At 44.7% G+C, this 71,279-nt stretch overlaps 2 protein-coding genes across 6 annotated transcripts; both read left to right on the top strand.

Moving 5' to 3' along the window:
* The first annotated feature begins 18,867 nt into the window (after positions 1 to 18,867).
* On the top strand, positions 18,868 to 30,945 carry SIRPB2 (signal regulatory protein beta 2). The gene is made up of 5 exons (XM_036826115.1): positions 18,868 to 19,037; positions 24,713 to 25,078; positions 26,150 to 26,491; positions 27,040 to 27,105; positions 28,176 to 30,945. The coding sequence occupies exons 1-5, from the start codon at positions 18,917 to 18,919 to the stop codon at positions 28,271 to 28,273; spliced, it is 993 nt and encodes a 330-aa protein (XP_036682010.1). The 5' UTR covers positions 18,868 to 18,916; the 3' UTR covers positions 28,274 to 30,945.
* Positions 30,946 to 34,718: 3,773 nt separating this feature from the next.
* NSFL1C (NSFL1 cofactor) lies at positions 34,719 to 55,539 on the top strand. Of its 5 annotated transcripts, none has more exons than XM_036825952.1 (10): positions 34,723 to 34,915; positions 37,282 to 37,379; positions 43,059 to 43,133; positions 45,034 to 45,066; positions 45,639 to 45,804; positions 46,399 to 46,491; positions 47,726 to 47,835; positions 48,241 to 48,378; positions 52,904 to 53,068; positions 54,218 to 55,539. In XM_036825952.1, the coding sequence occupies exons 1-10, from the start codon at positions 34,811 to 34,813 to the stop codon at positions 54,378 to 54,380; spliced, it is 1,146 nt and encodes a 381-aa protein (XP_036681847.1). In that variant the 5' UTR covers positions 34,723 to 34,810; the 3' UTR covers positions 54,381 to 55,539. The 5 variants fall into 5 exon arrangements, with proteins under 5 accessions (XP_036681851.1, XP_036681852.1, XP_036681847.1 ...); XM_036825953.1 differs by having other exon boundaries at positions 34,725 to 34,915; positions 45,061 to 45,066; XM_036825956.1 differs by lacking the exon at positions 46,399 to 46,491 and having other exon boundaries at positions 34,719 to 34,915.
* Positions 55,540 to 71,279: the final 15,740 nt, after the last annotated feature.

Here is a 71,279-nt window from a genome sequence, read left to right as displayed (position 1 = left end):
TGTTCCTGCTGCCGTGTGCCCTGCCCAGCACAAAAACCTGAGGCAGGAGCCCAGGCAAACACACATACATCTCACAGTGCTGGTTGGGCTTTACCTAGAAAAAAGGACAGGCAGCCAATCATTTAATTATTTTACACTACATTTCTTCCTTCCCAGCATAGTCCTATGAGATGGCCATTATTATCCCCATGTTCACGAGAAAATGGAGACTCAGAGATTTTAGGAAAAGCTCTAGGGTCACAAGGTAATGAGAGTCAAACCCACATGTGTGAAATACTATGCTCATCATTGCTTGCCCTCTAGATCAAGAAAAGACAGGATCTCCAGACATCCAGAGGGGGACAAGGAGAACAATAACACCTCAGAGCACATGAGTGTTTGTCTACACTGGTAGTAAGTGGAGTATAGAGTTGTTCCTGTTGAGAGAATTACAAGCCTACCATGCTTAGCACAAGATTGGGCTGAACAGGAACTGAGGGGGAAAAAAATCATGGCAAAAAACCATTAAGGTCATTCAAGAGAATATTGACACCTTGGCTTGGCAGGGACGTCAGACCTTATCTGCTACTTCTCCCACCTCCCACTACCTGATATCCACTTTGTGGACAGATGAGACCTAAAAGGATGTGCAGCAAATCATAAGCTAGAGATCTCTCTGGGGAGTTGAATTCGGTGACTTGATTTCTAATAGATATTTCTATTTTCTAATATATATTTATACAATTTTGGATTGTTTGCATTTTGTGTGTGTGTGTGTGTGTAAAGAAAATTTTAAGAAAAAACAATGATGCCTCTTTAAATAAGTCATAGAGGACTTGCCATTGGGTTTGTCTTAGATTAAATGCAGAAAATCAGAAACCAAAACTGCCATTTTCCCATGACCTCCTGCTGCCCATCTTGCTCTACCTGGCAGGTAGCACAATGTCCTCTATGTGGTCAATTCTCTTCTCCAGAATCGAGCTCTGCACAGTGTACACTCCATCTCTCCTCATGGTGGGAATCAGGGTCTTATCTATCTGGGAGGCACTTCCATAGTAATGCCCGGTCAGCCATACACCATGGAGGTAGAAAGTCTTTGCCTTGCAGGGGACATTTATCTTGTTTTTGAGACAGGGCAAATGAAACTGAAATAGCTTAGGACAAAAGCTTAGACTCCTTGAAACAATCAGCTCCATCATACTTATTACTTGGTAGCCATTTACTTAGCACCTGCATAGCATGTGCAGTCCCTAGCACACAGTAGATATTCAAGAACTGGGAAATCCTATTATTATTTAGGTCTATACCCATGAAGTCAATCTGGGGAGAATTGTTCACCAAACCCACATTGCCACATGTGGTGCCACCTACCTAGCATGGTCCCAGACAAATCAGCCTTCCCTTGAAGAGCATAATGTAAGTTCAAGTGTTTTACATTGCAGGTGACATAAGTGTAGAAGTCCTGTAGAGTCAGGAACCACATCAGTGGTACTAAAGGTTTTGTAGACATTGTGTTCTTCAATTGCACCATCTGGGTCTGGAGGGATGTGGTTTCCTTTCTGTTTCGAACCACTTCAGGGTGATGTTTTTGGGAGAGAGGCCAGGATGTGAATCTGAAATTCACAGCCTGCCCAATCAGCACCCTCCCAAGGGGCCTATTATCACAGGCAGAGCAATTGGATCTACAAGGAAGTAGAATAATAAACTATTAATGTTGGTGAGCCAGGCAGTATTGTGTGTGCTTTATATAATTTAATTCTGACAACTCTGTGATTAGGTATGATAATGTCCATTTTATAGATAAGGAACTGGAGGCTTATAGAGGCAAGGGACATACTAGCAGTTGGCAGAGCCAGACTGGAATACAAGTTTCTCTGAACATATAGACTGTGCTTTTTCCTCAGGCCATATTGCTTGTCAGTTCAGGAGCTGTATTCCTATATTTTACCCCTTTGGTATTGATTCCTCCTACTACTCATTCTCATTTAATAATGTTTAGACAACTAGGAATAGAAGGGAACATTCTTAACCTGATATTTATCTACCAAAGTCCTCAAACAACGTATCATCTTTAATGCGCAATTTTATAAGAATGTCCTTTGGAATCAACAACAACAAGATATCTAATCTCACTGCATCTATTCAACAATGTACTGGAGATCCTGGCCAATGCAATGTGGCAAAAAAATTTAATGAATAAAAAATAATTGGGAAGGAGGAAGAAATACGTGAATTTACACAGAAAATGCAAATAAATCTGTTGACTAAAATACTAATGAATTAGAAAGCCCACATATATATGGGAATTTGGGAATCTGTAAAAAAAGTGAGCCAGGCAACAATGGTGTTGGGCACAACTTTTTTTATAAATCTCACTGAACAAGAAATAAATTCCAAACACATTAAATACTTAAATCTAAACCTAGATCAACTATTAGAGTAAAAAAAAAATCTTTATGTCTTTGTAATGAGAAATAACTTTAAGATCCTAAATATACAACTCATTGAGATTCATAAAGTTGATTTTAAAACTTTGATTAAAATTACATATGATGTATTATATGATTCCATTTGTATGTAATGTTCAGAATAGGCAAATCTGTGGAGTCATAAATTTGATTTGTGTCTGCCAAGAGAAGGATTGGAGGATGAGAATTGACTGCTAATGGGTATAGGGTCTCTTTTGAGGATGATTATAACACTCTAAAATTAGATCATAAAGATGATTGCACAACTCTGTGAATAATACTAAATACATTGAATTGCACATTTTAAATGGGTGAACTTTATGGTATGTGGATTATATGTCAATAACAGTGTTCATTAAAAAGTAAAAAAAATTATGTATGATAGAAACAACATAAAGGAAATTTAAAAGTGTGCGATAGGGAAGAAAAAGGAAATAATAAATATAAGAGTAAAAGTTAATATAACAGAGAACAAGTGTAAAAGAAAGTTTCAACATAAACAAAAGTTAATTCTTTAAAATTGTATAACCCTCTGGTGTGATGATAAGAAAGGGAAAGAGAGAGAGAGAGAAGAAAGAGTAAGGTGGCGGGGGGGCGCGGGGAGTGAACAATCTATATCAGGAATGGAAAAGGGACATTAATATAGATCCTGCAGATATTAAAATGAAAAGAGGATATCATGAACAACTTTGCCAATATAAAATGTAAAGTTTAGTGGAAAGGGAAACTACGTGGAAAATATAACTGATCAAAACTGAATAAGAAGAAATAAGAAATATGTGGAGTACTAAACGATTAAAGAAACTGAATCAGTAATTTAAAAAAAAATCTTCCTAGGAGGATGAGGTCTAGAAGGCAGAAAAGGAGGACCTGGGGTTCACCTCTCCCCACAAGTACATCAAGAATACATCTACAAGTGGAACAGTTCATGCAGAGCACCTGCTGAACACTAACAGAGGACCTTGGACACCTAAAAGGAAGATAAAATATCCCCTCGTAACTGGGTATGATGAAAGAGAGAAAAAGAAGGAAAAGAAAAGAGGACATGGGATGGGACCCAAACCCCTTGGGGGAGAAGCTGAAGGAGAGGAGAGATTGTCACACCCAGGGAAGCCCCTTCACTGGTGGCAAGATCAGCTCTAATAGAGGGGGGGCTTCAGGGGCTATCAGAGGAAAGTACAGCAGTTGGCCTGTGGCAGGCAGGACGGAGTGAGTCTTGCACAGATGGTCTGTTCCACAGCCCTGCGTGCCCCAGCCTGAGAATGGTGTCCACCAGTGCTGACAGGGGCTGGGTGCTGAAGCGTGGGGTTTGGAGAGTGAACCTGGGGAGAGGACTGCTGTTGGCTGCACAGAGATGGCCTGAGGGGATGGGAGCGAGGAACTCCACTGCTCAGAGACAGACTGAGGGGACAAGAGTTAGGAGGTCTGCAGCAGGGAATGCCCCTGGAGGAATCGCAGACTGCCATGGAAGCAAGGTGCCATTGTTGAGTGGTGCATGAGGGGCAGGGCCACCATCACAACTTCTCTCCCCACACAACAGTCCCTGCCTCCACAGGCACTGGGTGGGGCTCCCACCAGAGCAAGCACGCATGCCCCAGTCTTTACCACCTTGTCCCTTTCATGCCTGTGCAAGCATGTATGCCATGGTTGGTCATCAACTCCTGCCAACCCCTGCCACTGCTGGCGCTAGAGGGGGATCTCACCAGAACGAGCACATGTGCCCCAGTCATTGCAAACTTATCCCTTTCTGGCCCGAGCAAGCACACATGCCCCCCTCTGTTGCCACCTATTGCCCCTCCTAACCTGAGCAAGGAAACATGCCCCAGTCAGTAGTTACCTTCCCCCCCTCTCACCTGGGCAGGGAGCAGAGCCTGAGTGTGGCTCACATGCAGAGATGGGGCTGAAATCAAAGCTGAGCCACAGGGGCTGTATGACTAAGGAAGAGGAACTGAAATCTCTCTGTGCAGCTGAACAACCCATGGATTAAACCCCCACGATTAGCTTAGGAAACGTAGTGTCTGAGGAATATCTGAATGGACAACAAGTGCTCGCACAACAGAGACCAGTCTAGCTTTAGCAGCTGTGGAATTTGTGGTACATACACGTGGGAGTCAGACCACCTCAGAGTCCGAGCTACCCCCACAGTGCCCGCAGTTGGTCCAGAGACTTACCCAGAGGTCTTGGAAGGCCTCCTGTGGAGGAAGGGGTTGTTTGTGGCTCACCGTGAGGGCAAGGACACTGATAGAGGTGGCCCCAGGGAATTTTGTTTGTTTTTTGTTTCGTTGTTGCTGCTGTCATTTTATTTTTTAATTAAAAATTTTAAAAACTTTTTTTTTAATTTTTCTATTTTATTTTATTTTTGTGTGGTTTTTTTGTCTGTTTTTGTTTCACTTTTGTTTTGGGGTTTTTAAAATGTTTTGTTTCCTTTTCTCTTTTTTTCTGTTTTTCTGTTGCTGGTTTTTTGTTACCTTTTATCTTTTTGCCTTTGTTTTGTTTGATTTTTTGGTTTTGTGGTTTTTTCTTAGTTTTGTTTTTATTGTTTGTTTTGGTCTGGGGGTTTTTTGGTTGTTTTCTTGGCTTTTTGTTTTCTTTGTTTTGTTTTTGTTTTTGTTTCTTTGTCCACACCACATGGCTTGCAGGGCCTTGGTTCCCCAGCTGGGGATCAAACCTGAACCCCTGCAGTGGAAGTGCTGAATCCTGGCCACTGGACCACGGAGGAATTCCCATCCCCTGGGAATATTAATCCTCATGAGCTCTCCCAGAGGTCTGCATCTTGGCACTAAGACCCAGCTCCACCCAACAGCCCAGGATCCAGTGCTGGAACACCTCAGGCCAAACAACCATCAAAATAGATAGGAACACAGCCCTAGCCATCAGCAGACAGGCTGCCTAAACTCATACTAAGCTCACAGACACCCAAAAACACACTCTTTGACATGGCCCTGCCCACCAGAGGGACAAGACCCAGCTCTACCCACCAGAGGGCAGGTACCAGTCCCACCAAATAGGAAACGTGCACAAGCACCTGGACAAACCTCAACAACCAGGGGGCAGACGTCAGAAGCAAGAGGAACTACAACCGTGCAGCCTGCAGAAAGGAGAGAACAAACACAGTATGTTAGACAAAATGAGATGACAGAGAAATATGTTGAAGACAAAGTAGCAAGGTAAAAACCGACAAGACCAAATGAGGAGGAGATAGGCAATGTACCTGAAAAATAATTCATAGTAAAGATGATGCAAGATCTCAGAAAAAGAATGGAGGCACAGATGGAGAAGATAAATGAAAGGTTTAAGTAGGACCTAGAAGAACTAAAGAACAAGCAAAGAGTGATGAACAATACAATAACTGAAATGAAAAATACACTAGAAGGAATTAATAACAAAATAACTGAGGCAGAAGAACGTATAAGTGAGCACCAATATAGAATGGTGGAAATCACTACCACAGAACTGAATAAAGAAAAAAGAATGAAAAAAAATGAGGACAGTCTCAGAGACATGTGGGACATCATAAAACACAGCAACATTTGAATTGTAGGGGTCCCAGAAGAAGAAGGGAAAGAAAGTGTCAGAAAATATTTGAAGAGATTATAGTTGAAAACTTTCCTAACATGGAAAAAGGAAATAGTCACTCAAGTCCAAGAAGTGCAGAAAGTCCCATCCAGGATAAAGCCAAGGAGAAAAATGCCAAGACACATATTAATCAAACTAAAAAAATTGAATACAAAGAAAAAAATATTAAAAGCAGCAAGGGAAAAACAACAAATAACACACAAGAGAATCCCCATGAGGTTATCAGCTGATCTTTCAGCAGAAACTCTGCAGGCCAGAAGGGAGAGGCATGATATACTTAAAGTGATGAAAGGGAAATAGCTAAAATGAAGAATACTCTACCCACTTGGATTGGAAGAATCAATATTGTGAAAATGACTCTACTACCCAAAGCAATCTACAGATTCAATGCAATCTCTATCAAATTACCAAGGGCATTTTTTACAGAACTAGAACAAACAATCTTAAAATTTGTATGGAGACACAAAAGACCCCGAATAGCCAAAGCAGTCTTGAGGGAAAAAAATGCAGATGGAATCAGATGCCCTGACTTCAGACTATACTACAAAGCTACAGTAATCAAGGCAGTATGGTACTGGCACAAAAACAGAAACATAGCTCAATGGAACAAGATAGAAAGCCCAGAGGTAAACCAACGTACCTATGGTCAACTAATCTATGACAAAGGAGGTAAGAATATACAATGGAAAAAAGAAAGTGTGCTGGGAAAACTGGACAGGTAAATGTAAAAGAATGAAATTAGAACACTCCCTAACACCATACACAAAAATAAACTTAAAATGAATTAAAGACCCAAATGTAAGGCCAGACACTATAAAACTCTTAGAGGAAAACATAGGCAGAACACTCTTTGACATAAATCATGGCAAGATCTTTTTCAATTCACCTCCTAGAGTAGTGAAAATAAAAAGACAAATGATCAAGTGACACCTATTAAACTTAAAAGTTTTTGCACAGCAAAGGAAACCACAAACAACGAAAAGACAACCATCAGAATGGGAGAAAATATTTATAAACAAAGCTACCAACCAGGGATTAACCTCCAAAATATACAAACATCCCATGCAGCTCAATATCAAAAAAACAAACAACCCAATCCAAAAATGGGCAGAAGACCTAAATAAACATTTATCCAAAGAAGACATACATATGGCCAAGAGGCACATGAAACGATGATCAACATCACTAATCATTAGAGAAATGCAAATCAAAACTACAATGAGGTATTACCTTACACCAGTCAGAGTGGTCATCATCAAAAAATCTAAAAACAATATGTGCTGGAGAGGGTGTGGAGAAAAGGAAACTCTCCTACACTGTTGGTGGGAAGGTAAACTGGTACATCCACTATGGAGAACAGTATTGACGTTCCTTAAAAAACTAAAAATAGAGTTACCATATGATCCAGCAATACCACTCCTGGGCATATATCCAGAGAAAACCATAATTCAAAAAGATACATGCACCCCAATGTTCATTGCAGCACTATTTACAATAGACAGGACATGGAAGCAATGTAAATGTCCATCAACAGAGGAATGGATAAAGAAGATGTGATACATATATACAATGGAATATTACTCAGCCATACACAAAGAACAAAATAATGCCATTTGCAGCAACATGGATGGACCTAGAGATTGTCATATTGAGTGAAGTAAGTCAGACTGAGAAACACAAATATATGATATCACTTATATGTGGAGTCTAAAAAAAGTCTACAAATGAAGTTACTACAAAACAGAAAGAGTTACAAGTGTAGGAAATAAACTTATGGTTATCAGGGTGTAAGGGGAATGGAGTGATAAATTAGAAGATTGGTATTGACACATACACAATACTATATATAAAATAGATAACTAATAAGTACCTACTGTATAGCAAAGGGAACTCTACTCAATGTTCTGTGTTAGCCTATATGGGAAAACAATATAGAAAAGAGTGGATATATGTATATGTATAACAGACTCACTTTGCTGTACACCTGAAACTAACACAACATTGTAAATCAAATATACCCCAATAAAAATGGAAAAAAAAATTCTGTGTGAAAATTCTAAAATAAAATAAAATCTTCTTATAATGAATACTTTTTTTAACATCTTTATTAGAGTATAATTGCTTTACAATGGTTTGTTAGTTTCTACTTTATAAAAAAGTGAATCAGTTATACATATACATATGTTCCCATATCTCTTCCCTCTTGCATCTCCCTCCCTCCCACCCTCCCTATCCCACCCCTCTAGGTGGTCACAAAGCACAGAGCTGATCTCCCTGTGCTATGTGGTTGCTTCCCACTACCTATCTATTTTAATTTTGGTAGTGTATATATGTCCATGCCACTCTCTCGCTTTGTCACATCTTAACCTTCCCCCTCCCCATATCCTCAAGTCCATTCGCTAGTAGGTCTGTCTTTATTGCCGTCTTGTAACTAGGTTCTTCATGACCTTTTTTTTTGCCCCTTAGATTCAATATATATGTGTTAGCATATTGTATTTGTTTTTCTCTTTCTGACTTACTTCATTCTGTATGACAGACTCTAACTCCATCCACCTCACTACAAATAACTCCATTTCATTTCTTTTTATGGCTGACTAATATTCCATTGTATATATGTGCCACATCTTCTTTATCCATTCATCAAATGATGGACATTTAGGTTGCTTCCATGTCCTGGCTATTGTAAATAGAGCTGCAAAGAACATTTTGGTACATGACTATTTTTGAATTATGGTTTCTCAGGTTAAATGCCCAGTAGTGGGATTGCTGGGTCGTATAGTAGTTCTATTTTTAGTTTTTTAAGGAACCTCCATACTGTTCTCCATAGTGGTTGTATCAATTTACATTCCCACCAACAGTGCAAGAGTGTTCCCTTTCCTCCACACCCTCTCCAGCATTTATTGTTTCTAGATATTTTGATGATGGCCATTCTGCCCGGTGTGAGATGATATCTCATTGTAGTTTTGATTTGCATTTCTATAATGATTAATGATGTTGAGCATTCTTTCATGTGTTTGTTGGCAATTTGTATATCTTCTTTGGAGAAATGTCTATTTAGGTCTTCTGCCCATTTTTGGATTGGGTTGTTTGTTTTTTTCTTATTGAGCTGCATGAGCTGCTTGTAAATCGTGGAGATTAATCCTTTGTCAGTTGCTTCATTTGAAAATATTTTCTCCCATTCTGAGGGTTGTCTTTTGGTCTTGTTTATGGTTTCCTTTGCTGTGCAAAAGCTTTTAAGTTTCATTAGGTCCCATTTGTTTATTTGTGTTTTTATTTCCATTTCTCTAGGAGCTGGGTCAAAAAGGATCTTGCTGTGATTTATGTCATAGAGTGTTCTGTCTATGTTTTCCTCTAAGAGTTTGATAGTGTCTGGCCTTACACTTAGGTCTTTAATCCATTTTGAGTTTATTTTTGTGTATGGTGTCAGAGAGTGTTCGAATTTCATACTTTTACATGTACCTGTCCAGTTTTCCCAGCACCACTTATTGAAGAGGCTGTCTTTTCTCCACTGTATATGCTTGCCTCCTTTATCAAAGATAAGGTGACCATATGTGCGTGGGTTTATCTCTGGGCTTTCTATCCTGTTCCATTGATCTATGTTTCTGTTTTTGTGCCAATACCATACTGTCTTGATTACTGTAGCTTTGTCATATAGTCTGAAGTCAGGGAGCCTGATTCCTCCAGCTGCATTATTCGTTCTCAAGATTGCTTTGGCTATTCAGGGTCTTTTGTGTTTCCATACGAATTGTGAAATTTTTTCTTCTAGTTCTGTGAAAAATGCCAGTGGTAGTTTGATAGGGATTGCATTGAATCTGTAGATTGCTTTGGGTAATAGAGTCATTTTCACAATGTTGATTCTTCCAATCCAAGAACATGGTATATCTCTCCATCTATTTGTATCATCTTTAATTTCTTTCATCGGTGTCTTATAATTTTCTGCATACAGGTCTTTTGTCTCCTTAAGTAGGTTTATTCCTAGATATTTTATTCCTTTTGTTGCAATGGTAAATGGGAGTGTTTTCTTAATTTCACTTTCAGATTTTTCATCATTAGTGTATAGGAATGCAAGAGATTTCTGTGCATTAATTTTGTATCCTGCTACTTTACCAAATTCATTGATTAGCTCTAGTAGTTTTCTGGTAGCATCTTTAGGATTCTCTATGTATAGTATCATGTCATCTGCAAACAGTGACAGCTTTACTTCTTCTTTTCCGATTTGGATTCTTATTATTTCTTTTTCTTCTCTGATTGCTGTGGCTAACACTTCCAAAACTATGTTGAATAATAGTGGTGAGAGTGGGCAACCTTGTCTTGTTCCTGATCTTAGTGGAAATGGTTTCAGTTTTTCACCATTGAGGACGATGTTGGCTGTGGGTTTGTCACATATGGCCTTTATTACATTGAGGAAAGTTCCCTCGATGCCTACTTTCTGCAGGGCTTTTATCATTAATGGGTGTTGAATTTTGTCAAAAGCTTTCGCTGCATCTATTGAGATGATCATATTGTTTTTCTCCTTCAATTTGTTAATATGGTGTATCACGTTGATTGATTTGCGTATATTGAAGAATCCTTGTATTCCTGGAATAAACCCCACTTGATCATGGTGTATGATCCTTTTAATGTGCTGTTGGATTCTGTTTGCTAGTATTTTGTTGAGGATTTTTGCATCTATGTTCATCAGTGATATTGGCCTGTAGTTTTCTTTCTTTGTAACATCTTTGTCTAGTTTTGGTATCAGGGTGATGGTGGCCTCGTAGAATGAGTTGGGGAGTGTTCCTCCCTCTGCAATATTTTGAAAGAGTTTGAGAAGGATAGGTGTTAGCTCTTCTCTAAATGTTTGATAGAATTCGCCTGTGAAGCCATCTGTTCCTGGGCTTTTATTTGTTGGAAGATTTTTAATCACAGTTTCAATTTCAGTGCTTGTGATTGGTCTGTTCATATTTTCTATTTCTTCCTGGTTCAGTCTCGGCAGGTTGTGCATTTCTAAAAATTTGTCCATTTCTTCCAGGTTGTCCATTTTATTGGCATAGAGTTACTTGAGGCAATCTCTCATGATCGTTTGTATTTCTGCAGTGTCAGTTGTTACTTCTCCTTTTCCGTTTCTAATTCTATTGATATGAGTCTTCTCTCTTTTTTTCTTGATGAGTCTGGCTAATGGTTTATCAATTTTGTTTATCTTCTCAAAGAACCAGCTTTTAGTTTCATTGATCTTTGCTATTGTTTCCTTCATTTCTCTTTCATTTATTTCTGATCTGATCTTTATGATTTCTTTCCTTCTGCTAATTTTGGGGGTTTTTTGTTCTTCTTTCTCTAATTGCTTTAGGTGCAAGGTTAGGTTGTTTATTCAAGATGTTTCCTGTTTCTTGAGGTAGGCTGGTATTGCTCTAAACTTCCCTCTTAGAACTGCTTTTGCTGCATCCCATAGGTTTTGGGTTGCCGTGTCTCCATTGTCATTTGTTTCTAGGTATTTTTTGATTTCCCCTTCGATTTCTTCAGTGATCACTTCGTTATTAAGTAGTGTATTGTTTAGCCTCCATGTGTTTGTATTTTTTACAGATCTTTTCCTGGAATTGATATCTAGTCTCATAGCATTGTGGTCAGAAAAGAAACTTGATACGATTTCAATTTTCTTAAGTTTACCAAGGCTTGATTTGGGACCCAAGATATGATCTATCCTGGAGAATGTTCCATGAGCACTTGAGAAAAATGTGTATTCTGTTGGTTTTGGATGGAATGTCCTATAAATATCAGGTAAATTCATCTTGTTTAATGTATCATTTAAAGCTTGTGTTTCCTTATTTATTTTCATTTTGGATGATCTGTCCATTGGTGAAAGTGGGGTGTTAAAGTCCCCTACTATGATTGTGTTACTCTAGATTTCCCCTTTTATGGCTGTTAGTATTTGCCTTATGTATTGAGGTGCTCCTATGTTGGGTGCATAAATATTTACAATTGTTATACCTTCTTCTTGGATCGATCCCTTGATCATTATATAGTGTCCTTCTTTGTCTCTTGTAATAGTCTTTATTTTAAAGTCTATTTTATCTGATATGAGAATTGCTACTCCAGCTTTCTTTTGATTTCCATTTGCATGGAATATCTTTTTCCATCCCCTCACTTTCAGTCTGTATGTGTCCCTAGGTCTGAAGTGAGTCTCTTGTAGACAGCATCTATACGGGTTTTGTTTTTGTATCCATTCAGCCAGTCTGTGTCTTTTGGTGGGAGCATTTAATCCATTTACATTTAAAGTAATTATCGATATTTATGTTCCTATTCCCATTTTCTTAAATGTTTTGGGTTTGTTATTGTAGGTGTTTTCCTTCTCTTGTGTTTCTTGCCTAGAGAAGTTCCTTTAGCATTTGTTGTAAAGCTGGTTTGGTGGTGCTGAACTCTCTCAGCTTTTGCTTGTCTGTAAAGGTTTTAATTTCTCCATCAAATCTGAATGAGATCCTTGCTGAGTAGAGTAATCTTGGTTGTAGGTTTTTCTCCTTCATCACTTTAAATATGTTCTGCCACTCCCTTCTGGCTTGCAGAGTTTCTGCTGAAAGATCAGCTGTTAACCTTATGGGGATTCCCTTGTGTGTTATTTGTTGTTTTTCCCTTGCTGCTTTTAATATGTTTTCTTTATATTGAATTTTTGATAGTTTGATTAATATGTGTCTTGGTGTGTTTCTCCTTGGATTTATCCTGTATGGGACTCTCTGTGCTTCCAGGACTTGATTAATTATTTCCTTTCCCATATTAGGGAACTTTTCAACTATAATCTCTTCAAATATTTTCTCAGTCCCTTTCTTTTTCTCTTCTTCTTCTGGGACCCCTATAATTCGAATGTTGGTGCATTTAATGTTGTCCCAGAGGTCTCTGAGACTGTCCTCAGTTCTTTTCATTCTTTTTTCTTTATTCTGCTCTGCAGTAGTTATTTCCACTATTTTATCTTCCAGGTCACTTATCCGTTCTTCTGCCTCAGTTATTCTGCTATTGATCCCATCTAGAGTATTTTTAATTTCATTTATTGTGTTTTTCATCGTTGCTTGTTTCCTCTTTAGTTCTTCTAGGTCCTTTTCAAATGTTTCTTGCATTTTATCTATTCCATTTCCAAGATTTTGGATCATCTTTATTATCATTATTCTGAATTCTTTTTCAGGTAGACTGCTTATTTCCTCTTCATTTGTTCGGTCTGGTGTGTTTTCACCTTGCTCCTTCATCTTTTGTGTGTTTTTCTGTCTTCTCATTTTGCTTATCTTACTGTGTTTGGGGTCTCCTTTTTGCAGGCTGCAGGTTCGTAGTTCCTGTTGTTTTTGGTATCTGTCCCCAGTGGCTAAGGTTGGTTCCGTGGGTTGTGTAGGCTTCCTGGTGGAGGGGACTAGTGCTTGTGTTCCGGTGGATGAGGCTGGATCTTGTCTTTCTGGTGGGCTGGTCCATGTCTGGTGGTGTGTTTTGGGGTGTCTGTGGCCTTATTATGATTTTAGGCAGCCTCTCTGCTAATGGATGGGGCTGTGTTCCTGTCTTGCTAGTTGTTTGGCAAAGGGTGTCCAGCACTATAGCTTGCTGGTCGTTGAGTGAAGCTGGGTCTTGGTGTTGAGATGGAGATCTCTGAGAGATTTTTGCCGTTTGGTATTATGTGGAGCTGGGAGGTCTCTTGTGGACCAGTGTCCTGAAGTTGGTTCTCCACCTCAGAGGCACAGCCCTGATGCCTGGCTGGAGCACCAAGAGCCTTTCATCCACACGGCTCAGAATAAAAGGGAGAAAAAATAGGAAGAAAAAAAAAGAAAGAGGATAAAATAAAATAAAATAAAGTTATTAAAATAAAAAAATAAAAAAAATTATTAAGAAAAAAAAATTTTTTTAAGTAAAAAAAAAACAAAACGAAAAACGGACAGACAGAACCCTAGGACAAATGGTGAAAGCAAAGCTATACAGACAAAATCTCACACAGAAGCATACACATACACACTCACAAAAAGAAGAAAAGGGGAAAAAATAATATATTTTGCTCCCAAAGTCCACCTCCTCAATTTGGGATGATTCGTTGTCTATTCAGGTATTCCACAGATGCAGGTACATCAAGTTGTTTGTGGAGCTTTAATCCACTGCTCCTGAGGCTGCTGGGAGAAATTTCCCTTTCTCTTCCTTGTTCACACAGCTCCTGGGTTTCAGCTTTGGATTTGGACCCGCCTCTGCGTGTAGGTTGCCTGAGGGCATCTGTTCTTCGCTCAGACAGGACGGGGTTAAAGGAGCAGCTGCTTCGGGGGCTCTGGCTCACTCAGGCCGCGGGGAGGGAGGGGTACGGATGCGGGGCGAGCCTGCGGCGGCAGAGGCCGGCATGACGTTGCAGCAGCCTGAGGCACTCCATGTGTTCTCACGGGGAAGTTGTCCCTGGATCACGGGACCCTGGCAGTGGCGGGCTGCACAGGCTCCCGGGAGGGGAGGTGTGGATAGTGACCTGTGCTTGCACACAGGCTTCTTGGTGGCGGCAGCAGCAGCCTTAGCGTTTCATGCCCGTCTGTGGGGTCCGCGCTGATAGTCGTGGCTCGCGCCCGTCTCTGGAGCTCATTTACACGGCGCTCTTAATCCCCTCTCCTCGTGCACTGTGAAACAAAGAGGCAAGAATGTATCTTGCCTCTTTGGCAGCTCCAGACCTTTTCCTGGACACACTCCCTTCTAGCTGTGGTGCACTAACCCCTTTAGGCTGTGTTCACACTGCCAGCCCCAGTCCTCTCCCTGGGATCCAACCGAAGCCCGAGCCTCAGCTCCCAGCCCCGCCCGCCCCGGCGGGTGAGCAGACAAGCCTCTCGGGCTGGTGAGTGCTGCTCAACGCCGAGTCTCTGTGCGGGAATCTCTCCGCTTTGCCCTCCGCGCCCCTGTTGCTGTGCTCTCCTCCGTGTCTCCGAAGCTTCCCCCCTCTGCCACCCGCAGTCTCTGCCCACGAAGGGGCTTCCTAGTGTGTGGAAACCTTTCCTCCTTCACAGCTCCCTCCCACTGGTGCAGGTCCCGTCCCTATTCTTTTGTCTCTGTTGTTTCTTTTCTCTTTTGCCCTACCCAGGTACGTGGGGAGTTTCTTACCCTTTGTGAGGTCTGATGTCTTCTGCCAGCATTCAGTGGGTGTTCTATAGGAGCAGTTCCACGTGTAGATGTATTTCTGATGTATCTGTGGGGAAGAAGGTGATCTCCGCGTCTTACTCTTCCGCCATCTTCTCCTGTCTCCGAGGCTTCAGTATTAATGAGACACCAAATGCTCTTCTAAATAAAGAGAGTTGGACTTCCCTGGTGGTCCAGTGGTTAAGACTCTGCTGTTCCAATGCAGGGGGCGTGGGTTCGATCCCTGATCAGGGAACTAAGATCCCACATGCAACGTGGCCCGGCCAAAAAATGAAAGAGAGAGAGACAGAGAGGGAGAAAGAAAGAAGAAAGAAAGAAAGAAAATGGCTGAAATCATGCTAGATGAATTCAAGGTCAGGTCAGAAAAAAAAAAAAAAAGCCATGCAATCCTGCTTTATTCTCATTGAAACTGGGAGGTTTGTTGCATACAGGACACTGGACATCCTCACTGCTTTAGCTCCCTAGTTCATTCCTAGCTTCTGAAGAACCAAGAATCTGCAATATTCATAGAAACCCACCACCAGTGGTCACAGCTGCCTGTGATTTACAAGTGATTTATGGAAGATTTATGGTGGGGGTCACTGCAAAACCTCACATTTGTCACCTTCTGATGCCCACACATGTTCCCCTCTCCATTTCTAGAGGGGCAATCATGCCTCTCCTTCTCTTTCACCTTCCAAATCTAATGCAAGCATCTCTCCTCAGTAGAATTGAATCCCAAGTAAACCTGGCAAGGAGTTCTGAAAAATGTGGTCCCCAGGGTTTAGCCCCTCTGATAAAGAGGAGAACAGAGAAACGAATGGAGATAAATTTGATTACAAAAACACCAGTGCTGTTTTTTAAATTGTTGGGTTTTTTGTTTTTTGTGTTTGTTTTTTTTTTTTTTTTTTGCTGATGAGTTTGAATATTTTCCCTAGACTTGCCTACTGGGTTTTCCATTTTGTGGTAAACAATGAAGAAGCTGTTGTTTTACAGAGTTCCATTTTTGCAGAGAGAAAAAAGTTAATGTTAAGTGTGGACTTGTGTTTTATATATACCTCAGTTGTCCCTGTTGAAAACAATTTAGACTAACTCCTCAAACTAGTAATAGACACCACCATTCCTGCAACAACCGAGTACCAAGTCCACTAACCAGGAGGAGAATCACTGCTCCTAGATACTGGGGAATTACTGGGAGCCAGTGCCGCACATGCTAATCATATGGCATCTTTTTTATGGTGAAGGGACAAGTTTAATATTTTTTATGTACTTCCTTGTGTATTTTTCCTCCTCACAGTAGTCGAGTCCCTTCCTGTGCAGCTCTGTCCCTTATCAAAGATGGAGCCTAAGACTTGTTGCCTCAATGAGGGGGCCAGAGGGATTCCAGCCAAAACAAAGAAGACCATCTGCTCAGAAGACGGTTGAGGTTAGGAAAGTCCCTACAGAAAGAAAGAAGGGGATGTCTTCCCTATGATTTGATGAGGGTGGCAAGTAAGGGGGAGGAAGAGCAGGAGTTGAGATGCTAGGGTCCTGGCAACCATATCCTGGGGTCAAAACTCTGGGGTGTGGTGAGAATGGCGTATACAAACCCCAAGTATATTTAGAAATCCTAGAGCAGAAGGGATTTGACCTGGCTTCTTAGGGTGTCCAGGAACCTTCCTAGGGTGCCACAGACCACACAAGGGGCCATGTTCAACCTGACATCTGAGCAACAGATCAGAAATAGTGAGGGAACTGAATGTCTCCAGAAACTTGCAACCATGGTTAACCCTAGGGAATGTAATATTAGGGAGCCCTATGAAGGAGACTTTAAATCATGTGAATTTTGCACCCCATGGATGCCTGTGGTAAATTACAAAAATATGCATATTTCTTTACCCCCTCCCTGTATCCATGCCCTTTGAGATCTGATTTTGCAGCTCCTCTTATTAAGAGGTGAAGTCTATTTTCCATCCCTTGAATCTAGTCTGGTCTTGTGACTTCCTTTGGCCAAAAGAATGTGGCAGAAGTGACATTGTACCTTAGAACTTCTGCTCTTTCTCGAAACTGCCCCTCTCAACTGTGCAAGCCCAGACTAGCCTCCTGGAGAATGAGCGACCATATGGAGGAAAACTGAGGTGGCCCAGGCAACAGTCAGCCAACCTCAGTAGCAAAGCAACTTAGCCAACCTGCTGCAGATCTCGAATGCATGGCAATACCAGTCAAAAATCAGCAGAGATATGAAGAACCATGGAGCTGAGCCCAGATGAAATTATCAACCCACAGAATTACAAGTTAAATAAATGGTTATTGTTTTAAGTCATGACATTTTTGATGTGATTTGTTACTCAGCAGTAGCTAACCAATACAATGCCTTACCTATTAAAATAAATTAAACTAATTTTAAAAAAACTTGAGAATGAAAGAAATAGCTGAGAATGGAATTCACACAGATAAGTGGCTGATTCAAAAGTTCCCCTGTGAGGATGACATGGAGGTCCTGAGGGTCTGGTGGAATTTTCTAGGCCTGTGGTCTGTTCAAAGAGGTTCCAATAGATAGGCCTCCTCAACAGGAGAACAAGTAGAGGAAGCAATGCAATTTAGCAGTGGTGCCAATGCAAGGTCCCAAAGGCCATACAGGACCAGTCACACCTCAACAGACCCAGTGAAAAGTGCTCAGGGACGAAACTAGACCAATCTCCAAGACAGACCCAGACCCCAAGACCGTGTTCAGACCCAAGGCCTACTATTCCACCCCAGAAAGAAACTTCAGCTTCCTCTGGACCCAGGACCATCTGCATTAGGAAAGAAGAAGGGAAGCACTGAAAGCTTGAGCTTCTCTTTTTTCCTAGAAAAGACTGAGTTAACCTAAGAGAGAATGATGGCAGCATATACAGTGCTTACTCCACCCCATACTTGCAAGCATATTTTTATTTTAATTTTATGGATCAATGATTGTCCTAGGGTCACACAGCCAGATCTGGGTAAAGCCAAGATTTGAATCCAGACAGTACAGCTAAAGAGGCTGTCAGACCTGGAAGAGCCTGGGATTAATTAGCACACTTAATCTTTTCCTTCCTGATAGGCAGCATGATGGGGGCGGGGGGGGGGGGTGTCTCAAGGAAGTTTAGGTCAATTACAGAAAATTAAGGTGCCACAAACACAGATTTTTGCACAACCCGAGTGTGCTACATTTGGACCCCAGGAAATGGAGGTTTAGAAAGTTGCCCACGATTACACAATTAGGAAGAGAGTGTGTGCCGCCCTGCAATGCTAAAAGGAGGCCTCTGGGAAGCTTGCTTTATAATAAATCCTTCTTAAGCAAATATCACCTCCTCTATTTCCTACATATTATGAATAATGATGGCTAATATGTTTAGCCTTTACATTATGCTAAGCGCTCACACACATATATCATTCCTGCAACACCTTTCTTAGGAAGGGATTGTTACTGTCCCCATTTTGCAAATGAGGCAACAAAGGCTCAAAGATGACAAGTGACTTTGAAAGGTCACACAGCCAAGAAGAGGCAGACCCAATTCTTGATCCAAAGTCAGGCTGACTTGAGGGCACACTATGACAGCCATGCTCATCTCCCTTCCAGGATGCCAAGGACAGGGCCTGGAAAAGGTCATTAAGTCATTGACAGAGTGATTACAGGAACTACTGCTCAGACACGAAAGCCGGAAACCTCTCCACCCAGCTTCTTCCTCTTACACCAGCAGCCTTGTCTTGTTGTAGTGAAAATACTTCCCCAAGTAGCCTTGGCCATGAGAAGCAGAAAAAGCCTTGCCCACGGATCTCACTTCAGACTCCAACACCCATCAGAGAATGGAATGGTGGCCAGTCTAGGAGACCACGGGAGGCACACTTTGCCCCCAGTGATGCCCACCCCTACCCGCCTGACTCCTTCACCTCCCTGCTCCTGGCTGCTGGCACTGCTCCTTGTCCTCTGGGGTGAGTAGGATCTGGGACAGAACAGGATCCACCCCTGGCTGATCCCACAGAGAGGTGCCAGGAGGGGCTTGACTCCACCAAGATGGAGGGGGAGGGAGGAGCTGAGAACTTTCCTGATCCCAGCAGAGTGCAGACCAAGTGTTGAGAGAAGCAGAACTTCTTGGGCAGCACAGGGATGTTAAGCTCCCAGGCTCTGGGCTCATACCGCCGGGTTCTGGCTCAGACACTTGTATGCCTATCTACAAAGAACTGCTCTTTGGGGCCTTTCTCTAGGGGTACTGTATTAAATATAAAAATGGCGAGGCTCAGCCCAGGACCAGCTACATAATTTGCCCAGCCCTGTGAAAAATGAAAGTGCAGGTCCTTTGTTCAAAAAGTATTAAGAATTTTAAGACAGCAACAGTAGAGCATTAAGGCAAGCATGAGGCCCGTCTAAGCTTTGGGCCCTGTGCAACGATACAAATCAAACGTCCATGAGCCAAAATGAGACTAATCCTAGGACCCACCTCTTTGTTTGGAGGATTCAATGAGATAATGCCTATAAATACCTGGCACGATGTAAAGATTTAATAACTGTTGGCTATTATTATCATACCCACGTCTCCTCTAAGTCAGGATCAGGCTCATTTAGCTCCTGAGTTTTGGACCTTCTAGGTACAACTCACCCTCTGAGCCCAGAACCCTCTGATCCACCAGACAAGATGCATGGCTATCAGTGGGCTCATTCCACCACCTGCCCATGTGGGTCTCTGCCCCAAGCCCTACTGAGATCTAGATTCTGTTCATCACACCTAGGGTCCGCCAGAATTGTCACCCCCAAGAGAGGCCCCAGTGGGACCCTGGTGTGGAGTCAGACCTGGATGTTCCCTCGTTCACTGGCTGTGACTTGGGGCACCACTTCTCTTCTTCCAGCTGGTTTTCTCGAGGAAAATGTGAAACATAATTCTTCTTAACTCGTTTCACAAAGACTTTTCAGTGTCCATTACGTGTTAGGCACTAGGTTAGGAAATCACATATCTAAACTAACCGGGATAAAATATATTCAAAGTATTTTTGAAAAATATTGATTTCTATCATGCTTCCAAAAGGGAACCCCTCAACAGGAATCATGAAAAACCAGAGCATGCAGATGGGAAATGGGTGGAAAGGAATCCCAGAGCTGTGGGAAAGGGACTGGTCCAGCTCCACAGCCAAGGTAGAAACAAAGCACCGAGGACATTTCCCAAAGTCCATGTGACAATATAGAAGGAGAATCAGGAAAGGGAGAGAGAGAGGGGTGTGGGGCACAGGGCCTTATTCCAGGCTCCAGTTTCCTCCCTGCTATTTCACTTTCCCAGACTCACCCCAACTGGGATAAGAATCATGAGACTTTCTGAGTCCTCATCTCCTCCCACTGCCTCTTCTCCATTAGTTCTCCCTTTCTCATCACACACAGAAGCTTCATCTTCATAAATTTTTTAACAGCTTTATTGAGGTATAATTGACATAAATAAACTGTACATATTTAAGGTGTACAATTTGACAAGTTTTGTGGGCATTGGACATTTCACACTTGTGAACTTATCACCAAGATAATCAAGATGAGGAATACATCAAACACCCATAAAAGTTTCCTTGTGATTCATCCTTTCCACTCCTCCTCCTCCCCAGGCAACAGCTTATCTGCTTCCCATCACTATAGAGTAGTTTGCATTTTCTAGAACTTTATACAACAAACATCATACAGTATATACTCCTGTTTGCCTGGCTTCTTTTACTCATTGTAATTATTTGGAGATTCATTCATATTGTTGCACATATCAATAGTCATTTCTTTGCATTTCTAGCTACTGTATGGATAAACCACAGTTTTTTTTTCACTAACCTATTGACAGACATTTGGGTTGTTCGCAGTTTGGGGCTACTACAAATAAAGCATCTATGAACATTCATATAAAAGTCTTTGTGTGGACATATGATTTCATTTCTCTTGGGAAAATACCTAAGAATAAAATGACTGGATCATATGGTAGGTGATTGTTTAACTTTTTAAGACACTGCCGAAGTGTTTTCCAAAGTGGTTGTACCACTTTACATTTTCATCATCAATATAGGAGGATAACATTTCCCCCACATCCTTGCCAACACTTGGTATGGTCAGCCTTTTCAATTTTAGTCGTTCTAAAAGCTGTGTAGTGATATCTGGTTGTAGTTTTAATTTGCGTTTCCCTAATGTGTAATGAAGTTGAATATCTTTCACGTGCATTTTTTTTGATGAGGGTCTGTTCAACTCCCATTTTTAAATTGTGTTTCTTATTATTGAGTTTTGAGAATTCTTTGTATATTCTGGTTACAAACCTTTTATCAGATGTATGCTTTGCAAAGATTTGCTCCTACTCTGTTGCTTGTCTTTTCTTCTTTCACATGTGTCTTTTGAACTCCTTTTAAGAGTTCTTAATTTTTATTTATCAATTTGTACTTTAATCGATCAAGATTTTGGTGTTGTATCTAAATATATGGTAGAATTCACCAGTGAAGCTATCTGGACTTGGAGTTTTCTTTGTGGGAAGATTTTTAAAACAAATTAAATGTTTTAAATAGATAGAAGCATCTATTTATCTCTTCTTGAGGTAGCTTTGGTAGTTTGTGATTTTCAAGAAATTTGTTTGTGTTGTCAAGTATATATAGCCATGAAACTTGTTAATAACAATGCCTAATTATCCTTGTAATATCTGTAAAATCTGTACTGGTGTCACTTCTCTCATTCCTGATACCTATCTATGGCTCTCACATTCTCTCTCTCTTTCTCTTTCTCTCACTCTCCTTCTCTCCTTGTTCAGAAGGGCTAGAGATGTATTAGTTTTAATGATCTTCTCAAAGATTTTATTCTTGTTGATTTTCTCTATTGTTTTTGGTTTTCTACTTTATTGATTTTCACTCAGATCTTTGTGGTTTCCTTTCTTTTATTTACTTTTGATTTAATTTGCTCTTTTTTCTATTTTAAGATGAAACTATGGTCATTCATTTAAGTTTTTTCTTCTTTCTAAATAAGCATTTAATGCTAAAATATCCACCAGCTTAAGCAGCATGCCACAAATTTTAATGTTGTGTTTTTGTTTTCATTTAGCTCAAAATACTTCCTAATTTCCCTTTTATTTTGTCTTTGACTCGTGTGTTATTTAGTTTTCAAACATCTGCAGTTTTCCAGGCATCTGTCTGTTACTGATTCTACTAATTTAATTCCACTGTGGTCAAAGTTCATGCTTTTCATGACTTGAATTCTTTTAAATTTATTGAGACTTTTTTATGACTCAGAACTCTATCTGAGTCATAAAAAAGAACATATCTGATATGCTCTATCTTTGTAAATGTTCCTTGTACAATTGAAAGTAACTGTATACCCTGCTATTTGGGGATATAATTTTCTGTAAATATCAATTAGACTAAGTTGTTGATAGTATTTTTAAATCTTCTGTATTCTTTCTGATTTTCTGCCTGCTTGTTCTATCAACTATTGAAATAAGGATATTGAAATCTCAGACTGTAACTGTGGATTTGTCTGTTTTTCCCTGCAGTTCTGTTGGTTTTTGCTTCATATACTTTCAAGTTCTGTTATTAGGTGCATAAATGTTTGGGGGTTTTATGTCTTCTTGATTATTTTACCCCTTTATCATTATCAAATGGCATTCTTTATTCCTGGAGATATTTTTTGCTCCAAAATCTACTTTATCTGATATTAATATAGCCACTCCAGCTTTTGATTGGTGTTAGTATGATATATCTTTTTCCATCATTCTTCTTTTAACATATTTGCACCTTTATATTTAAAGTGGAGTTCTTGTAGGCAACATGTAGTTGGATATTACTTTTTTGTCCAATCTGACAATCTCTAACTTTTACTGGGAACATTTAGACCGTTTACATTTAAAGTAATTTTTGTTATGATTAGGTCTAAATCTATTACTTTCCTATTTGTTCTACTTGTTCTTTGTTCTCTTTTTCCTCTTTTTCTGTTTTCATTTGGCAATTTAATATTTTTATAATGCTATTTTCTCTCCTTTATTTGCTTATTAGCTGTAACTTTATTTTGAAGTTTAGTGGTTGTTTTAGGGTTTATAATATAACTCTTTAATTTACCAACATCTACCTTAAGTGATAGCATACCATTTCACATATAGTATAAGAACCTTATGATGGTGTACTAACATTCTCCCCACACCAGCCTTTATTCTATTATTGCCTTAACTTTACTTACACATGCATTATAAGCCTCACAATAGAACGTTACTATATTTTATTATTTTGGGACCTTGCTTTCTAGATTTGCTAGGTGGGACCAGAGCACTTCTCTCTAGGTAGAGTACTCCCTTCTGTGTAGTCTACCCATTGCCCTGTCGATCATGAGGTTTTCCAGTTTTACAGGTGGGAGCAGGCATTATTCTCAGCCCTGTGCTGAGTGATGGGCACAGTTTAGCACATTCATGTGAGGAAACTACCTGAGGCCAGGGGAAGAACTACTAGAAAGAATTAGAGAGGACAAGGTCTGACTGACTCAAATAGTGGTATTTGGGGTGGGTGTTTGCTGAACTTCCTGGAACTAAGGACAAACAAAATTCCTAGGATTGAATGTGGGGTGTCACTTGGTCACAGCTGTGAGGCAGTTCTTAGTGGCTAATGGCACATGCCTAGCTGAAGATGGGGGGAAATGAATTTAGAATTCCACAACCCTTCCCCAGATCCTGTTAGAAGGGAATGTTTGCTTCATTCTACTCCCCGACCTCACTCCTAACTGAGAAACACCGCAATACAAACTTCAGTCTTGGAATGAAACCAAGTTATTCCCAAGGCCTGATGGAAGCACAAATGAAGGGAAACTCGGGGCACAAAGCTGATGACCTTGTAGTGAGCAGAATCTGAGGCAGTTGATCTGAGTCCAAATCCTGGCCATGACACCTACTGAATGCATGGTTCCCCTCAGGTTTCTGCACCTCTCTGAGCATTAGTTTTCTCTCAGAAATGGAGAACCTCACAGAGCTCTTGGAGGGAGTACCTGAGTTGCTGCTCATAACCCAGGTGTAGAAGAACTTCCATGGGAGGGCTTGGCCTTCCTTCTCTGTAACCAGTCATCTCAAGCCAAACTCAATAGTTCAGCCTATCTTCTTCTTATAAGGTCACCAGTTATAGTGGGTTAGGACCCACCTATGTGACCTAATTTTAACTTAATCACCTATTTAAAGACCCTATCTCCAAATGGAATCTCATTCTGAGGTACTGGGAGTTAGGACTTCAGTATAGGAATTTGTGGGGGAGGCAAAATTCAGCCCAGTTAGCAGTGATCCTGGGAAAGCTACCTAACTCTTTCTGGGTTCTCAATGTCTTCTATTGTAAGATGGGGATGATGCTGCCAACCTCTAAGGAGTGTTGGAGGAATAAATGAGATAATACATGCATTGCCTGGCACATGGTGAGCACTCAAGTGCCATCTATTACTCATAAGTAATCCATTTAATAGCCCTGCTCGCTCTCTCTCTCCAGCCAGCTGCCTCATCTCCTCTTTTACTTCCCTCTCCAACAACACGCCTCAAGTGTTCTAAGCAACTGTTCTTGACCAGCTGATGGCTGGTTTATGTTAAGTTTGCCTCTTAGGGCTCCAAGTCCCTCCAGCCCAGCACAAGGCCTTTCTTCCTCTGTTGCAGGAGCTTCTGAGCAGAGCAAGGGCGGTAAGTGGCAGGTGCTGCAGCCTGAGGGCCCCATGCTGGTGGCAGAAGGTGAGACACTCCTGCTGAGGTGTACAGTAGTCGGCTCCTGCACTGATGACATGATAAAATGGGTCAAGGTGAGCAACCAGGACCAGCAGGAAATTTATAACTTCAAACATGGCTTCTTCCCCGGGGTGATGCCCATGATCCAGAAGACACTGGAACCACTTAACTGCGATTATTCCATCTATATCCACAATGTCACCACGAAACATGCTGGAACCTACCGCTGTGTGAGGCTTGATGGCTTGAGTGAGCACTCAGAAAAGAAGCTGGATGAGGGCACCTCCGTGCTTGTGAAGAGTGAGTATCAGGTCCTGCAGGTCATAGCATTCTGCTCTGATCTATCTCCCTGCATCAGTCACCTTTATCCACAATCATGCTGCACACACAAAATCTCAGTGGCATATAACAATTAGTATGTCTCACTCACACATTTACAGGCAGCTGGGGTGGTTCTGTTCTACATGTCTCATTCCAGGGCCCAGACTGGCCAGAGTACATATTTCTCATGGAGATGGCAGAAGCACAAGAGGGCAAGTCCCAACACCCTAAGCACATTTCAAGCTTCTACTCATATATGTCTGCTAACAGCCCATTGGCTAAAGCAAGTCACATGGCTAAGGTCAAAGTTAAGAGACAAGAAAGTGTACCTGACCACCATGAATCCACAGCAAGAGTATGGATGTGCCACATTATCAGAGGAGAGTCAAGAACTGGGGCTGATCATTTAATCCCCAAGTAACCAGTCATACTATCTATAAGTTCACCATTGGTGACCTGGACACCCAAATCCTGGGTCTGTCATTCAGTAGAAATGTGTTCTTAAATTAGTCACTTCAGCTCTATCTCCTTCAAGTGCTTAACTTGCAAAATAGGCAACATAATTCCTACTTCAAGGGATATTCAGGTGATGAAATAGAAGAATTGATGTTTGTGAAACCCCCGTAAACCGTTGACATGGAGGGTATCCATGTACATGTGTTGGGGTGGGGGGATTCATTTTAACTTAATGCAAGCATTTCAGGAAGTCTTCTCTGACTCCTTCCAAGCTTCTCTTAGTCCTGCAGTCCTCTGGGTTTCCAACCTTAGGGGGATTTTCTGGACCATCTCCACCCCCAGACTGAGAACTTCTCCAAGGCAGGGCATTTGTGGGTCTTAGCAAGCTTCCTTTTCCCCAATCCTAGCGTCAGCACATAGTAGGTACTGAGAATTCCTTTACTGAGTGAATCAATTAGTGAATAACAAGAGAATGCGGGAGGGAGTGACTGAGTGAAGAAAACAGGGGAAGGAAAGGGAGGGTAGATATGAGGGAGGAAATGATTGGACTGTGGAGGGAGAGAGGGAACAACAAAGTCCTCTCTTTGGCTGCAGGAGCTGGGGACCCAGAGCCAGACCTCTGGATCATCCAACCCCAGGAGTTGGTGTTGGCAACCACTGGAGACACTGTCTTCCTGAACTGCACGGTGCTTGGAGATGGTCCCCCTGGACCCATCAGGTGGTTTCGGGGAGCTGGTCTGAACCGGGAGGCCATTTACAACTTTAGAGGCATCTCCTACCCCAATGTGACAGCGGTCCAGGCCTCCAACAATGATTTCAGCATTCTTCTGCATGGCATCTCCACTGAGTATGCAGGCACTTACTACTGTGTAAAGTTTCAGAGGAAACCCAACAGGCAATACCTATCTGGACAGGGCACCAGGCTGAGAGTCAAAGGTGAGACAGGTGGTTTAGGAGATGTTGAGGGAGAAGGGGAGGTGGTCCACAAGGAAAATTTCATCATGTCCCAAACAAGCTAGCTCTTCTTAGCCTCAAGGCCTTTACATAAGCTATTCCCTCTGCCTGGAATGCTCTCTCCTTTTCTACGGAGAACTTCTACTCATCCTTCAAGGCCCAGCACAAATAGCCCCTCCTCTATGAAATCTTCTCCTTCTCCCAGGCAGAGTTAATTTATCCCCATTCTGGGCTCCACAGAACTTTTTATAGACTGTTAATGATTCAGCAAACATCTATTGCATGCCTGTTGACTACTCTACACTGTACTAGGCGCTGCAGACACTGCAATGAAGAGAGCATTGTCCCTACCCCAGAGAGGCTCATGCAGGTCTAAGTAGTCCTTCATAGTTACAGGGCTTGAATTCTAGCCCCCATCCCAGGCAGAAGCTGGCAGACTCATCTCAGGGACCCCAGCTCCTAACACAGGGACTCAAGAAGTGGAGTGATAGAAAGAAAGAGGAGTGTGAGACCATTTCTCTCCCTTGCAGCAAAGCAGACTTCTCTCCAAGAGTCAGAATTCACCAATGAACGTGCAGCCAAGGTATTTCCATCAGGTGAGTGTACCTATCTCCAGTGGTGTTAACCAGGCTCCCACAGGTAAGTGGGGCCAGAGGTGGCTTGGCCATGGGAAGGGTGCAGTCCCAGACTTCTAGGGCCCTTCTGTCACTAAGACAATTCCCAGGACTCCATCTCAGCTGCAGAACCGGAACCCAGAGAACCACATTAAAGCTCAATCAAAGGAAGGACTTTCTAACAGTTAGTGCTAACTGTTCAGTGGGCAGTCTTGCTTAGGAGGTGGTGAGCTCCCCGTGATTCAGAGCAAGGCTGCACTATGAAGCTGTGCATAACGGTGCTGAAGAACATGGCTTTGTAGCCAGGCTTCCTGGATTGAGCCCCTTTCTAGCTGTGGGATTATGGACAGGTTGCCTTACTCCTTGAATCTCTGGTGCCCTGCTCTGTGATCTAGGGGGAAGAAGGGAGATAAGAAACAGAGAACCTACCTCGAGTGGTTATGTACAGATCCAACGGGGCCACATGTGTCAAGTGTCCAGAACAGTGCCTTTCACATCACCTCAAGGTACACTCAAGGGCACTTGATAACTGAGGTGAACTTGGAATAGAGGTGACCAGGTTAGCGTCCCTGATGCTCAGCCCTGTTCCTGCCATTCTTGGGAGCCAAACCACTTGGTCCCATCACTACTTTGACACATGTAGACCTGAGCAAATCACTTCCCCACTCTGGATCTGTCTCCTTATCTATACAAGCTGGATTGCTATCCTACCTTGCAAGATTAGTTTGAGGATTATATAAGGCAATTAGGAAGTGCTTAGCTCAGGGCCTGGGACAGAGGAGCTGAGCAGTCTATAATGAAAGCAATTTTCTATTGTTATCAGAGGTCAGAGATGCTGTCAAGATGATTAAAGGTACAGGTAGAATATTGGGCAAAGGCTCTTCGAGCCTGGGACAGGGGGATGGGAGGTCTTTGATCTCTTCCAGGGTAAAAAGGATGAGGCCCCAGAGGTTATACAGAAGCTTGACCCAACTTCACCATAGAGGCACTGAGGTGTGGGCTGTTGGGGGCTCAGCTGGGGTCCTTCCTGAGCTTTCCTCTGTTTCCCCCAGGCCTCCTGTCTGTGCTCACTCTTGCGGTCCTGGGGCTGAAAGCAGTGACCTTGGCTGCACTCCTGCTGGCCCTGGCTGCCCACCGGAGGAACCCTTGACAAGAAGATGTCAAAAATTCAGGCCCAGCAGAGCTGTGCTCATCTTGGCATGGGGCATGGGGTATGGATGACTGGTCAGCCCTAGAGTGGGTCCTCTAAGAGAGGTCCAGGGACTCCCCAATCATTCCTCTGCCTCCAATTCCAGCCTCCAGTTGCCCTCAGGCCTCATGACGAACTCCAGATTCCCTACACCTGATTTCCTTTCACCTGGCGAAATTCCCCATTTGGCACTGGGCTCCCCTCTGATTTGCCTTCCTCTCTCTTCTCAGCCTGTTCAAGCCCTCCTTGTCCTTCAAGGCCTTGCCCGGGTCTCTCCTCGAGGCCCTTGCTCCTGCTGCAGCCCCTTCTGGAGGGCTTGCCCCCTTGCTCCCCACTCCACATTTTCTCTTCCTTCAAGATGCAACTCAGAGTCCTTCCCAGAAGGTTTCCCTGAGTGTCTCTGAGCCCAACCAGACCACCTGTGCCCCTCCATCTACGTCCTTCCTTCCTCCTTTCCTGCCTTCTTTCCTTCTCCACTGTGGCCGGCTTGGGTGGCTGTAACAGTTAGAATGCAGGTTTGGCAACTTTAACTAAACTCTTAAATAACAGTGGCTCAAATCAGAAGAAAGTTGGTTTCTCTAGTAATATTCCAGTATAAACCGGCCAGGCAATTCAGGACTCCCTGGTATTGAGACCCAGGATTCCTTGATCTTGTTGTTATCAGGTCCATATCCCAGGCAGAAAGACCAGGGAAAGAAGTAGTGAAGGGGAGAATGACACTTCCCTTCAAGGTCACAGCTGGGAATTTGTCCACTTCACCTCTAATTGTCTGGAATGTGGTCACATGGTCACACCTAGCTGCAAGGAAGGCTAGGAAATGTAGTCTTTATTCTAGCAAGGTGTGCCCAGCTAAAATCTGTCACTAGAGAATCAGAGAGTAAACATCAGTAGATAACCAGTGATCTCCACCTCTGTGGCATAGAGACAGTTTCTTACTTGTTCCGTGGGACACCTGAATTCAATTCCCAGATGAAATGGCATCTCTTTATACCTCCACCTCCACTAGGGCAGCATAATGGAGGGCAGTAGTTCTCAAGAAGAGAATACTTTGCCCCCCAGGGGGTATGTGGCAACGTCTAGAGACATTTTTGATTGTCACAACTTGGGGGGTACTATTGTCATCTAGTGGGTAGAGGTCAGGGATGCTGCTAATTATCCTATAATGCACAGGGCAGACCCCACAACTGAGAGTTATGTGGCCCAGAGTATCAGTAGTACCGAAGTTGAGAAGCCCTGGTGTAGGGGAAAACATGCATTCCTTGGAGTCAGACACACCCGATTTCTAATCCTGAAGCCCCCACTCCCTCCCTGTCCACCATTAGTAACAAATTACACCTCTTGGAACATCAAGGACAATCACGTGGGCTCTCTGCACTGTATAAGAAGCAATTCAATTCAACGTCGACTGAGGGCTTACTATGTGTTATGTGCTCTGTGTACACTCAGTGCGTGCAAACTCCCTTTCCTCTTTCCACACAAACATTTATTAGCACCTATTAGGTGGGGAAGTGGATTAGTCTGGATGTTTTTCATCGTAACAAACAGAAAAGCAGCTGGAATAACACTAAGTCTAAGGGGCCATTAATTTAGTCTGAGTGTTTTGTGCCAGTTTCAGCATATCGATAACCAGTGTTGTGGTTGGACTGGCCCTTGTGGTTGGTATTATGAGTGCAAGATGCCCTTCAGTGATACCCATCAGGGAACTTTGAAGAAACAGAGGCTTATTACTTTACAAGACCTGGAAATTACACAGCATTCCTGGGGCCACACAGCGAGGTCACAGGGAAAGAGAAGGAGAGAAGAGAGAGAGAGAGAGAGACAGCACCTGGGGTTCTGTTTTATTGGGGCTGATGACTTTGTGGGCTCACTGTTTATTGGTAAATTTAAAACTTAAGAGTGGGAATTTAAAGCCCAGGAAGAGGGAAAAAACAAAAACAAAAAACTGGTAGCTCAAATGATCAGTTACTGAAAACAAACAAGATCTCTAAAACAAAGGAACCTCAGTGGGGGAAGATGGCCTGACTCTATCTAGCCCTGTGGCTGGCAATGTTTTTATTCAAGATAAACACATTGAAGGGGATACCTCTTTGAAATGGATGCCTCAGCAATCAAAACTTAAATCAGATAATCGCTTTACAAAAAAGGAAAAAGAAACAAGTGTCAAGGTTTACACTGCACTGAGAATTGAATAAATCATTGAATTACCAGATATCAGAAGAAAGGGTAGATATAATAAATTGAATAATGTCTCCCACAAAAGATATCCAAGTCCTAATCCTTGGAACCTGTTAATGTTACCTCATATGGCAAAAAGGACTTTGCAGATGTGATTAAAGACCTATAAATGGAGCAGTGGTCCTGAATTATTCAGGTGGGCCCTAAATGCAATCACAAGTGCCCTGATGAGAGAGAGACAGAGGGAGATTCCACCCAGAAGAGGATGAGAAAGCAATGTGACCACAAAGGCAGAGATGGGAGTGATGAGGCCACAAGCTAAACAATGCTGGCAGCCACAAGAAGCTGGAAGAAGCAAGGAGCAGATTCTCCCCAGTGTCTCCGGAGGGAGCATGGCCCCCTAACACCTTGATTTCAGCCCAGTGATACTGATTTCATACTCTGGCCTCCAGAAATAAGAGAGAATAAATTTCTGTTGTTTTATGCCATCAGATTTGTGGTAATGTGTTACAGCAGCCATGGAAAACTAATAGCATGGAAATGGGCCTCTGAAATAACTGAAGGTGGTTGCCTTCTCTTCCCCTGAAAATCTCCTCACCTGACAGGGTCCTGCATAGTCTGGTCCCCGCAACACACTCCCCATCTTATCTCCCACCACCACCCTTTAAAGTGACTCCACTCTGGCACCCACGTGGGCCTTGGCCACACACATTCCCTAATTCAGCCACGTCTCTACATAACTGTTTCCTTCAAGAAGCCTCCCGAGATCACCCCCTCCACCACGACATCTTCCTCCTTCTCATTTCCCACTTGCAGCTTAAGTTTTCTTCTCAGCACTTACTGCTACGTGTAAATGTGAGTGTGTATGTATTTATTTCCTTGATGATTATTAGTTGTCCCCACTAGAATTTGAGCTCACTGAGGGCAGGAACCTAACTGTTCACTATTGTAGCCCCTTACATTCCCTCATAAAAAGTAGCTGAAGGCTGACAACATGCCACGCAGGTGATGGAAGGTGGAACTAGAGAGTGGGACCGGGGTAAGGCCAGGATGGGAACAAAGGTGTGGATGAAATTGGAGGGGGCTGGGATGAAACTTGGGGAGGAAGTGGGCTTTGAAGGGTGGGGGAGCATGTAGTACTGGGAGTGGCGTTACGGGAGAAAGGGGTGGGGCTGTGTGGGTCAGGAGCGGGTGGTGGTGGATCTTCAAGGTTGGGGGGAGCCTGGAGCTGGCAGTGGTTGTGGGACTTGGGGGTGGAGGCGGGTGGGGGGTGGAAGTGGGCGGGGGGAGGGGCTGGAGGTAGGAAGGTGGTGGGGCCTTCAGCACCACCCCCCACCCAGTTTTGTTAAGGACATTTAGATAAATGTTATGAGAATGTAGTTTCAACTTCACACCCTCACATTCCCTTCTAATCAAATTGTGGCCCTAAATACCTCCAGTCAGATCATCTGGAGCTGCATCCAGAAACCAACCATGGAAGCACAGTCCTAGAGGCCAAAGAGAGACAGGATGGTGTAGTGGTTGGGAACACAAGGCTCATATCTGAGATGCCTGGATTCAAACTCATTTAGGAATCTAGGGTTCCCCATTTATAAAATGGAAATGATAATAGAACTCACTTCATAGAGTTGTCATGAGGATGAGTAAGTTAGTATATTTAAGGTTCTTTTAAGAGTGTCTGGGACATAGTAAGTGATTAATAAACATTAGCTATCAGGTAGTGTTACAGGGGAAGGATACCCAGAGGCCTCTGGAGGAGGGGCCAGGGATGCCCTGGCGTAAGAAAGGGTTTTCCCAGGGGCACAAAAGTGAAGAGGGGTGACAGCTGGAATCAGGGACTCAAATACCAGTTGAGGAGCTGGATCATGGGGAGCCGATCACCTCCAGACCTTTAAGCTGGGGCAAGTCATCAATCAGTTTCCAGGGTGGAAAGACCTTGCTTGTAGCTGAGCATGAGCATAGTGTAGAGTGAGCCCCCAGGCTCTTGGACTTTCTGGGAAGTTGGAGGGCATCTGGGGTGGACACAGCGATGAAGGGGGAAGGAACTGGGAACCAGGGCTGGTGCTGGATGCCCTGCAATGGAAAGGAGATAGTCGCACCACAAAAAACGGTCCTTCCTCCCACACATCCCGCCAGGACCTAGTGCAGCTGAAAACCTGCTTTTAATAAAGTGAACCTAGACCCTAATTCATTTAACATATAAACTTAAAAGTATTTTTTTGCACAGTTTTGATATATACCAAATTTCCCAGGAATGCAACTGCTGTGTCCGTCAAGGGAAGACTGAACTTTGTATTGTTCATAATCTTACTGAGGCGCTTTTTTTAACCATTTTGAAAAATTACATCACCCACAGCAGCACACTAACAACATTTTAATCAACCATAATACAGCCCTGTACATAGAGGCCAGCATCTAACTGCTTCATTTTGCTTTGTACAGTTCTTATACCTGAGGATTGAAATACAGATCATTTTATTCCAATTACTATCCTTTCTTTTCTCCAGTTAGGGCATGATATTGGTTTTCTCAGTGCATGTAGGTCAGTTTTATTATCTCTGGATTCCATTTAAGGCAGTAAAGGGTTGATACAAAATGTTTGTTATGAAAATGGGTCTGAGAAGGCTGTGAACACTGGGCTGGCCCACCTCCAACCTCCCACCTTGTATCATGTAGGCCCTGAGGCCCTGAGGCCCAGAGAGGGCAAGAGGCCTGCTCTCATCACCCAGCTTGTCCAGCAAGAGCCCAGCCCACAACAATAGTGAACACTAAAGGCAGTGGCTCTGTAGCCACCTCACTTCGAGACTGTATGTTTGTCGGTCTCTCATTTTTCCTAGCCACAAAGGCATCTGTTTTATGGAAAATGAAAATTTTTATTTATTGAAATTAGGTCATATCCCACAGTCAGCTCAATACTCCTTGGGGGTCCAGGAACCTGCCCAGCATCCTTGTCCTCCGATTTTGATCCCTGTATTTCTCACCTGGATATGCAAACACACAAGGTTTCATTTATTCGCTCCTTTATTAATTCAGTAAAGAGTCAGTAAGTGATTGTTTAAGGTCAGTGACTGCAGGTCATGGGAGATGAAATGACAGCTAACGTTTGCTGGGGCCTCACTAAGTATCAAACATTGCTCTCAGCCGTGCACATTGAATCCTCACACATCCCTCTGAAGTAGGAAATGTGAGGAGCTCCACTTTACACATAAGGAAATTGAAGCTTAGAGAGAGAATCTGCCCAAGATCACACAAGCAGTAACAGCTGGGCTTCAACCCCAGGCTGGGTCCAGAGCAGGTGCTCTTAAGCCATATTGTTCTGGAAACAGCCAGAGGCCCTGCTGTTCACAGGGATTGTGGTCCTTGGGGAGGGCAGACATTTAACATGGCACCAGAGGGCATACACTGGGGACTGTCTGACAGAGCCTGGGGAGGTAGCCTTGAGGAGGGGACACCTAAACTGAGACCAGAAGGCTGAGCAAGAGCAGACCAGGGGAAGAGGAAGAGAAGAGCATTTCAGGCAGGGTGGTGAGAGGGCAAAGAAGCTGAGGACCTCTAAGACGGGATTGTGTCTGAGAGACCTGAAGAAAGTGAGGGAGCACCTTGCCCACCAGAGAGTGAAAGGCGTTCCAGGCAAAGGGAGCACAAAGGCTCCGATGCAAATACGCGTCTGGCACCTTCAAGGAACAGCAAGAAAGGAAGTGTGCCTGGAGCAGAGGAAATACTGAGAAGCCTAGGAGATGAGATGGAGAGCTGGCACATCTCACAGGGGTCTTGCAGGCCCTGAGACATTTTTTAAGCAGATTGAGATGGGGAGCCACGGAAGGGTTGGGAGACAAGAGTGACTTGTTCAAGGCTCTCTAATGTGAACAACAAGAAGGCAGGGACTTTGTTTTGCTCGCTGCTGATCCCCAGCCGTGGAAGAGCAACGGGCCCTTGATTCCACTCAGTAAATATTTGAACAAGTAAGTGAATGAACGACTGAATAAATTAATGAAATGAGGAAACGACTCAATGAATAATTGTGAAACTGACTCCTTTCGGGATCTTTCATCCCACAGGTACACAGCGGAAGACCCGCCCCTCCTCTCTTCCTCCCCGCGCTCCCACCCCCGCCGTTAGGTTGCGGGTCCACGCTACGGCCGCCAGAGGGCGCGGAGCGGCGGAGTTCTCGCACGGAAGGCTTTGTGTGAGGCACCGCATGGGGCGGGGCCTGCGGGCGGGCGCCGCTCAGCTGGACAGGGTTGACCGGTGTGTGGAACGCGCCGGCGGGGCTGAGGCTGTGCGGCGGCGCCCGGAGCGGTTTGGGCGGCGCACGGAGCTAAGATGGCGGCGGAGCGACAGGACTCGCTGAGGGAGTTCGTGGCGGTGACGGGCGCCGAGGAGGACCGGGCCCGCTTCTTCCTGGAGTCGGCCGGCTGGGACCTGCAGGTAGCGCCGCGAGGCGGGCCGCGTCGGGCGGGCTGGGGACTGCGGAGCGCGGATGCCTGGCGCGACAAGCACGCAGTGGTCGAAGCGCACAGTCATCCCGCCGGGCCGCGGCCCGACCCAGGCCTCAGGGTCCTGGGGCCGCTTGCCACGCGTCGCCAGCTTGGCCTGGGCGTGGGGAAACGCGGGCTAGCTCCGGCCCGGACCTGCTCTACCCGGCCTCAGTTTCCCCTTCTGCCTGGCTCTCGGGTCGGCGAGATTTTGGGCAGTGCCGCAGCCCGCGTGAAGAAGGGGAGCCTGGGGGCGTGGCTGCCGCGCCGAGTCTCGGCTGCAGGCCCGGCCCGACTGACCAGCTCCCCGGTGGAGCGGCGCTGGGGACTAGGTGCTCGTTCATTTCCATTTTCGCAGCCCCGGCCTCGGGACAGGGGAGAAACCCAGCCCAGGACTTGGCCCACGCCCCCTCCTACCTAATTGCTGGGAGAAACTGGGTAGTGGAGCCTATTCATCTTTAATAAGTAACTCTTCTGTAAAATGGGAGTTTTCGTGGAGCTTATCGTCTAGTTCACCAGCATGTATTAAGTACACGTTAAATATTTATTAGTTAAGAAGACATTAAGATAGGCTACACTAGGCAGGGATTTTTGTAAACTGTTGAATCCCCTGTGCCTGGAAAAACGCCTGACACGTAGTAGGCACTCAGTAATTAATTGTAGGAAGAATTGCATACATGTTGTTGGCCAGCCTACGTCTTAGGTAGATGATGATGATTAAAATTTATTGAGTGCCTGCCATGAGCCAAGTGCTGTTCTAACTGCTTTAGGTGTCTTAAGTCATTTAACCTGTGCATTTTGAAGCTGAGGTTTAGGGAGGTTAAGTAACTTGCTCAGTGCCTCACTAGCTACCAAGTGGAAGAGATGGCATTTGAACTCAGTTCTGTCTGATACCAGAGCCCAAGCTCTTAACCACCATGTGCCCTGGCACTTTACGTATGGTGATTCAGTTAATCCTAGCCACACTGTGAGGTAAAGAAAACTTCCTCAGTTGTATAGATGAATTGGAAGCTCAGAGGTCAAGTGATAGGCCCAAGGTCACACACCCAGGGATTAGGATTTGAACTGTGTCTGCTGACTTCACCATTTATATGCTTCCCGAAAGTGTAAGAGTTAGATAAAGCACCACACCTGTACAGACACACAGTGTAAAGCCCCTGTGCTGGGCAGAAATACAAAATGCAGCTTCTGCCTGAAAGACCTAAAAGCTCACAGTGTTACAGGTGGCAGGTCATCAGTTCCAGTCTCCTCATGCTATTAGTGGGGAAACGGGCTCATGCATGTGACATGACTTGCCCAGGACTTGAATGTAGACACCCCTCAATGCCAGTTCAGTGCATGTCCCACGGCAGCATACTGCCTCCTGGCAGGCCTGCTAAAGCGTGTTCTGTAAAGGCACGCTGCTTCCAACAGGCTGGTTATGTCCCACAGCAGCTCACTGCCTCCTAAAAGGTGGTGACCTTGAGGACAAGAGCCACGTCTTTTTCACCTCTGTAGACTTCATTGCTCTCTTACTTCTTTGTGCAAAGTAAGTGATAAGTAAACACCTGTGCATTGAGTCCATGCGAGAAACATCCAATTACAGATGGCCAAAAGAGGCCCATATTCCTTCCGTATGTATAGAGCTAAGACATGACTGCATAAATGTTAATGGATCCTCTCGTCCGTTTTGCAGGGTTGGTGGGATGGGTGTCCCCATTGCACAGATTAGGAAACAGCCTCAGAGAGAAAGTAAAAGTAGCAATCTGGACTGACCTCACAGTTCCCAACTCCTGGCTATCACCTAAATGCTGAGAGTAAGGGCCTGAGCAGACTGCCTGGGATCGAGCCTGGCTCTACTCCTTACCAACTGTGTGACCTCAGTCAGCTTTCTTAGCTTCTCGGTGCTTCTCTATCAGCTATAAAATGAGATGATAATAGCACTAACTACATAGGGTTCTTTAAGGATTAAATGAGTTAACACAGGTAGAGTTGTACTCAGAACAACATGGCTCATAAATAAGTGCTCAGTAAATGTACACTGCTTTTACTAGATCACATTTCCTAATAAAAATGAGAATGAGGAGTGTCTCCATCCCAACTTTCCTTCTTGCCTTCTTTTCCCCTTAGTAGGTGGAATTTTTTTCAGGTAATATGAAAACAAATAGTTGGGCCATTACCTTTTGGTCTTATTTTCTATGGCCCCCCCAAATGCAGACCGCCTTGTAAGTGTGGGCCATATTTTTGTGTCTTTGCTCCTTTGTGTTCAAAGGAGATGAAAGGAGATGTGTTAGATGAAGGCCTGTTTAAGGATCCCAAGTTACTATCTCTCTGTTTCAGATCGCCCTAGCAAGCTTTTATGAGGATGGAGGGGACGAAGACATTGTGACCATTTCGCAGGCAACCCCCAGTTCAGTATCCAGAGGCACAGCCCCCAGGTAAGGGCCAACTCCAGTTATTGCTACATTGGTGTGCTTCCAGCAATGGTGAGCTATTTCCTGACTCAACAGAGGGTTCAGGCCTGGGGATGTGGACCAGTGGGTTTGAGGGAGGAAGATAGACTGACTGGTGGGTAGTAGTTTCTTGCAAGACTTACTCCTTTCCTGTAGAGATTTGGGATTCTTAACTGAGTGTGGTATATGATCCAATCCTGGAGGAAACCACAGAACCAACTTTTAAGATGTTTTGGGGGGGGGGGTCTCTTATTTATGAAATATGAGGAGTGGCCTCTCCATTTCTGGAAGTTTTTAAGTAGAAACCGAAGTACTTCCTTTCAGGGATGCTGTAGATGTAAAAGATTAGGCCAGGTGACTTTAAAAAGGCTCTTTCAATATTTTAGGATGCCCATTACCCTGTTAAGAAGACTTAGAGAAAATAAACGTGTTTAACCCATCCTTTCCCAAATTGATTAGGGAGACCTTGTCTTATTTTGTGAAGCAGTGTTAACCTTTGCTGTCCCATTTGCATCCCCTGTCCTGGCCACCCTGGCTCCAAGGTTCTCACAGCCGATCACTGCTGTGATCTACAGAGTGGGATAATGTAGGTCTTCTGAGAGACAGGCAGGGCCTCTTCCTTTAAAGGTGTCTGAACTACAGCTCCCCTCTCTGCTGTAGCCTGATTTGTTTCTAGTCTCTGGTGTATGTTCTCAATTTATTTGAGTTTGAATTCAACCCCAGAATACAGATATAGTGTTTCTTTGCTGGTGAAGTGATAAATTGTGTTTCTCTCTAAGGGCATCTGAGATTTAAATTACATTTCCTCCCTTTCTAGAAGGAACACTAACCCCAGTTCTCATTGCTTCCTTAACTTCTTCCCCTACCTACATTTCCAGAGGAAAGAGGTAATAGGCAGGACATCTTTTAGTTATTCATAGATGCCCACGTGTGAGGTGTCAGTGATGGCACATCAAGATGTTACTGCCTGGGACCTGGTTGATAAGATAAGGGCTTTTCTTGTAGCTGCTGATAGAGACAGCTGATTTCCTGGGGTGTGTCTTTCACAGGCACCCCAGATTACTGTTGGGGTGTTGGCACAAAAATACAGAGGAGGAGAAATTGAAACTTAGCCTCTGATGTCAGTCACATGTTCACACCTGTCTTCTCTGATAGACCCAAAGTCCTGGCAAGACAGTGGTTTATGGGACTTCCTTGGCAGTCCAGTGGTTAAGACTTCACTGTCCAATGCAGGGGGTACAGATGCAACCCCTGGTTGGGGAGCTAAAATCCCGCATGCCTCACAGCCAAAAAACCAAAACATAAAACAGAAGCAATATTGTAACAAATTCAATAGAGACTTAAAAAATGGTCCACATCAAAAAAAATCTTTAAAAAAAAAAAAAAGGCAATGGTTTATTAGAACCTGGGCTAGGAGCCTGACTGCTCACGTTCAAATCCCAGCACTGCCAGTTTAGAGCTTTGTGACCTTGGGCAGGTTACTTAACATCTCCAGTCCCTCAGTTTTCGTCACCTGTCAAATGGGAATGATGATAGTGCCTACCACATGGGAGATTAAATGAGTTAATACTTACATAGCACTTAGAACACAGAACGTGTTAACTGCTATTATTGTCATTTTATTATTACCATTATTAGCATCCATTCTCATCTTCCCCATTCTTTTCTTATTTGTTCCCTGTCTCATTCCACAGCAAGTCTATATGTTAAAAAGTAGACTTAAAAGTAAAAGAATCAAGGGAATAGAGTTTAACATTAAGATTGCGGGGAGTAAAAGACTGAGCACACATGCAGGCCTAAAGGTCTTACTTTTTTGCTTTGGTTAAGCCTCAGACTTGGTACTGGGCTTAGGTGAAGCCAAGGAAAAGGGAGAGGGAAGGCACTGTTTGTTACATCGTTGTCCTTGTCCAGGTGGTCAAGGCTGACTGCATTCTCAGGAAAAGGCAGGCTTGTGCTGGCACCTCAGAGGAATCCTGTGTGGGGCCTGCCTTTCCCCTGTTTGACCTGACTGTTGCAGGACACTTAGCCTGCTGCTGAGCTCTCCCCGACCCCACTGTCATCTTCTCGCATACCTTTTCATGTCATCACTGCCTCTGTGGCACAGCACTCAGTTAGTGAGTTCCTCCTCTGACTCTAGAACAGGGGTTCTTCACGTGGAGGCCCTGAACCCCCTAGGAGGAATCTGTGGAATGGATGTCAGAAGGTCCATAAATTACCTGAAATTGTAGGTAAAAACTTGTGTATGTGTAGTACCTTTTCTGGCAAGAAAATTCATAACTTTTATCAGATTCTCAAAGGGCTGTGGGACATAAAAAGGTTAACCATAGCTATAGGAGAAAGTCTAAACTCCTCAGTTATAACAGCTGTCATTTATTGAGCACTTAACCAGCTGCCAGGCACTGGGTTAAGCTTTTATTGATATATATACATCTTTTTAACCCTTACTACAACCCTGTGAGGTGGGTACCGTTATTCTTCCCATTTTACAGATGAAGACACTGAAGCTGGGCATCTTCCCAAGATCACACGGCTAGTAAAACAAGGATTTAAATGCAGATCTGTTTCTGCTTCCAGCATTCAGCTCTCAGCCAGAATGATGTACTGCCTCTCCCTGTGGACATTCACTGTCCTCCAGAATTTGCTGTGAACCTGCCATCCTCATCTTATCCCCCTTTTCCTCCTTTCTTAAATCTTTATTTCAACCAAACTGATTTGTTTGGTGTCTCAATTCTGCCTTGTTTTTGGTTCTTCTGCTTTTGTTTGAGCCTCTCATCTGACTGGACATGCCCACTCTCTTGCTTCCTTTCCACCTGTGCAAATCCTCTGTGTCCTTCCAGGTTTAGCTCCCTCCCCACCTTCTCTACTGAGCATGTTATCCCCCAACCCATAGGCAGCACGAAGTCCAGTCACAACCCATATCCACGTACTACTGTATGACATCTTTCCTGTGTTGTCTTGAATTCTTCTCCTGATAATTACCTTAATATTTTTCTCCCTAAGTAAGTTGTAAGTTCCTGGAGGTGGGAGGGCTAGTATTCCAGGAGCACCCACCATCTGTCTGGCTCTGCCAGATATTCTCACATACGTTCTCTTCTTATACCTCTATAACCATGGAAGTAGGTCAGGTGCTCACCATTTCACAGGTCAGGATGCTGAGTCTTAGGAAAGGTTGAGTAACACGTTTGCTGTTATAGTGGAGTCAAACCCAAATTTGTCTAAATCCAAAGCTGCTTCTTCTGCCATGTGCTAGGTACCTCTCTGTGCAATACCTCCCACCCCTGTACCGAGCACAGGGTCGAGCAAGAGGTAGGCTGTTATTTCTTCCTTTTTTTTATTCTTTCATTCAACCAAACTGTACTTTCTTAGAATTCTAGGGAGCACCGTTGTCTAATTCTCTAAAACTATACTGTCCAGTATGGTAGCCACTAGCCTCATGTGGCTATTTAAATTAATTAAAATAAAACATTCAGTTATTCATTTGCACTTACCAAATTTTAAATGCTCAATAGCCACGTGTGACTAGTGGCTTCATTATTGGACGGTGCAGGTACAGCATTTCTGTCACTGCAGAAAATGTGATCTGACAAAGCACTTTTGTGCCACTTCAGGGTGCCTGGGAGATAGAGTTCTGATGCTGAAAAATTGAAATTTCTGAAACATTTTGCCTATTTGTGGAAGATACAAGACAGAGTATTCTGAAATTGGTAATGCCCCCAGGACATCCATACTGTTAAGGTAACTCTCAGAGCATTACTCCAGAGCAGTTGTTCTCAGTCTTGAGCATGCATCAGAATTACTTGGAGGACTCCTTAAAACCAGATTGGTAGACACTCCTTTCAGGGTTTCTGATTGAGGAGGTCTAGGGTAGGGGCTGAGGATTTGCATCTTTCACAATTTTGAGGGTAATACTGATGCTCCTGGTCCAAGGACCAGCACTTTGAGAACTGCTGCTCAAGAGTAGTACTTGAAATGTGCTACACCGTGCATCAGCACCCCGACTGTTCACAGCACGCCCACGAGGTTGGTGCTGATTGTCTCCATTTTCACATGAGAAAATGAAGGCTTAGAGAATTTCATTAGCATGCCCAAGATCCCAGGGTTGGAGGCTAAGTTGGGATTGGAACCAAGTAAATGGACACCAGAGTCTGTGTTAGATACTGTCAGAGTCTAGGTGTAAGAACTTTTGGGGAAAGAGTCAGACCTGTAGCCAGAGCAAGTGGTTTGCTCAAGCAGGTATACACATGTGTATTTGAAGGTGTTTAACGACGGAGAGATAGAGGATTTTTTTTTCCATAGATGCTAAGCTAAGCATCTGTGGAAAACTCCCCTGGGAAGAGTAATGAGTAGAATTAGCCTTTTAGGGCACTAGTATGGATCTTATCACTTGCATCCTTTTAAACCATGTTGTGTAGAGCATGAAGGAATGCCCAGGAGGTTGCTCTCAGCTCACTCAGGCAGGAATGTATTTGCTACATCGGTTGATCTTTGTCCTCTTTTTTCTAGTTAGTGGAGCCTCAGAGCCTATTCTGTCCTCTGATTGTCTCCCTGAAATAAATCTTTCTTCAAGGCTGAACTGGAGTAAACGACTCCTTCTCTAGCCTCACTAAATCTCCATTACCCTCTCCCACCATATTAAAGAGAAACAACTTTTTTCCCCCTAAGGAATACAGAAAATGTTTTTATAAATTGTGTGTCTCATGATCCTTGAAAAACTAAGATTTTTCCTTAAGGACAAATCTAAACTAGGAAAAAAGTGGCAGTGTAAGACTGTCAGAGGAGGGAGTTAACCCTTCTCATACCATGTTTAGTGTGCCCTCTCTACCGCACCCCACACAACCCTGCTTTTTTCCTAAACACTAATAAATACTTGACTAACCTACAGCAGAAGCAGAGGCCTTTTCATGCATATATTCATTTCATTTTTACTTCTTGATGATTTATCCTTCCTCTAATGTGTTACTTTCACTAGTCTCTGTGTATGTGCCTGTGCTGCTTTCCTGTAATGCCCTGTTGGTCCCCTTTCCCCACCAGCCCCACCATCCTTTATCCAGTTGACTGATGGTCCCCTAGTTTGTTAGCACTCGGTCCAAATGTTGCATTTTTCTGGGACGCTTTTCTTGATGTTCCCCCACCCCCATCTAGAACAGGAGACTGCTCTCACATCCCATGTGCTTCCCTCTGTCACAGCCCCTGTTGCACAGTATTTAATGGATGGTTTCCTGGCCAAAGAGCCACTAGCCTGTAAGCAACTAAAGGGTAAGAACTGTGCCTGATCATTTTATAGACCTAGCATCCAGTTCAGTGCCTGGCACACAGGCATTCCCCCAATATTTAGAAATTATATGATGAAAATCACTATCCAGTAGTATGTTTTTAAAGTAGTACAGATCCTATCTGGTTCCCTCCTCCCCCTCTAGGAGAGCTTAAATTGGATTTCATTTTACTTCTTGATACACTTCCTAATTTATTCTTAGTACTGTGTGACCTTGAATAAATATCATTGTTTTGCATATAAACTTGAGAGGTTAACCCTCTTCCCATAGATCCTTTTCCTGCCCCACCAAAAAACCTAACCTCAGTGTCCTCAACTGTTAGCAGCTGATGATGCGGATCACCTTTCTTTTACTCCCCTTGAGATCATTTTGCTCCTTTCTGTGTCTCCAGCGATAATAGGGTGACATCCTTCAGAGACCTCATTCATGACCAAGACGAGGACGAGGAGGATGAGGAGGGTCAGAGGTGAGTCTTTATTGGGGGCACAGTCCACAGGAAACTCCATGGTAATGTATAAATCACCTAGAACAGCCTAGAAGGATAAACATGCTCGGTTATCATTAGCCATTACTACTGTGGGCTAGTCATATGCATACTAGAAACAGTTTTCCACTCCCTGTGCTTAGAAGTGATCCCTGTCCTCTTACTATTTTTTTTTCTTTTGGGGTATTCTGGATTTCTTTTTGTTCTGTTTCATTTTTAATTATTAAGATAATATGTATTTATTGAAGAATATTAGGGGAAGGGAAATAAATCTATAAGGAAAAAAGCCATTTGTAGTACCACAACCCAGAGGTAACCACGTATCAATAATATTTTTGGTGTATTTCCTTCCAGCTTTTCCTTAATTGAAAAAGCAATATATTACATAATAAAGAGAAAAAAAGGGCTTACAAGTGTATATTCCTCCAATATACAGACACAGTACTGTTTTTTGTTGGTTTGTTTTTAACCTTTAGGAACGTTATAATGAAATTAGTGTCCATTGTGGAAAATGTAGAATAGCATAATGAAAAAAAATATAACACTCATCTACCCTTTGGTAACTACGGTTAATAATTTTGACATATTTCCACTAAGTGTTGGTTCTGTGTGTAAATGTAGTTTGTTTATATTGTATTTTACATGGTGAAAGGCAGATGTTTGTTTCTTGCTTTTGTAGGATTAATGCTACATCTTGAATACTTCTCCAGGTCATTAAGATTCTTCATAAGTGCTTTCAGTGACTATAATGGTCATCATATGGAATGCTCGACATTTAAATCATTTCCAGTTTTTTGCCACCTTAAATATCAATGCTGTGAACATCTCTGTGTATTAATCTTTGACTACATTTCAGATTATTTTGGATAGGTTATAGAAATGAAAATACCGGGTTAGGGGCATGAGTATTTTTAAGGCATTTGATCACAGATTCCTAGTTTGTAAGCCAGGGCTTTGAGATCCCTTAATAAGGATCTTACAGTCCACTGAACAGAACTTTGTCTACCTGGAATGAACAAGGATGAACTGGCTGCAGCCTCACTTCATGGGTTTTGGTTTTCCATGGAATCTGTCTTGGTCTGTCAAACATTCCTAAGGACCATTTTATAATAACCATTATGGAAATGCAGTTATCTCATCGTGGTCACTCTTTGGGAAGTGGGCTGAGAAATTATGTGTGTTCTGTTCTCTGTCTTCGTCCACGTAGTGACCTTTACACTACCTCAGAGCCTTCTATTTAGATACACTCAAAGTTCAGGAATAAATGTTAATTTCAGTGTTTTAATACTCCTTGAATGAAAGGCAGTGTCATCAAGTAAGTGAATGCCCAACTCCTAAATGACCTCCTCCTACTTCTCCTGTCCTTTCACATCCTCCAGGCGGTGACCTTCTTTTACTTCACATCCCGGTTACATCTCTGGTCCCTCAGCATTTCAGACCTAATGCCACTGGTGCTGTTGTCCATGCCAAGGCCTAGGGTTTTGCCTTGCATTCTCTGGGGAATGTCAGGAAATGGAAGGCTGAGGCTCAGTTTTATAGGTTCTCAGTTCTCCCCACTGAGACATGCTATTGACTTAGCTGTGAATAGGAGTGATAAGGAGGCAGCTAGCCAAGGCTACATGACTGAAGGTTTTCAGATGCAGGTAAAAAAAAAGGTGCTAACTTCATCTCAAGCCATGCTTGGCCCATTGCAAAGCAGGTATGGGTATCTTGGGGCTTGTATTTGAGCTTCCCTGACCTCCTCCAGTACCCACTCTTCCGCATCCGCCCGGTGTATGTCACAAGAATTGCAAGGTTAGGTGAGGCTTGGGAGCTCTCGGTGCTGTATCACACCTTACATGTGTGCATTACTCTGTGCTTGTTCTTTTGCATACTTCCGCTGATTTGAACCTGATGGCCCTGACTTAAGGAACAGGTAGGTAGGGCATGTGGTCCTTCCCTTCCATTTCAAAGAAGGAAAGTGAGGTTAGCTCAGTGCATTGGCTTGCCCAGGTCACTCAGTGGCAGAGCCAACAGTGGAACCTAGCTGCTTGTACTAACCACGCCACTGCCACCATTAATCCAGGGCTGCTAGTGGTAGCTGCTTCTAACTGACCATAGTGATCATCTGCTGGAAAGGTGCTGGCCGACGGATGGTGAATTCCCAGAGCTAACGTGCTGTCGTGCATGCCTGGAATACCCTTCCCTTGTTCTTTACCTGATAAACTCATCCTCAAGATTTAGCCCAGAAGACACCCTTCTAGGAATCCTTGACTGTACTCCCCAGCTCTGTGTTCCCAGAGCACCCCTTACTGACTTCTACTGTGGCTCACACTGCAATATGGCTGCCTGCCTCTTAAATCTGTCCCCACCTAGACAGTAAGTTCCTTAAAGATGGGCATTTGTACCCTTTGCCTCGTTGTACCCAGCTCCTAGCCCAGAGCCTGGCACATGCTCTATTCATGTTTTCTAAGTATATTTGGTGTTAGATGTGTATTTTCTGCACAGGTTTTATGCCGGGGGCTCAGAGAGAAGTGGACAGCAGATTGTTGGCCCTCCCAGGAAGAAAAGTCCCAACGAGCTGGTGGATGATCTCTTTAAAGGTGCCAAGGAACATGGAGCCGTAGCTGTGGAGCGAGTGTCCAAGAGCCCTGGAGAGACCAGTAAACCAAGAGTGAGCATAAGGGGTCGGGGTCGTTGTCTGTGTCCACAGGACTGAGGTTCCAGAGCAGGGGAAAGGAGGCCTTCCTCACCCCAGCAGTGACTGAATTTGTTTTTGCTTTGTTTTTCATTTGCTCACTTCCTCTCATATGCAGAAGAGCAGTGCAGTTTCTCTTACCTTTTAACATGAAATCAAGATTTGGGGCAAAGTTTTCAAACCTATGGCCTGTGGTCTGGATCAGGTTCTGCAAACATGTTTTGTTTGGCCTAACCAACCTGATTTACTCAGTGTCTTGCTTTATTTTTGTTTTAATTGAATTGGTGGCCACCTGTTTTACGTACAGTCAGGATTTCTGTTTTCTTTGTGAAAATCAAAAAGTCTTGAGTGTTATCCTACACCTAGATTCTGAAATGGTCATGATTAACTAGAGCTTAGTAACAGCCATTCCCTTTAACCAAACAGTATCCCCCCACCATTCCAGTTTTTACCCCAGTCTCAGAGAAAGTATACCTAGTAGTTAACAAGCTTGAGATAACATCATTGTATCTGAATAACCTGTAAACTGTTGACCCACTCCTCCGGTGTTTATGAACTTGGCTTTTATAGCCATTTGCAGGAGGTGGCTACCGCCTTGGAGCAGCACCAGAGGAAGAGTCTGCCTACGTGGCAGGAGAAAGGAGGCGGCATTCCGGCCAAGATGTGAGTGTGCACCTACCTTGTTTAGGGAAGTTCATGGACTGTTTTATCATTTTGGGGGAGAAATTAGTCCCATGTTACACGTGAATCAGCAGCCTCTGAAAGGGAAGAGGCAGCAGGTTTGCTGTCATCCATGAATGGAAAGGCTTACCTGAAAATCAAAGAAAGCTCTCATCTGGCTGGGTGTTGGGGGTGGGGGGTGGCTCATGAGTGGGGACAGGCAGAGCGGATGGACAAATAAAAGAGTTTTCTGAGCATTCCATGGATCTCAGGCAGAGGGATAGTGATTCCAGGGTTCTCTGGTGGTGTGAACGTGCCTAAAGAACTTGGTCTTTAGACGCCCCCCCGCCACAAGGAAGCCTGAAACGTACTTTTTGAACTTTTTCCGTATTGTATTCCAGTCCTTTTTTCCCTGCGCATAGGGATCCCCCCTCTCCAATAAGTGTAATCATACTGTAGAATCAGTTTTGAGGTTTATGTCGTAAACGTTTTTTTTTAATTTTATTGAAGTATAGTTGATTTACAATGTTGTATTAATTTCTTTTGTACAGCAAAGTGACTCAGCTATATATATATATATATATATATATATATATACTTTTTCAGTGCCATAAACATTTTCATATGACCTTGTGACCATTAGTCTCCATAATGTATTTGTTTTTAATTATTTTGGGTTTTTTTTCCAAAGTAAAGTAGTCAAGCAAGGAGGAAATAAAAATCCTATCCACCTGAGGTAGCAGCTGCTAATAGGTTGGTCTTTAGTCCTCTAGACCCTTTTCTGTGTATATATATAGGGAGTCGTTAACAGAAATTGTAGATATCATTTTTAATGGCTGCAAAATAGTCCACGTAAGATTTGCCATGCTACTTTAGTTGACAGCAAGCTTTGTGCCAAGCACACTGGCAACCCTATAGATAAGGAAGCCACAGCTTCAATTGAGTCATCTGCTCAGTGCCACTTAGCTAGTGAGTGGCAAAATCAAGATGCAGACCCAGGTCTGCTTAAATCAAAGCCCATTCTCTTAACTTGTGCCATATCACCTTCTTATTTTAGGTTAATACTTATTTCATTGGTTGTTGATTGATCTCCTTGTGCATGAGTATATGTTTGTCTGTCTGTGTGTTTTAATAATGACACAGTAAAATAGTAAAAACTCGTTAATTTGCAAGTTCATGCTGGTGTGCTTGCCAGGTTCCTGACAATGTATGGACTGCTTACCTCCTGTTGTCACAGGTTCATGTAGTGTTGAAGCTCTGGAAGAGTGGATTCAGCCTGGACAATGGTGAACTCAGAAGCTACCAAGACCCATCCAATGCCCAGTTTCTGGAGTCTATCCGCAGAGGGTGAGCAGAAAAGCCCTCCTTCGGATTCCATATCAGTGAGTGAGATGGAAGATGGGAAAGAAGAAGCTGATTCAAATATTTATTATTTAAGAAGTTTACATTTTTAAGCAGATTTAGCACAGTTGAGATACAGATTCACAGATCTGCTCCCAAAACCCTGTGTATCTACATTTCCCCTTTGGGCCTAGGACAGAGCCAAGTCACCAAATAAGGTACAGGTCTCCACTCTTGACTCTGAGCAGGCATGAGAGGAGGGGGAGGTGGACAGGTAGCCGCTAGAGCAGTCGACTCCCTGTGAAGCCCAGCTTCACAGTTGGAACTGAGAAGTTTCTCCTCCCTTTGTACCCATCACTGTCATTCCCATCCTGCTCTGTGTGGGCCCCAGCGCTGCCTTTTCTCCCACAGAGAGGTGCCAGCAGAGCTGCGGAGGTTAGCTCACGGTGGGCAGGTGAACTTGGACATGGAGGACCATCGGGACGAGGACTTCGTGAAGCCCAAGGGAGCCTTCAAAGCCTTCACTGGCGAGGGTCAGAAACTGGGCAGGTAAGGAGCAGCACGGGGGGGAGTGGGACTGTGTGGGCCACTCCTGTCGGGCTCAGCAGGCCCTGTGTAAAGCTCACTTTGTATAGCTCTTTACTGTTTAGTACAAGGTACTTCAGATTTTATTTTTATGGGAGGAAGAGTACGGAGAACATAGGCTTTGGCATTAACACACCTGAGTTTAAATCTATTCTTCACTTTCTAGCCATATGAGCTTGGACTATACAGGCTCAGTTTGCTCAACTATAAAGTGGGACTAATACGAATCCTTACCTCCTCGATTACTGTTGGGAGGAGCACGTAGAGCACTGCCCCACAGTGAGCAGTCAGTGTAATCAGTAAAGGTAACATATTGATGCTTTGACTCGGTAATCTAGGGTGTCCAGGGCAGGGATAACCTTCTGCATGGCTTTAAGACTGAAACAGACACACGTATTCAGGTCACTTGAAATGGGGATTCAGAGGAGAAAGGAATCCTGGACTCTTGCCAGCCAGCCTACAGCGGCATCGTTTAGGATCCAGGGAAGCTCGGAGACATTGTTGCCCCTTTGCAGCCTGCTGCTCCACTGTTATGGCAGCTCTTAGCTCTACTTCTTTGGTCCTGCCTGAGACTCAGTTTGTCATCTCCTGTGAAATTTTTGCCACGTGTCCTCTGCCATTATCTCTATCTTGCATTCAAACCCCTAATAGGATCTGACTGGTTGATAGTCCCTATTACCTCTGATAGGCAGGGTTCTCACACCAGATCCTTGACCATCCCACAGACAGGCAGCCTTCTCTCAGGGACCCACTCAGCTTTGGCCATACATGGGGTCACTTCATCAGTATCCTTCAGAGGGATCTTTGCACATGAGAGGCACTCAACATGGTGACCCTCCCCGCCAGTACCATCCTTATTTTACAAAGGGAAAGCTGAGGCTCTTGGACTTTAAGGGATACCCTTAGGTGCTCCCTATGGTAGAGCCGGGACTGGAATCAGGCCTTCTGATTGGCATTTCTCCCCACACTCCTACACAGCAAGACACCGTTTCTGACCTAGCTCTGGCAGCTCTTGAACTAGGCACTGCCCTTGCTCACCTCACCACCATCTGCAGGAATCAGAGTGTGGTCTGCCAACAGCTGTGCTCTTTGAGCTTCTGGCTGGCCCTCTCCTAGAATCCCCTGCCTCCCTGCTGGCCATTCTTGCCTCATCAGGAGCAAGGGTCATAGCTCAGGACATTAGAGACCAATAGATTGTGGTTTACCAGGACCAAAATAGTTAAGTCCACCCTGCTCATCATTTCATCTACCACATTGGGGCCTGTGGGTTAGTCCGGGACAGCTGTTCTCTGATCCATCTGTGACTTACCTGTCAGCTATGGTAAGCTTTGTGGAGCACCAGATAATTTTTTTCCTTATATTATTAAAATAAAATGTGTTTATCTTTAAAAAAAAAAAATAGAAAATACAGATAAAGAATAAAAACTGTCCCTAAACCTAACACCCAGATATATCCAGTTAGTATCTGGGAAGTATCCTTCCAGTCTGTATATGTATATGGGTGTGTGTGTGTGTGTGTGTGTGTGTGTGTGTGTGTGTGTGTAAAAATAAATGTTCTATCACCTGTTATTTTGCCTAATCAATGTAGTATGGCTGTCATTCCAGATCAGTAAGTGTATTTCTACAATATTATTTTTAATGCTAACATAATTTTCTGTCTTATGTTTGTGCCATAATTTAACCAGTCCCTGATGTTACACATTTAGGTGGCTGCCAGTATTATGAACAACATTACAATGAATATCTCTAATTAAATCTTTATATACCCCTTAATGTTGTACTAGAAGTAAAATTTCTAGCTCAAAAGATCTTCATATTTTTAAGATGTTGTCAAATTGCCCTCCAAAAAGGTTGTATCCGTCTTTCACCCGCCAGTAGTTATAAGGAAGGGTCCAGAGCACTGTGCAGTTTGGGTTTGTCAGGTTTCATGATACTAACAGAAAATGCTTCTACTATTGGAAAGTCTAACTATTATGTGTGAAGACTCCACATCTCAAAAAATTAAGATGTTTTTAAGGAGTCTGTTTTAGCAGGATGGGAATACTTAGTGCAGGTGATGAATCAACAAGTCGAGACAGAGCTTGATAGTCAGATGTGATGCTTGTCAACTAAATAAATGTTCATTGCCAGTTCCACTTTGATTTTATTTCAGTTCTAGCTTTTAATGAAAAATGAGCTAAAAAAATGTTTCATACAGCTAAGGGAGATGGAACGTTAGCTTTTCAGTCTAAACTAGATGGACAGCTCTTTCAGTTTTTCCAATAAATTTTACTATGCTTTCCATTGTCTTCTTGTTAACTGAAATGATCAAGAAGCCAAAAGTTTAAGAAATTTTTCTCGGGTTTGCCTCAAAAATCAGTCAATGCTTGTTTTTTCTCCAATTACCTAGAAAAATAAAATGAATAGACTTTTCTCAGTTCAGAAATTTGAAAAAGTTCGTTCAGTTGCATGAAACTTTTTTTATTTTAGGCTTTGCATTTGTTTGTTTGGATGGGAACTAATCTGAAGATTTGGGACGCCTGCATTTACTTGATTTTGAGTACCAAACACCAAGAGTGCACTTGGGGTGGGGGTGAAGGGTGACACTGCTGCCAGGATGAGCTTTGCCCCCTCACCATGCTTTCTGTAGTGGTCATCTGTGTAAAGCAGGTGGCAGGGTCTCAGTAGGTAGCATTGTGGCAACAAAGCACCTTAGTGCCCAATTTATTCCCACTACAAAGGAAATGAGCAGTGAGGTGATTCAGCTTCTCTCTCATTCAGGCCTTTCTGGCAGGCAGCATCAGTGAGTACCCATCATGTACTTAGAATTGTTATAAACAGTTGAGGGACAGGCTGCCTAGAGTCTAATTAGAGAGTTGACCTAATGCCCTTAAAACTAATGAACAGAACAGAGTAGATCTTAGGCATTTACAGGTTCAACATTTAACTTTCCACTATTTCCAAGCATCTCTTCAGGCCCGTGATGGTGTAATTTATCTGTGTCTCAGCCCACATTTGAGTCCCACGTGCTGTGAGGCTGATCCATAGAAGCTCCTCTCATGTCCAGTAAGTGTGGCCAGGTTTCTCTTCTGAGCTCCACTTTGTAATTCTCTAAGCCACTGTTTTTCATGTTTACAGAAAAGAGTAAGTTCAGTTTTCAGTTCTTCCTTGCTAATTATGTGCCCTGGGGCAACATTTCACTGTGTTCCATGAAACAATCTGCAGGAGGTTAACAAGCGTAACATGAAAGAAAGGACATGGTGGTCAGATAAGTTTGCCTTAACCTCACGATCTCTCAAGACCTTCTTTAATATGTTAGTGGCCTGTGATGCTGTTGGTATAATATGTGGCATTTCCAAAACCTTCCTGGAGATAACTCAAGGGACTAGGGTCCCAGGGAACACACTTAGGAAAGCACTTTCAGTTGGATTTGCTGAGAATACCCTTTTTAGGTTGTAAGGATCAGAGGGAACGGTGAGGTGTATGAATTAATCTAATTAGAGGCTTTGAGGGGAAGCAAGGGAGTTCTCATCCAATGGCCTCTATTCTCTGCATAGGTCTAGGCCAAGACATCTGCTAAGAGAAAGGCTGAGAATGAGATGCATAGATGGTTTACAGGAGAGAGGTGAAGCCTCCAACAGTTATGGAGAATGGGGAATTCGTGTGCATTTTGTGTTTGTCAGCCACCCGGAGTGTAGCACCCCTTTAATCCTCACAAGGGTCCTTGTTAAAGAACCTTGTTACTACCCTTGTTGAAACTCAGGGAGCTTAGATAACTAGCCCAACACTACCATAGCTAGTGGGTAAATTCATACCCTGGTCCATCGCATTCCAGGATCTGAGCTGTCAACACCACAGTAGGAACTGTGTCCTGTTCATATTGTATAATTAATCCCTGCGGTGCCAGGCACTTAGTTGGCTTTCCAGAAATCTCAGCCACCTCCTGATAGTTGACACATGAATATGAGATACTCACATGAGTGAGGTTGCACTGGGGCAGGCAGGCCTGAAAACTCCATCAGAGGAAAAGAGTCTGGACTTGTCCCTTACATTCCAGCAGTCACCTGCCAAGCTGTGTCATGCCTGCCTCATCTGCAGACTTCGCGTGCCCCCTCCCCATTCTGCCCTCAGCCTCTCACTGAGGCTAAAACTCATCCTGGTCTGTTGGGTCCTCCAGCATCAGGTCCCAGTTTCTCCTGGCCCAGGCTGTCGTGCATACTGCTTTCCTCCCTTCAAGCCCTTGTTCAGTTGTGGACACCAAGGAAGAAGGGGGTTGGTAACTTGCCCAACTCCAGGAGTGAGGGAGCTAGCGGTAACTTGGGGGTTGAGGTGAATTCCACTGGACCTCTAAGTTCCATCAGGACAGGGATCCTGTCTTGGACACTCCTTATATCAGTAGCAACAAACAGCACCAGACGTAGCAAATGCTCAGTAAAAATCTGAGACAGGATTCCCCTCTTGTGTGGGGCCTTGTTTCTATTTGTGTCCTGACGCGATCCTCTCTCCTCAGCACTGCCCCCCAGGTGTTGAATACCAGCTCTCCAGCCCAACAGGCAGAAAATGAAGCCAAAGCCAGCTCTTCCATCTCAATTGATGAGTCACAGCCTACCACAAACATCCAAATACGGCTTGCTGATGGCGGGAGGCTGGTGCAGAAATTTAACCACAGCCACAGGTACCTTGCATTATGTGGCCTGGCTTATTCTAAGAGGGTCCCAGAAACTCCCACAAACAGGTGAGAAGCAGGGAGCAGTTCTTCCTCCTAAACACCAGCAGGCACTCCGTGCTTTCCCCAGAGGAGGCAGTGGGATAGGAAAGTATGCAAGTCTGAAGCCTTTGGTTTGGTTCCCACTCTTCCATTAAGTGTGGCCAGTGACTTGCTCCCTCCCCTGTGTGGGTCTCATTCCTCATCTCTAAAATTAGGGGATCGGATTCCTCAGAGGGGTTTTCTTAGCCACCAAACAATTTGTTCAAAGGAAGTTTCATGCTAAAGCCCAAGTGTAGAACAGATAAAATTTGAACTGCTGTGGTTGATGGAGGGGAGAGGGGATGCAGTGTACCCTCCCACCCACCTGGCTTCCTCTACCTCCCTGCCCGCAAGCAGCCTCTGAAAACCACTAGGCTACTAAGGTCTCTTCTAGATCTGGACTTTGAGAATTCTAGAATACCTGTTCCATCTCAGATCATCTGGGATCAAAGCAACTGTTCCTCCCCAATTTAAAGATGGGGAAACTGAGGCACAAAGTGATGAAGGGATTAGCAGGGGAGGACTGTTGCCTGTAAAGATATTTGGCAACTTCTTTTTCTAGAATAGCAGTGTCTAAATTTCATCAATCATAGGCCATATAAACCAGGACCCACATGTGGGGCCCAGGGAATGGCTTGCCAATCCTTGAGTGTTGACTGGCTTCACATGAGGTTAGTTGTGAAACAAGTTTGATTAGGATTACAGAAAAGGGATCAGGCAGAGAAGCCTCTAGGAAGAGGGGCCCAAATGTGGGCAGGGAGCACAGCATGATGAAGAACTGAAATGGGGAGGTAGGAGAACAGGGGGAAGGAGGGTGGTATAAAATTAGGCAGGCCTCAGGACCACAGTCAGGAGATTGGTGTTTATACCAAGGGAAGTGGGAGCAACTCTGAAGGGTTTTAGACAAAGGAGTGACATGAGCTCATGTGGTTCCAAATGAGAGCTTTGGACTCTCTGTGGAGAAGGATTGGGCAGGGGAGGGGACCTGGGGATGTGATAGAGCCTCCCGAAGCGGGGGGTGGGGACAGCAGGGAAGAACACTGCTCACCCACCTCCCCACTCCCCCCACTCCACCAGGATCAGCGACATCCGACTCTTCATCGCGGACGCCCGGCCGGCCATGGCTGCCACCAGCTTTGTCCTCATGACCACCTTCCCAAACAAAGAGCTGGCTGACGAGAGCCAGACCCTGAAGGAAGCCAACCTGCTCAATGCCGTCATCGTGCAGCGGTTAACATAACTGCCTGGCCCAGCCAGCAGCCTCATCTCCTTCCTGTGTCCCCCACGGCCAGCTGCCCCGTGGAGACCACCCCTCCACCCCCTCCCGCACACCCAGCAGTCCAGTGCCATGTCTCCTCCATAGCTCTGCGTTCTTAGATCTCAGTTGGACATTTGTTTTCTCCTTAGTTGCATTTCCTGGGTTTTTGTGACGATCAATGGACTTTAAAGAAAAAAATAAAAACAACCAAAAAAATGGAAGGAATATCACCAGCATGTTATACAGAACCTCTCTCACTGAGGCAGGCTTTGATTATCTTAAAATCATATTTATGTCTAAGGTGTGCAGGGAGGAGTTTTCTATCCCCTCTGCGTAAAAATTGCATGTGGCACACAACACCCACCCACTAGTGTGTCCCCCGCTGCCCCCAGGATGACTAGTGGAGGATTTCCCCTGTGTAGGGAAGGGAGTGGGGGGACTTACAGAAAAAGGCTTTTGCAGCCACTCAGTTCCACAAGAACAGATCTCTTGCCTGGATAAAACTGGGCAGCAGCAAGAGTCCTCTGAAGCATGAGGTCAGATCCAGAGGCACACAACCCTTGTGCTCCTTTCACTCAAACCCTGGGAAGTTTACACTTTCCAGGCCTTGGCCGGCTGAGATTTTAACTACACCTCCTGCTTCAGTGCTTTCCTCCCTCATCATCCAGGCTGCTCTGTCATTGCTTTATGTACTCCACATGCAGAAATCTGTACCTAGGAGGTAGACAGGGTATCTTTTTACTGGGAAACAGCTTGTGCCAACCCAGATGAATTCAGAGTCAGGGTATCTTGGTCTGAAAGAGAAACAATCAAAATACCACGGAGCACTGATGACGCATGGCAAATCACATGTTGAAGAAGGGGTGGGTTCCCTGTGCTACGAGCTCCTTGTGCTGTGTTAGCGTTTGCGGGAGGCTTCTGCTGACTGAAGTCAGGGTGAGTAACAAAGATGGCTTTGCTGTGCAGGCTTCACTCCGCTGTTCAACCCGCTGAGTTCTGACTTGCACCAACTTGGGCAGTAGTCCCAGCCAGGACAAGACGCTCCCCCCATAAGTGTGCAAGTTTGAGAGAGGAGGATCACTGGGGTCTTGGATGGAAGCCTTTCCACCCCCTATTAAATGAGCCACAGACTTAGAATCAACGCTGACTCAGAATTTTCTGGGTCTGAATCATAACGTGCCTCAGTACTCTTTCCAAGCAGTCATCACCAATCACTTTCTCTTTTCTGTTTCACCCACTGCAATGAGCCAAGAGGCAACACTACTTCTACCCAGAGTGGGGGAGGCCTTGGGGATCTAACCTGAGAAAGGGACTTGGCTTGGTGCTTCTGATCCCAAAGTGGCAGGGGGTTGCTGGGGCTGCAGCATCTGCCACAGTTGAAGGTAAATATGAAACTAAGTGCTGGTCTGGAGAAACGATTATTGTCACCTTGACCATTAAAAACCAGAATGAGGACAAAAGGAGTTTTGTACTTTCTAATGGGTTGCTTTGAAGAAGTTGTGTAATGACAGCAACCATTGTAAGTACTTCAGTGCCTCACAATGGTCCCATTGTACAGTGCCAAACCCTGAAGCCCAGGTCACACAGCTGGTAAGTGGTAAGGCCTATCTGCCCCCCAAGGCTCCTGCTCTTAACCCCCATGCCACATATACGTGCACTCCGTCCCCAACCCCAGCCCTGTATGCATAAATACGCTCGACACTCCCCACCCCTCTTGAGGGTTTCTGCTATGTTGATTAGTAGAACCAGAACAAAGCATAAAAACACGCTTAAAACCTGCATCGTGTAGAATTCACAAAGGCCTCTTTGGCTTCCCTCCCAGCCCTGGGAAGTGAGTGAGGCAGCTGATCTAATTGTTGCAGCCACCACAGTGCAGACCAGCCAGGTAACTGGCCCTAGGTCAGAAGGACTGCCAACCACAGAACCAGGGACCACGCTCGTCTGGTTCAAGGCTAAGAAAGGATGTTTTCAGCCCTAGTTTTTTGTGCTGGTGGCCCAGATGGAAAGGTTCATCCATCCAGATAGGCTTTCATAGGTTTTTTAAAAAAAAAGGGGGGGGGGGCGGATACTCAACAGCCACTGGTTCTGGGGTTTCTGAATTCAGGGAAGTTCTCAGTTGAGGCATTTTGGATCATCCCAAATACTGGCTAGTGAGTGGGATCCTCCTGGCATTAAATAGGCTGGCCCAAGGATATATTGCAACATATAGGACATGTCCTAATGGAAAGATACCTAAAATTCGTCACTGAGTGAAAAAATGCAAGTTAGTTGTCATGATGATGCCCTAATGAGTACATTTTAAACTAGTCTCTACTGTGCAGCATGTGTGTTCCTGTTTGGTCTCGTAAACCACACCATGCTAAACAAGCCTGTAAGTACAGTTTGGGACACGTCTGGTTGCTTCCTCAAGAGATGGCTTTGGATGGCATTGAGAAAGTGCCCTCCTGAGCCACAGGGCTCCTTCCCATGCCCACCAACAGTATAAAGTGTGCCCATCCCTGCCAGGAACTCCTTAAAGCTGACTTTGAGTTCATTGGGGGAAGAAGTTGGTGCAGAAATGCGGGTTCCCTGCTGCTCCCTTTATCCTAACTGCCTTTTAGGGGGAAACTGGTGTCAGGACTTCTCCCTCCCAGGGCCAAGTAAGGAGGTCTTCCTTCTTTAAAATGGGCTTTGCTCCCTTGTCAAGGGGACAAAGGAGGATGTGTCCTCCTGTGTCCTCCCCTCCCCCCTTCAACATCCTCTGTCTTCTTAGGCCAGGCCAGGGAAGCAGAGCAGCAAACATTGTTGACTTCTAGTGTCCAGCCTGGTTCCCGGTCTGAGCAAGCTCCTGTGCCATGTGCCTGCATCTCTTTCTCTCTCTCTCTCTCAGCAGTCTCATGCCTCACCTCAGTCCTTGCAGTCCCTCAGTAAGTCCTCCAGGTTCTGCTGCAAATGCCTCCCCAAACCCAGCCACTTATCATCCCTCCCTACTATCTCCCTGGCCCATCGTCCATCTCTCACGTCAACAACTGCAGTGACTTCCTTGTTGGTCCCCCTGCTCTTGCCCTTGCCCCTGACAGTCTGTTCACACACAGTCACCACATCCATTACTCTCTTCCTTTTAAAGCCCTCAGGAGCTCCTCAGTAGCCCTAGAAACTTCTTCTAAAGCCTGAAGAGCCCTGCAGGACCTGTCCCCTGCCCATCACTTAATCTCTCTGTCCCGTTTTATTCTCCGTCTTATCCTAATCTCCAGCTGATGCATTATACACTCTGATTCTTTTGTCCCTCCACTAGATTATAAGCTCCATGAAGCAGGGGGTTTTGTATGCTTCACCCATGTACCCTGAGCACCTGGCACAGTGCCTGACACATAGTAGGTCCTCAGCAAATAACTGGTTGGATGAACCTGTGAAATGGAGATAAGACCTCCCCATCTACTCCCTTTCTCCCAAAGCAGGTTCCCATTCAGCCACAGGGGGGCATCATTCTAAAGGGTGCTATAGCTTCAGGTTCTTCCGGAAAAGACACTTAGGCAGAACAAAAAACAGGTGTGTGTGTGGGGAGGGGCCCAGGGTGTAAGGGAATGCCCCCCAGCACTTTCCCCACCCTGCCTGGGCTGGACTAGGAAGGTTATTAAGGGCTAATTACCTCCACAGTGAGCACCTGAGATCCTCAATGCCGGGACCAGTTCTTTAGCTTCTACTGATGATAATAGCAGCCACCATAATTTGAGCACTAACTTTGTGCCAGACCTTGTATATACCTTACTTCATGTAGTTTGACAACACCCAAAGGTACCGTAGTAGCCCATTTTGTGGAGGAAAATGCTGAGGCCTAGTGCAGTGAAGGGATTTGCCTGAAGTCACACACCAAGTAAAAGTCAGAACCAAGACTTTGAATCCCCAGCTGCCTGACTCCAAAGCCACAGCCCTTGACCACCAAGCTCTACGGCTGTGAAAAAGGCAGGCCCAAGGACAGCGGTGGGAGTAATGACTGGGACACATGGGGAGAAGGGCAGCAGGAAATCAAGGAGGACTTCTGGGAGGAGGGCACCCTTGAGCTGGGCTGTGAAGGATGTTCATTAACAAGGAGGAAAAGAGTTTTCCTTCCTCAAGAGACAAACCCAAAGGATTTGTGAAGGCGTGGGGCAGGCAGATCTGGCTCTGAACTTAGGTTCCATCTTTTACCAGGTATGACGTTGGACAAGTCCCTGGAGCCAGTGCCAGGGACCGCATCTTGTCCCTACTGAGGGACGACACTAAGTTCCCCTCTGGATTTGTGGGATGAGAGAAGACTAAGGAAACCAAGAATGGACTCCAGAGCCCTGGGGTCAAGCCCTTCCTCCTCAACTCAACTCCTTCTCTCTGCTCTGCAGTCTTCCCATCTGTAAAATGGGCTCTCAGCAGAATTATTGTATTGTTAGTAACAATTACTGTATGCTAGTAACACTGTTTCCCAAACCTGTGAGTGCCTGTGTCCCCAGATCAGCCAGTACTGTTAGTTTTGACAACAACACTCAGCCTACAGGGCAGATTTGGGACACCTCAACTCCCTGAAAATGATGGGGTGTATCCAAAGATTTCAGACTGATAAGATGGCAGGTCAGCTTGCAACCCCTCTCCCCGGGCCAGGGGTTTGTCCTTTTCTGGATGATTTTCAAACAGGAACTTGGAGGGCAAGGCCCCAATCAGCAGAGACGCCAAAGGCTCTTAGCAGGTGGGACCACGTGACCCCATGGAGATAGGACGGCTTTTCTTCCAGGCAGGCCAGACAGGTCCCCAAATCTCCAGCTGTGGCCAGAATTCAAGAGAGACTTTGGCCATCTGAACACTCTCAGCTCACCAGCCAGATGACAGAGATCTAAAGTTGTGGGGGGGGGGGCGGTGGGGAAGGTTGGGGGGTGAGAGTTATTGCAAAGCCCAGACAATTATCTAAACCAAATTCCTGATGCCCCAAGGGCACAGGTACAAGTGACCAAGAGACAAAGTGCCCAGTGCCCTGAGCTGGACTTGGATCTGAATCTTGCCACACCCCTTACTGGCTGTATCCCCTATCTGAGCCTTAATGTCCTCATTTCTAAAGGAAGATAATAATTGTATCTGCCTCAGAGGGTTACTGTGAGAATTAAATCAAATAACGTGTATAGGCACACACTCGTTAAGTGTCACGTTGTTACCTGCATCAGGGCAGAAAGCAGATAAGCCGTGACCTCAGACCTCAGCTTGCTAAGGGCAGCTGAGATCTTGAGCACAGGGAAATACATTTTCTAAAATCCAGGTTTCTTGCAGATTTAGGAGATTAAAACAAGTGAGAAATATAGCCCACAGTAGCCATCAGTCAACAAGGGTTGGTAAGCGCCTCCTCGGTGCCAGGCCCAAGGGGCCATGGTGGAGTTCCTTGAAGGTCGCACCCCATGTACAGTCTGCAGGGGAGAGGGACAGTAATTAAAGGACACTGAGGAAGGTGAGGGGCAAGACAGACCCCAGGAGCTTGTCACAGGCAGACATGGCCTGTCAGGGAGCCAGAGAGCCTTCCCCAAGGAGAGGACTTTGGTGCTGACAGCTGGACATTGTGCAGGATTCAGCCAAGTGGTCAGAGAGCTGGTGAAGAATGTTTCAGGAGGAGGGAGCAGAAGGTGCAAAGGCCAGGAAGCCCCAGAGTGTGTAGTGCATTCTGGGAGCCAAGTGAGGTACACACACATGAGTGAATGAATAGCTTTGAATCAGTCTTTGTAATATAAGATTCTAAATGAATTTAACCAGATCGTTAAGTAAATCATGGCACATTCACACAGTGAATACAATGCAGCCATTTATAAAGAATGAGTGCTCATGCATGAAAATGAATGTTCTCCAAGACACCTGATAAGTCATTTCCAAGAATAAGGCTTACCATGTTCCAGACACTGTTCTAAGCACTTCACAAGTTTTAACCCATGATCTTCACACCAACCCCATTAGGGAGAGAAGAAAGAGAAACATAGGGTGTAGATTACTTGCCCAAGGTCATGCAGCCAGTAGGTGGAGGAGGCAGGATGTGAACATGAGGACCTGGTTCCAGAATGTGTGCTGGACCATTTCCCACCCTCCCTTGGAACGTGTAGTTTGCTTCTGTAGGGGAGGCAAAACTTTACCTCTACCCGTCTTAGGTTTTTAGCTAGGACTCTAACAAGTAGATAAACAGGAGAAAAACAGTTTATTAATGCGTGCAGTGCACATCACACAGGAGAAACCTAACAAATAGTACAGTAACTCGTCCTACATATGAACGAGTTCTTTTCCGAGAGCACATTCGTAAGTCCAATTTGTTCGTTAACTCCAACAGGTTAGCTTAGGTACCCAACTAACACAATTGGCTATATAGTACTTTAATAGGTTTATAATACTTGTCACACAAATAATACATAAAAACAAGCACAAAAAATAAAGAAAACATTTTTAATCTTACAGTACAGTACCTTGAAAAGTACAGTAGTATAGTACAACAGCTGGCACACAGGGGCTGGCATCGAGTGAACAGGCAAGAAGAGTTACTGACTGGAGGAGGGAGAGGAGGTGGGAGATGGTAGAGCTGAAGGATCGTCAGCAATAGGAGACAGAGGGCAAGCTGCAATTTCACTCATGCCTGACGTTGATGGCACAGGTTCTGGTTCCTTGCTGGATCCCCTTGCCATTTCCCACGTCATGAACCTCTTCGGTTCTTCAGTTACTTCTTCTTCCTCTTGTCTCTCTTCGTCCTTTCTCTGGGCCTCCAATTCCATCAAGTCTTTATTAGTAAGCCCCTCGTGTTGCACAGCAAGGAGTTCAATGGAGTCGTCCTCTTGCAGAACTAGCTCCAGCTTCTCGCTGAGGGTCACTAAGTCGATGAAGACCTCTTTGGACTCCTCATCCACCTTCTCAAATCCACAGAAATCGTGAACAAACTGTGGGCAAAGGTTCTTCCAAACCCCATTCATGGTGACGGCCGTAAACACATGCCAAGCAAAGTCAATGTTTTGTTTTGTTTTTTTTAAACTTTGGGTTTATTTATTTATTTATTTATGGCTGCGTTGGGTCTTCGTTTCTGTGCGAGGGCTTTCTCTAGCTGCGGCAAGTGGGGGCCACTCTTCATCGTGGTGCGCGGGCCTCTCATTATCGCGGCCTCTCTTGTTGCGGAGCACAGGCTCCAGACGCGCAGGCTCAGTAATTGTGGCTCACAGGCCTAGTTGCTCCGCGGCACGTGGGATCTTCCCAGACCAGGGCTCGAACCCGTGTGCCCTGCATTGGCAGGCAGATTCTCAACCACTGTGCCACCAGGGAAGCCCCCAAAGTCAATGTTTTTATGGGCTTGTAGATGTTATAGTCTTTCCAAAATTGTCAAAATGTTGTTCCTGAATTGTCACTCGCCTTTACAGCCTGACGAAAAGTGTGATGTAAATAATGTCTTGAAAGTCGCTATAACTCCCTGGTCCATAGGTTGGATAAGCGACATAGTATTTGGTGGCAGATGCACTACTTTGACATTGGGATGAAAGTCGTCCATGAATGGGGGGTGGCCTGGAGCACTGTCAAGCAACAAAGGAATGTTGAATGGGACGTCCTTCTCCAAGCAATATTTCGCTACCTCTGGGATAAAGTGATGGAAAAACCAGTCCTGGAAATTGGCCTGTGTAACCCATGCATTGGAGTTACTCTTCCACACAACAGGAAGAGAGCCCTTGGCTATGTTTTTAAGGGCTCTTGGGTTCTCTGAATGATAAACTAAGAGAGGCTTCAGCTTCATATCACCAGAAGCATTGCCAGCAAACAACAGAGTTAGCCTATCCTTTGCTGCTTTCTAGCCTGGCATCAACTTTTCCTCCTTACTGATGTAACTTCAGTCTGGCATCCTCTTCCAGTACAGTCCTGTGTCATGCACATTAAAAACCTACTCGGGTAAATCCACGCCTTCATCAATAATTTCTCAAAGCATTTCAGGAAGTTCCCTGGCAGCTACCGTATCTGCACTCACTGCCTCACCACTTACTTTTCTGTTTTGAAAGTTGGCTCTAGCCTTGAACTGATGAAACCAGCCATGGCTGCCAGTAAAAGATGCACCCTCTGATTCTTCGCTGTGTTTCTTCTTCAAGTCTTCATAAAGCCTTTTAGCTTTCTCTTGAATCAGCATAAGCTGAGTGGGACGTGACACTGATGCTGATCCTGTGTCCACACACTGAGAAGTTTCTCCGCCTCTTCCATCACTTTTCCATGCTTCCTCGATATTATTGTTGACATAATTGGCACGGCAGACTTCACATGTTCCATGATCTTGTCCTTGTTCTTTAGAATCCTGCCAATGGTTGAACGATTCATGTTACAAGAACAACAACGACTACCATCTTTTCGCCTCGCTCCACTCTCTCAATTATTTTCACTTTTGTTTCCATCGTTATAGCTTGGTTCTTCTTAGCAGTACCAGCTACATCACCGCTGGTTTTATGCTTGCTTCCGGACATCCTGGGCTTGAAATAAAGATACTGTACGGGGACTTCCCTGGTGGTCCAGTGGTTAAGAATCCGCCTTCCAATGCAGGGGAGACAGGTTCGAGCCCTGGTAGGGGAACTAAGATCCCACATGCCGCGGGGCAACTAAGCCTGTGAGCCGCAACTACTGAGCCTGCGCACTCTGGAGCCTGTGCACCACAAGTAGAGAAGCCCGCACACTGCAATGAAGAACCTGTGTACCGAAACGAAGACCCAGCACAGCCAAAAAAAGAAAAAAGATACTGTACTACTATACTTTATACAGTACTGTACAGTAAAGTACACAAAAGTACAACCACTTGTAGAGGATGCACACACATAACAATGTATGCCAGACGTGTGAACTAACTTACATGATTGGACATGTCAACGCACATTTGCATCTTTGAAAGTTCAAAACTTGAAGGTTCGTACGTAGGGAACTTACTGTAATTCAGAATGGCAGCTTAGAATTCCAGCATCTTCAACAAAGAACAGTAAGTTTGTAGAGAAATGACAAGACAGAGGAAAGCAGTTTTAGTCTTCCAAAGATAGCAGATTGTGGGAAAGCAAATAAATGGGAGCGAACAAATGGAAGAAGGTTTGTTTGCAGATTCCTCTGGTGTCATCCCTGGGCTGAAAAGTCTGTCTCTAATAAAAGGAGAATATCCTGCCTTTAGGGGGGAAAATGGAGGAAGCTTCTTCTGGGTTTGCTCCTTCTTAATTGTCTTCAGTTTAGAATAATTTTTATGTCAAAGAGGCACATTTTGGGATGACATATTCTGCTTTCCTTCACTTTCATCCATATAAAATAAAATCGATACAAATATGTATTTGCTTGTATCTGTATAGACACCACACACACACTGGAAAGACACACCAAATGGTGATTGTGGGAAGAGGAGGCACCTGTGTGGCTCAGGGACAGAGTAAGAGGACTTATGTTACACTGTTTTTGGTTTTTTTTTTAAAACTTTAGCATTTTGAACTGTGCACTTTTATTGCCTATTAAAGATCATGCTGGCTGGGGGAAGGGAATGGATTGGTAACATACACTGTGGATGAGAGTGTAAATTGTTAGGATCACCTTGGAAAACAAATTCTCCTAGGTGTGTACCCAAGAGAAATGAGCACATTTATCTAAAAAAGGCATTTCAATAGCCCCAAACTGGAAATGTTGACATGAAACAAATAGACTGCCAGATATTTCTCCAGCAAAGATAGATTTATTCAGGATCAGCAGAGAATTGCAACTCAGGGTCTGCGACCATGGTGAGCCACGTGCAAGTCCCTGCACTGCAAGGAAAGGAGATCGCTTTTATAGAGGGGAAAAGGAAGTTGGAGGGCTGTAGTAAACAAAGAGTCAATGGCTTTTCATTGGCTGAGTCCTTGCCAGGAGAGAAGAGGAGTCCTTCTTCTTCCTGTTGGGCTCTGCTATCATTGCAGGGTGTGAGAGCTCCACCTACTGGTCTCCCCACTCTGTTTAATTGCGGTTTCTGTTTATTAATTTTTTTACAGAAACAGCCGAAGTTCCCATTAATGGTAGAATATATAAATAAACGTGGTATGTTTACACAGTGGAATACTCTGAGCGGTGCGAATGAACCGATGACTGCTACCTGCAAATAACTGATGAATTTCACAAATATAAAGTTAATCAAAATAATCCAGACACAAAAGAGCAAATACCCCATGATTCCATTTATATAAAACTAATCTGTGGTGTTGGAAGTCAGGATAGAGGGTACCCTTGGGAAAAAGAAAAGGAGCCAAGGAAAGGGCCCAAGGGGACTTCTTACTTAGAGGCTGGTCATATGCTATTTCTTGTTTGGGTGATGGTTTCTCAACTGTATTCAGTTTGTGAAAATTCATCAAGATGCACACTTTTGATTTTGCAATTATCTATATGTATGTTACACATGAATAAACGACTTTAAAATGAAAAAGAGAGAAGCATGGAGGGATTTGCAATTGGCAGGGTGAGAGATGAGAGAGTGATGGAACCTGGCCTGCAGAGATGGCAGTGGGGTGGGGAGAAGTAGGTGATTTGAGGGGTGGGGAGGGAGTAGGATTTTCTCAAAGGCGGCATGAGAAGCCAGGAGGGTGCCCAGCTTCTGGCCGCTGCTTATGGTGGTGCCATCCAGAGACATGGAGAAGCTGGTGGGAGACACAGGCCTGTGGGAGTATGAGGAGCTCAGCTTTTGCAGTGCCTGTGAGATGTGCAGGAAAAACGTCATGCAGAGAAGTGGTTGGATGGGTCTGGATTCAGAAGAAAGATCTGGAATCTTTCATTTCACAAAGCCCAACCTGGAGCTCAATCCAGGAGGAATTCTACTCACTGGGAACCTATCTGGTCAAGAGAAACACAGCCTTGTGCCTCTGAGATTTGTCACTGGAGCCCTGGTGGCTTTATGGAACCTGGCAGGTCTAGCTGGTTGGGGGCAGAGTGGGGACAGATCCTGCCTTTCTCAGTGGTCAGGGCTCTGGGGCTGGGCCTCAGGAAGGTCAGTGAATGAGAAGGGGTGGAGTAGATGTCCTCCAGGGCCATAGCCCTTGGCTTTAGGAGAAGTTAGGTCAAGGGCTGAGTTATAGTAACTCAGCGGGCCATTGCCAGGTGGTTCCAGTGTGGGCCACCGGGGCCCATCTGTACCACAATCAAGGGGATGGACACAGGAAACTGATGTTTCACAAAGAAACTCAATGTTGTCTCTCTATGGAAAGTGAAATATGCTCCCTCCTTAGAGAGGTCGGAGGATCCCAGTACAGGGTATCTATTTCCAAGTGGTCACAAGATGAAACGCTCCAAGCCACATGCACCACTGCCTGCACCACCTCTTCCACCCTCTCCACCATCTTCCACCACTCCTCCCCTGGCAGCCATCACCTTTACCACCATCCCCCCAATTACCTGTACCTCCCCCTCCTCCACCATCACCAGCACTGGCTCCTCCACCATCTCTCCCTCCCCCTCCTTCCTCCATCTCCCCCTCCTCCACCCTCCATTTCCACAACCATCATCCCTATTTCTTCCAAACCCAAGCTATCTGAGAATGCCCCCACTGCACAGGACATTTTTTTAAGGAAATATATTAATAGCTATTTTTTCTGGGTATACCTAATCATTTGAAACATAAAAAAAAACACACAGATAAAGTTACTGGCCTCCATAATCCACTATCACCACCCAAGATAGGGACAATTTGTCATTTAATGTAGATCCTCCCTGACTTTTTTCTATGATGACAGCTAATATTCACGGAGTGCTTACTTCCTGCCAAACACTCTTCTGAGTGCTTAAATGAAAATTTTCCACAGCAGAATTAGAAATTAAATCCTCACAACAACCTTATGAAGGGTGTACCATTGTCTCCTCTGTTTTACAGATGATGAAACTGGGGCACAGGGAGGGGGACTGAGGGCCCCCCCAGCCCTGCCCCCCACGCTGGGCCTCCCTGCTGTTCCTCAGATGCACCCAGCACCCTCCCACATTTGCACATGCTTTTCTCTCTGCCTGGAACACACTCCGCCCAGATCTTTACATGGCCTGTTCCCCACATACACACACACACACACACACATACACCCACACACACTGTATTCAGGTCTCTTCAAACGTCACCTCCTGGAAGTGGCCTCCCCGACCCCCAGCTTCAACCAGCTTCGTTTTGCTTCATAACAATTTCCTCCACCTGCCATAATAATCATCCATTCAGCATATATTTATTGAGGCCCTACTGTGTGCCAGGCACAGTTCTGTGCACTGGGGCTGCAGCAGGGAAAAGACAGACACAAGATCCACCCACGCAGAACTGATGTCTGTGGGGGAAACAGACATTACACATAGGTGAGTGGTAAGCAGAGCACAGGAGGGACCCGAAGTGTGTGCTGTGGGGAAGCAGGGAAGGGGAGAGCGAGTTGCAATTTTAAGTGGTGAGTTCAGGGGGAAGCCTCACTGATAAGGTGACATTTGAGCAGAGAGCTGAGGGAGGCAAGGGGGCGAGTCATGCAGGTACCTGGAGGAAGAATGTTCCAGGTCCAGGGAACAGCAGTGGGAGGGCTTAGGTAGGAACAGCTTATGAGCACCAGGAGAGCAGGGACTTTGCTTTGCTCACAGCTGAATCCACAGCACCCAGCACAGCGCCTGGCACATGGTAGGCACTCAGTAAATGCTCTCTGGATGGCTGAGCACTTTCTGTACCCCAGGCACAGTTCTAAGTGCATCGTACACATTTTTCCATTGATTCCTAACAGCTGGCCTATTTCTTGGCTCCATGTATGAGCTGTGTGGCTTGGGCAGCTTCTTAACTTTTCTGAGCCTCAGTCCTCTCACCTGTAAAGTGGGACAAATCATAGAGCTCGCCTTTGAGAGATGTTGCAGGGATGAAATGAGTTAATATAATAGGAACTGTTCAATAATTGTTAGCAATTATTATTGTGGTTTTTGTTACCATTACTAGGCTCTGTAGGGAGGCAGAAGAAGTAGTCACTATTTCCTCCCTCAAGGAGGTGGCAGCTGAGTTAGTAAGTCAGGAAGGACACATAGGAGATGACCCTGTGTCACAGAAGTTTTTCAGGGCAGACGGAGAGATCAACGGGGGCAGAGAAGGCATTCGAGAGAAAGCAGGCCTTGAGCCACGACTCAAAGAGGCGGTGGGATTTGAAGAAGCGGGAGATGGGGAGAAAAGACCCTCCAGGAGAGAGTCATGTACAAACGGAGGTGCGGAGGTGGGACTGAGCACCCGGGTCCAAGTGTGCTTCTCGTTCCTTCCTCTTGTTGCTCAGAGGAGGCCGTGCGTTCCTGATGGCACCCCCAAATGCCTCTCCTGCCCTGGGGACTGTGCGCATGAGGCTGTGGTGACATCCACACAGAGGAGAATTGTCACCAAAGTGTTAAATGAGGCTTCATCCACCCCTGAACCTGGTTGAGCCCCAGTAGGGTGGCAGAGTGGAGCCCAGCCTGGCCAGAGCCACTTTGCCCTGGTGAAGATGGAGCAGCCGAGGTGTGATGATCGTTTTGTCCCACCTTTCTGCTCTGTCAAATTCATCAACACCTCTACTGCCAAGTCCAATGGCCACTGTTCTGAGTTTTTGTCCTCCTGGGAGCCTCCACATAGGGCCCACTGGCCCCTTGGGGCTTCTAGGATACCCCACTCTCACGCACCTGGCCCCTCCCAGCCTCCTTTGCCAGATTCTCTGGGGGGTGGGGGGTGGTTGAACACTTTTCAACTTTCTATCACTACAAGATGCTCCAGCCTCATCTTGCATATTTCTACTCCCATTCGAGAATCAGCTATTTATCCGAGGAGCCCCGATTTCTTTTATTGGAGAATGGTATTAGAAACCAAGATCCGGGTGTTAGGTATGCCCTTTGCTCTTTGGGTGTCTTTCTTTTAGGCCATCTCAGCTAACAGAGCTAAGAAATAGATGCATGCATACTAACCTGTAATATACACATACCTATAAATATTTCTATCGGTAACCATCTGCATCTATATTAAATTAAACATGAGTTTCTACTGAAGGCTCTTTTTTATAAGGTCTATTACCTTGCTGAGATTTTTTCTATTTCCCCCCCCCTTGTTTCTGTAATTGATTATTGAAGCATTTTTATGATGGCTGCTTTAAAATCCTTGTCAGATAATTCTAACATCGGATTCAACTCAGTGTTGGAGTCAGTTGATTGTCTAGTATGTTTGGAAACTCTGGGTCCTAGTTAAAGTCTTTATTTTAGCAGCCAGTCACCCTGTTTAGGCTGAACGTGCAGGTCCTGGACTACTTTTGCAGGCTGTGGTTCCACTGACAGTTTCATTTTCAGAGCCTCTGGTGGTATTATTTTATCCTGCTTGGTTTATCTGGTGCTCCTGGGTTTCCCAGTGGCCTCTGCTTATGCTGCCAAGAGGGTGGAAGGGGTTTCCTTGGGCCTGGTCGCTGTGTGTCTCTTGCTGGGGAGGGAAGTGTCCGACCTGCTGTGGCTGCTTGCTGTGGCAGGATCCCTCCTGCCTTCTCTACCTGCTCACCCCATGTCTTCCCGTGGGGAAGGGGGGTGCTTCCCCTGCGTGCTTATTGTTAGTGGGACTCCCCATCAACCCCCCTTGCCAGTGGTGTTGGGATCACCTGATGTTGGCAGAGGGGCTCCCCTTTCATCCAGGGCTGCCTACCTGGGCTGCCTTCTGTTGGGCTGCCTTCTGTTGCTAGGTTGGGGGTCGGGAAATGATAGGTCCAGGTCGCCTTCCTCTGTTGGGTAGGGGGACACAAGGTGCCCTGCCTCTGTGTTGTTCCTCCAGTGCTGGGGTTCCAAACCGGTTCACCTTCCTCTACCACCTGTCAGAGCGCTCCTTTGGTTGCCCCTTGCTTTATGGTCTTGCTCAACAGGGAGGAGCAGGGAGAAATGGGTCTATGTCAACTTGTCCGACCAGAAGTCTGGTGAGCACATATTTAAGGTTATTGGGCCATTCTAATATATATATCCCCACAAACGATGCATGAGAGTGCCTATTGTTCTCCTGTCACAGAGAAGGAAACTGGCACTCAGGGTAAGGTCACCTGCCCAACGTCACACAGGAACACAGAGGCAATGCGGAGTCCTGCCCAAACCCTGCGTTCTTCCCCTGACACCCCGACGTGCTCAGCACCCTCCCCAGTGCTCCGGGAAGCTCACAGCCTGGCCAGGAGAGCACACCCCAGTCGGAGTCCTAGGCCCAGTTCTGTACTGACGAGCTGGGTTAAGAAGACCCTGGGCTATCGGAGAACTTGCTGACATGACAGAGAGGACATGCGTGCGACTTGGACACCCCATGGGAATTCAGCCAGTGTGGGTGTCCTTACCCGAGTTCCCCATCAGGAGCTCACAAAGAGCAGACATCGTATCGGTACCAGCTACCCAGCAGGGCACCCAGAGTGTGGGAGTCAGAGGAACAGGAGCCATGGCTCTGCCACCACAAGCCTCCTCTAATCACGGAGAACGTGCAAAAGCCAAGGGCTGTGGTTGCATTGTATCACGTGCACATTTAACTGTCTGGGATTGAACTCATACACAAAGCAGAGAGAGAGAGAGAGAGGAAGAGGCAGAAGGAGAGGGAGGGAGAGATACTACTCAGCAGTAAAAGGCTAACTCAGCAGTAAAAAAAACACTTGTTCAACAACGGAAAATAGAATGGTGGTTGCCAGGGACTGGGGAGAGGGGAGAACAGGGAGTTTCGTTTAATGGGTGCAGAGTTTCAGTTTTACAAACAAGTTCTGGAGGTGGATGCGGATAATGGTTGCACAACAATGTGAACGTATGTAATGCCACTGAAGTGTACACTTAAAACTGGTTAAAATGGTAAATTTTATGTTATGTAGATTTTACCACAATTAAAAATAAATTTCCAAAAAATTTTTAAACTTACTCCTGAGGCACATGACAACATGAACAAATCTCAAAGATGTTACCGAAACAAAGAATACAGTGTTATCCACTATATATTTAAACTAATTAAAATTAAATAGAATAAAAAATTCAGTCTTCAGTTGCACTTGCCGCATTTTAAGCGCCTAATAACCGTATGTGGCCAGTGTATACTGTAAATGTGTGTGTGTATGTGTGTGTGTGTATCACATATAGAACATTTCCATCATTGCAGAAAGCTCTATGGAACAGTGCTGTTCTAGAACTAATCTGCAGGCATAAAAATCAGAGCAGTGATTGCCTCTTGTGGGGTGGCTGACAGGAAAGTGGCCATAAGGGAACTTTCGAAGGAGATGGCAATGGTCCATATCTTGTTTGGGGTGTTGGCTACAACTGTGTATACATTTTTCAAAACTCTATCTGTACACTTAAGATCAGTGCATTTTCCTATACTAATTCATAAAGACAGTGGAGAATTCCCCAAATGGGCATCAGGAGAGAGGCAGGTTCCATCCCTCACCTCTTAGAGGGAGGGAATTTATGCACTGGGGGTGACCGGGTCTGCCTTTCACACAAACAGTAGACTCGTCTGGAGCTCATCCAAGGAAAAGGTGGCTGAAGGACAAAATGGTCATGGAGGACTCAGTGAGAGCCAGACACCTCCAACAGGGCAGTCTCCGAGGAACTGTCAAGAGTGATGTCGACTCTCTGCAACTTGTGTCTTTCACAGAGAGTTTGGAAATTAACTGTGGAATAGACTTCAGCTCTCCTGTAATCGACAGCAGCCCACACTGGCTGAGGAATGTCCCTAAGCCCTTCCCAAGAGTGTTTGGGCACCACTAGGCTTTTTAGAGGGGTGAACACATTCATCCTCTTCCTCTGTTGCCCCCATCTCACCACCAACAAAGGGGAGGCCTCAATGCATACCATTTCCCCCACCCCGTCACTGATCACGCCCTTATACTTCATTCAGCAACTCACATTTGAGCCGCTACTATGTGCCAGGCACTGTTCTAGAGTCACAGATCATTACAG

This window comes from Balaenoptera musculus, chromosome 15, assembly GCF_009873245.2.
Source record: "Balaenoptera musculus isolate JJ_BM4_2016_0621 chromosome 15, mBalMus1.pri.v3, whole genome shotgun sequence".
NCBI classification, from domain to species: Eukaryota; Metazoa; Chordata; class Mammalia; order Artiodactyla; family Balaenopteridae; genus Balaenoptera; species Balaenoptera musculus.
Note: the sequence above shows the minus strand (reverse complement) of the source record. Positions and strands in the feature narration are given on the sequence as shown.

Coding starts and splice junctions, on each gene's coding strand:
- SIRPB2 (XM_036826115.1), top strand. CDS start 18,917: ATGGTGGCCAGTCTAGGAGACCACGGGAGGCACACTTTGCCCCCAGTG. Junction 25,079..26,149: donor CACCTCCGTGCTTGTGAAGA/GTGAGTATCAGG, acceptor CTTTGGCTGCAG/GAGCTGGGGACCCAGAGCCA. Junction 26,492..27,039: donor CACCAGGCTGAGAGTCAAAG/GTGAGACAGGTG, acceptor TCTCCCTTGCAG/CAAAGCAGACTTCTCTCCAA.
- NSFL1C (XM_036825952.1), top strand. CDS start 34,811: ATGGCGGCGGAGCGACAGGACTCGCTGAGGGAGTTCGTGGCGGTGACG. Junction 37,380..43,058: donor TCCAGAGGCACAGCCCCCAG/GTAAGGGCCAAC, acceptor CTGTGTCTCCAG/CGATAATAGGGTGACATCCT. Junction 46,492..47,725: donor GGCGGCATTCCGGCCAAGAT/GTGAGTGTGCAC, acceptor CTGTTGTCACAG/GTTCATGTAGTGTTGAAGCT.